Source organism: Helianthus annuus, chromosome 15, assembly GCF_002127325.2.
Source record: "Helianthus annuus cultivar XRQ/B chromosome 15, HanXRQr2.0-SUNRISE, whole genome shotgun sequence".
Lineage (NCBI taxonomy): Eukaryota > Viridiplantae > Streptophyta > Magnoliopsida > Asterales > Asteraceae > Helianthus > Helianthus annuus.
This window is the reverse complement of record NC_035447.2, coordinates 14,846,365-14,918,453: the sequence shown is the minus strand read 5'-3', so window position 1 is coordinate 14,918,453 and position 72,089 is coordinate 14,846,365. Positions and strand designations below refer to the sequence as shown.

At 35.7% G+C, this 72,089-nt stretch overlaps 2 protein-coding genes, 2 long non-coding RNA genes and 1 pseudogene across 9 annotated transcripts; 2 read left to right on the top strand and 3 right to left on the bottom strand.

Annotated features, from left to right (window-relative positions):
• Nucleotides 1-17,131: 17,131 nt before the first annotated feature.
• LOC110910860 (protein DETOXIFICATION 40) lies at nucleotides 17,132-20,737 on the bottom strand. Of its 3 annotated transcripts, none has more exons than XM_022155440.2 (8): nucleotides 20,377-20,510; nucleotides 19,662-19,766; nucleotides 19,135-19,600; nucleotides 18,357-18,413; nucleotides 17,833-18,071; nucleotides 17,625-17,743; nucleotides 17,469-17,555; nucleotides 17,137-17,387 (listed from the first exon to the last, which is right to left on the bottom strand). In XM_022155440.2, exons 2-8 carry the CDS (start codon nucleotides 19,735-19,737, stop codon nucleotides 17,322-17,324), a joined length of 1,110 nt encoding a protein of 369 aa, XP_022011132.1. In that variant the 5' UTR covers nucleotides 19,738-19,766; nucleotides 20,377-20,510; the 3' UTR covers nucleotides 17,137-17,321. The 3 variants fall into 3 exon arrangements, with proteins under 3 accessions (XP_022011133.2, XP_022011132.1, XP_035840086.1); XM_035984193.1 differs by having other exon boundaries at nucleotides 17,138-17,387; nucleotides 19,135-19,576; XM_022155441.2 differs by having other exon boundaries at nucleotides 17,132-17,387; nucleotides 19,135-19,766; nucleotides 20,377-20,737.
• Nucleotides 20,738-22,981: 2,244 nt separating this feature from the next.
• Nucleotides 22,982-26,950, top strand: LOC110913349 (annotated as a pseudogene).
• Nucleotides 26,951-44,059: 17,109 nt separating this feature from the next.
• LOC110910861 lies at nucleotides 44,060-47,072 on the bottom strand. 3 transcript variants are annotated; one of them, XR_002576531.2, is made up of 3 exons: nucleotides 46,937-47,072; nucleotides 45,721-45,961; nucleotides 44,505-44,960 (listed from the first exon to the last, which is right to left on the bottom strand). It is a non-coding gene; the product is annotated as an uncharacterized LOC110910861 (long non-coding RNA). The 3 variants fall into 3 exon arrangements; XR_004881712.1 differs by lacking the exons at nucleotides 44,505-44,960; nucleotides 46,937-47,072 and adding an exon at nucleotides 44,060-44,400 and having other exon boundaries at nucleotides 45,721-46,124; XR_004881711.1 differs by lacking the exon at nucleotides 46,937-47,072 and having other exon boundaries at nucleotides 45,721-46,124.
• LOC110910862 lies at nucleotides 46,385-46,829 on the top strand. The gene is made up of 2 exons (XR_002576532.2): nucleotides 46,385-46,484; nucleotides 46,554-46,829. It is a non-coding gene; the product is annotated as an uncharacterized LOC110910862 (long non-coding RNA).
• Nucleotides 47,073-51,728: 4,656 nt separating the features above from the next.
• On the bottom strand, nucleotides 51,729-54,833 carry LOC110910863 (protein DETOXIFICATION 40). Of its 2 annotated transcripts, none has more exons than XM_022155443.2 (7): nucleotides 54,404-54,833; nucleotides 53,524-54,155; nucleotides 52,982-53,038; nucleotides 52,470-52,708; nucleotides 52,262-52,380; nucleotides 52,107-52,193; nucleotides 51,729-52,035 (listed from the first exon to the last, which is right to left on the bottom strand). In XM_022155443.2, the coding sequence occupies exons 1-7, from the start codon at nucleotides 54,737-54,739 to the stop codon at nucleotides 51,970-51,972; spliced, it is 1,536 nt and encodes a 511-aa protein (XP_022011135.1). In that variant the 5' UTR covers nucleotides 54,740-54,833; the 3' UTR covers nucleotides 51,729-51,969. The 2 variants fall into 2 exon arrangements, with proteins under 2 accessions (XP_022011135.1, XP_022011136.1); XM_022155444.2 differs by having other exon boundaries at nucleotides 53,524-54,182; nucleotides 54,404-54,541.
• Between the last annotated feature and the right edge of the window lie 17,256 nt (nucleotides 54,834-72,089).

Here is a 72,089-nt window from a genome sequence, read left to right as displayed (position 1 = left end):
CGGCAAGTCAGGTTTTTCATTTGAAAAGTTTCACCCAAGCCTGACTGTCCTTGGGTGATTTTGAATTCTTGTTTAGCAATGGAGGAAAGTTCGTATCATCCATTGTTAAATCTGAACTCTCAGATTTTACCTCAATAACTGGCTCTTCTGGTTTTGACGAACCAGAATCATTGCCTGAAGGTGGCTTGTCCGACTTTGATCTGTCAGATTCATCGCCGACCTTTTCCTTCTTCTTCCCTCTCTGTCCTGTCCTCAGATTTGTATCTGATGAATTCGTCTTGCTTGTTTTTGCGGCTGAGGGAATCGATTCATCAGAACTTTCAATCTTTTTGTTCGGTGAACCCGAGGACAAAATCTTCTCCAGATATTCTCTGGCTTTCTTCCTCTTCTTTCGCAGTTTGTCTTTCTGCCCTTGAGAAAGTTTCACTTTCTTTTCTTGAACTTTAGGTTCTTGGACCTTCTGTTCTTTGACATTCTGTTCTGAAACTTTCAGTACCTTGGGCTTGACAGTGACTTGTTTCTTTGCCAATTTCTGAGAATTAACCCTCAATCTTTCACTTGATTTCCTTGGGCAATCCCTGGCAATATGACCTTTGATTTGGCAGTTATAGCATCTTCTTGTCTCAAATCTTTGTCTCTGACAGTTAACAGCAATGTGTCCTTGATATCCACATTTGTAGCACACTCTGTTATCATACCAATCACCATTGTCATACCAAACGCTTAGATCAAAGCATTGTCTAGCGTGGTGATACTCCTTCCTCCTCTTGATTGTTGGATTTGTCTTTTGAGCACTGTGGTCAAACCTGCACCACTTATTACCAACAATTTTTGAGTTTTCGGTTTTCAATTTTTTTGGTTTTTGATTTCGATTGGATGATCGATCTGATGATCTTTTATTATCTTTTTGTTTCTGTTCTGCTTTCTTCTTCAAAGGCTTTTGCTTAGAACATTCACCTTTTTCGGTCGATTGCAAAACAGTTTTCTGAAATTTTTCTTTCAAATTTAAAAACAATTTTTGTTTTTCTTTTTTAACATTTTCATCATCGGATGCATCATCACAATCTTCAACTTTGACAGAGTCAAAGTTTGTGACACAGTCACTTATTGGAATAGAATTGATTGGTTTTGGACAGGGAAACTTCAAACTATCTGATGAAGTCACAAAACCTATCAATTTCTTCTCAAGTTCATCAATCTTGTTTCTGGAATTTTCAGCTTCTTTTTCAAGCTGAGATATTCTACCAAGATGAGACTTGATCACATTTTCATTCTCATTCTTCAAATTTTCAAGAACAGATTTTTCAATTTCCAAAATTTTTAACTGTTCTTGGAATTTTGATTCGTTCGCTTTCAAATTCTTGTTTTCCAACTTAATCCAGAAATCTTCATCTTCTGATGATTTCTGTTTTCTTTCAAAGTCTTTTTCTTTCTCTTTCAAAACCTTGTTTTCTGATGTCAAACTGTTTAAATTACCCAACAGTTTGTCATTTTCAACTTTCAGTTTCTCACAAATTTCCTGAATCATAAGAATCTGTTTATCATCAGCTTGCTTCTCATCTGTCAACTTCTTGATCTCCAATGCCAAAATTTTTGCACCTTTTATGAGTTTGTCATTATCGGTCTTAAAGTTGTCACATTTGAAACATATTGATGCATTCTTCACAGATTCTCCAACTTTTGAATCTTTTTCTTTCAAAATTTTGTTTTCCAATGTCCAACTGTCCAAATCACTTAACAGTTTGACATCGTCTGATTCAAATTTGTCACATCTTGAACACTTCTCGGTCATCTTTACATCCTCATCTTTCTTCTCAAGCTTGATCGCTGAAATTTCTTTAACCTGTTCCTCTACCTCTCGAACATTTTCATCAGATTTACATTTTGCTTCATCAGTTGCTTCACTTCTAATCTTTTGTAGTTCAAGTTCTCGCTTTTTAATCTTATCGATAAACTCACCCAAACTCACTCCTAAGTATCTCGTCTTCCAATCTGACAGATACGTTCTCCATTCATCACCCGGTAAAGCATTTTCCAGTTTGTTAACCCATTCCTCTTTTGTCTTGGTAATCTTCAAACTCACCATTATCCAATACAGCTCGACATACCTATTAATCAATTCTTCAATTGATTCTCCATCGATACCTGAAAAATTATTGAACTTGTTCAGTGCAATATTAATTGCAAAATCCATTTTCGTTATCAAACGATTCACAAAAACGAATTCTCAATTAATAATGAAATTCGAATAACAAAGATCAACAAATCGAGTGAGGATTCTCTTGGGCGAGGATCCTATTCTTGACAAACACCTTGGATAGCCTGCAATTAAACAAGTAAACAATCAGTTCAAACTGAACTGAAACCGTAAAAGTGTGTGTCGATGGAATTGATTTAGAACTCGTTTCGAAGATCCGTCGATTCAATCCAAAATTTTTCGGAGAAAATCTCTGTTATGTGATGCACTGATGGGCTTAGAAATATCTGGGCCACAAATACTTAACCACCACCAAGATTGGGTTTGTTGCCAATCGGGTCACAAAAAAACAAATCACATGGACTTGTGATATAAAATGGATGTGGGCTGCACAATCACATGGGCTTGTGGGCGACAACAGGAAAAACTTGGATTGGTCACAAAAAATTAGTGGGGCGGTGTAATATAGTGGGGCGGTTACAACTTAGTGGGTGGGCGGCAAGATTTGTCAACAAACAGTAGTGGGGCGGTGATTTGTCTTCAAGTACTAAATGAACTTGACCACCTTTTGATTGGGCAGTGGTCTTGGGTTGGTTAACATGGGCGGCTAACATGCAACCGACAACACCCTGTCAGCAACCTGTAAGTTCAGAACACTCATGAAAACGATGACTAATAAGCGATTCAACTCAATTGACTTAAAAGCGATCCAGATTAGTAACTTTTGAGCGGTTCACACATGTAACTTTGAGCGGTTCCAGAACTGAATTACGAGCGGTTCCAGTCATTGATTACGAGCGGTTCCACACCAATTTTCTAGCGGTTCCAGATGTTCACAAAGGCGGTTCCAAGCTGAATTTTCGAGCGGTTCATAGCTGAAATACGAGCGGTTCCAGACGTGATTTCGGACCAAAAAACCTCGATATCTCCAAAATTACATGGAATTTCGATCTGAAACTTAGTAGGGTTTTGATACTATGTATTTCGCACAAAATATCCAAAAATCAGATGATTTGGACCGTATTTACCTGTTCAATTTGACGTTTTTCAGTAAAAAACGTAAAGAATGAGTAGAAAGAAATGAAATTGATGAAATTCGGATCTGATTTGGCTCTGAATCGGCTGAAATCTGTACGAGAACGACGTGTTTGATCAAGCAATCGAGCTCCTAGCTCTGATACCACTTGTTGGACCGGTTTTGGCACCGTTCGATTGCGTAACGAACGTTTCACGTGCGGAATCCGTGAACGAACGTGACCGAACACACGATAACGTACTACTAACGTGATTTCATTGATAGATGTGACAATTCGGTACAAGATATCACGTTTACACTACTTTCTCTCTCTACTTTCTCTCTCTAGAAAGTCTCCTCTCCAAGAACTCTTCAAAGTCTAACTCAAGATCTCTAAAATCTCTAACTTCAACTATGACATAACTCCTATTTATATGGTCAAGGTAACTAAATGAAAGTTCACACTAATTACAAGATTGCCACCTTGCCATTTCTAACTAAATATGACAATACGTGCATGATTCCTTCCGGCTTTTCACTACAACTCGGATTGACGAAGGCGATAGACATGAAATGCATCAACAAAAACCACCTCCAGTTGTAAGAACCATGAGAACTACACCGTACGGGGCGAGTTGGACCAAATTTTTTTTCATAAACGTAGATGCGTGTATTATAAACACATTTGTAAAAAAAATTAAAATAAATGTCGTGTGTGTAGTTTTGAGCACCACAAGTTTGTTTTTACGGGTACCGTAAATTTTAAATAAAATTTACGGTACCCATAAAAATAAAATTTACGGTACCCGTAAAAACAAACTTGTGGTGCTCAAAACTACACTCACGACATTTTTTTTTGAATGTTTTTTTACAAATGTGTTTATAATACACGCATCTACGTTTATGAAAAAAAATTTGGTCCAACTCGCCCCGGATCAAAAACTTCGCATGGTTCTTACAACTGGATGTGGTTTTCATTTTAGCAGTCCCATATATATATATATATATATATATATATATATATATATATATATATATATATATATATATATATATATATATATATATATATATATATATATATATATATATATAGGGATCAGGAGAAAACGCTCAAAAGTGTGAGAACGATGAGAACGCATCCTGGCCAAACATGTGTCACGCGACGTAGAGAAGGGCGGAGGGGTTTTTTTGTCTTTTCAATCTTCTTTTATTTTCCCAACGCGGTATAATATTTTCTGACGTCTAAGTTTTTTTTGGCGTTAATTGTATTTATTAACCTTTTTGGCGTTGAATTAATTGTTTTGTGTAGATAATTTTTTTGGCGTTATAGCGTTTTCTGGTCAATTTTTTGGCGTTTTGTGTTGTTCTGTATAATAATTCACTACGAGTCATTAATAAGATTACAATAAGACCAATTTTTTTTTTGCGTTTAGTGAATTTTTTGGCGTTTAATACATTTTACAAGGTGCTTTGCCAGCACCCGTTCTCTCAGTTTTCATACTACTGGCGTTTTGGTGTTTGTAGTTTTTGGCGTTTTATATAATAATGTATTTTATTTATAGAGAATTAGATAACAAAACAACATATATTTTCTGACGTCTAAGTTTTTTTTGGCGTTAATTGTATTTATTAACCTTTTTGGCGTTGAATTAATTGTTTTGTATAGATATTTTTTTTGGCTTTATAGCATTTTTTGGTCAATTTTTTGGCGTTTTGTGTTGTTCTGTATAATAATTCACTACGAGTCACTAATAAGATTACAATAAGACCAATTTTTTTTGGCGTTTAGTGAATTTTTTGGCGTTTAATACATTTTACAAGGTGCTTTGCCCGCACCCGTTCTCCCAGTTTTCATACTACTGGCGTTTTGGTGTTTGTAGTTTTGGCGTTTTATATAATAATGTATTTTATTTATAGTGAATTAGATAACAAAACAACATATAACTTGATATCAAAACAATATAAAATGAAAATAAAAAAAAATATAAAATGGTAATCTAATTTCTCTTCCGAATCTTCACTGTCATCAGCCTCTTTCTTCTTGAATTTGTTTTGGCGTTTTGAACCTTTTTTAATACTTTAGCTAGATGCCAACTTTCCTACATAACCCTGTCTTTTTCAGAAGAAGCTACTTAGTGGCATCCTGAGTTCTGGTGTAATATTCTTGTTTGGTGGCATGTCATTGAAGATCAACTCTTGATTGATGCTATTTATAATAATGGAGTCCAAAATAGCATTTTACACTTGTGTTGATCCCTTTATTCCATGCCGATATTCATCAAGAACAAAGCTCACATGATGGCATATCACTGTCATCAGTCTCTTTTTCTTGAATATTTGTCCATCTCATTCAGCAAAATATTATTGAGATAACCCCCTTAGAAGAAGAATCCATTTCAGTGAAAGCTTTGCCATCTCTGGCGTTTTAAAGTGAGTGGTTTCTAGAGGATATGGCGTTTGTGTTTTCTGGGTGTGATCAATTTCATTGTGTATAGACCCCTCTCTTATAGGAGTTTTTTTTGCGCGTAGTTTAGGCGGGACTTTTTTTATTGTAATAAGTGATAGTAATAAAGTAACTGTCTTTTCAGTTACTGTTTTTGTATTTACTGTGTTGATCAGCTTTTATCAGTTTTATAGGTTATAGACGTCCCATCTTCTAAGTTTGACGTTTTTTTAAATGGCGTTATGCAGACCAAGATGACAAAATACAAAAAGGAATAAATAAAATATTAAGCAGGAAATTTTTTTTTTTTGTTATTTTTGGCGTTTTGTAAGGAATAACCATTTTTAGTATTTTTTTTTGCCTTTTTGCTAATAAAGAGAAAACATATCATTTAATTATCTTAAAAAAACAAAAAGAAGATTACACAGAAGAAAAAAATTAAAAGCCTTCGTCAAAATGTACTTTATCTGAAAAGTATCCATCACTTGCGTCATCTTCTTCCTCCTCGGAGTCTTCATCTGGATCTTCATCCATCTCATCACCTTCACCTTCATCAGCTTCTTGTTCCTGAAGATTCTGAAGCCTCCACTTGAACTTGTCTTGCATTAACTCCAATTTTGAGTCTACTTCTGTGTTGGTACAAGTGGCGTTATGCAATTCTTCCATGAAACCCAGACACTGCTTTGTCATGATGTTTTCTAGCTAGTAAACTTCCTGCTCTCCACTGTCGTATGTAACGGTCACCATGTCTATTTCATCATCAAAACGCCATGATGTCATGACAGGGTCCGGCTTCACATATGTTTTGATTGGTCCAAATTTCCTGGTTAATGCTTTCATAAGCATATGTGTTTCATGTAGGGATGGCAAAAAAGCCCAAGCCCGACGGGTATACCCGAAACCCGAAACATACGGGCCGGGTATACCCGAAGCCCAATGGGTATGGGCCGGGTGTGGGCTTAAAAAAGGTAAAAAATCGGGTGCGGGTATGGGTATGGGATTTAGTGATATCCGCCCGATACCCGGCCCATTTACCCGAATAATACCCGAAAGTAGCATATTATAGATTTCCATATATTTAAACTTAGTACATATACTTATTACCTTCTCTATAGTCATGTGTGGATATGTATTTGGCAAGTACTTAGTAAACAAATAACTTATTTTTGAGTATGTATATTGGTTATGGAAGCTATCACCCTTTATTATGTGGATGTTTATGCAATTAGGTGGTCCTGATAGAATTACTTAATTAAGTAATCGTTTTGATGTAGTTTAGTATACGTGGTCCTGATAGAATTACTTAATTAAGTTATAACCATATTTTCATTTGTTATAGTCATTAAAATAGTAAATTATTTAAACATTAAAGTAAAAAAAGTGTACATTTGTCCCAACGGGTATTTTTATGAAGTTAACGGGTATACCCGATACCCGTGGGTATGCCCGATACCCGACGGGTAATTACCTGACAAATACCCGACGGGTAATGGGCCGGGTATGGGACAAAGAATTACAACCGGGTACGGGCCTGGAATTACTAATACCCGGCCCAAGCCCGGCCCATTGCCTTCCTAGTTTCATGGCATTCGTTGTCTAGAGCGATGCCAAGTGATAAGATTGCCCTCTGTATCTCTTCTTCCATCTTCAGAATTGCCCTGACCGTTTTAACATACACTCTCCTTCTGTTGTCAAATCGGGGGACGTATCGTCTGATTCCCAGAGTGTATCTCCAAGAAACGATTGTTGCCATTTTTAGCGTTTTTTTGTTAAGTTGGCGTTTTTGGTTAAAGATGTTTTTTGCAGAATTGGATAGATTGTAGTGATTATGGAAGCTATATTTTACCTCGTTTATATAATGATGCTTTTGGCGCGTAATTTAGGAGGGAATTTCTTCTAATAAATGTTAATAACTGGAATTCAGTTACTGTGTTGTTTCATCTTCATGTAATATCCAATGCGTTTTATGAGTAATTTTTGACGTTTTGTTTTTAATGGCGTTTTATTTTTTTTATTTTTTGAATGGCGTTTTATCATTTGATGGCGTTTTGAATATGAGCGGTAAAAGACCCTTTTACCCTTAATGAAGCGCGTCCCATATAATAAAATTGATGTTATTTATGAAAACGCCACCGCGCAATCTAGTCCATGGATTGTTTTGATCGGACGACCCATAAGCGTTCTCACCGTTCTCACACTTTTCACCGTTTTCTCTAAATTCTGACCCTATATATATATATATTCTTCCGTTTATTTAGCATTTTTGTCATTATAAATATATCCTTTTGTATATTTATTTCTCTTATGTGGTATCATCTGTGGAACGCTTCACAAACTATTAGTAGATCTCTTTTCCTTTTTTTTACAATTAAACTTTTTGTGGTATATCATGTCTCACTGTTTCATATGTTTCTTATTTAAATCATCAACATGGAAAATTAATGTGTCGCTATGTGTTACGTTTACTTGTATCTATAGTTACATATACTTGTATCTATTTGTTACTTGTTTTGTATCTATTGTTTCATGTGGATTCACTGGCTGACTAAGTTCCCCACAGCCCGTCTGGTATCGCCACCATTATTTGCTCCCTCGTGACTATGACATGTGGGTATCGCCTCACTTATTCATAGGCTGACATTTTCCTCGTGACTATGGGATGATCATTGGTTATTTTATCTATTGTTGTGATATTTGTTTGAGTATATGTTGTGATTATAGGCTGTGATTTCTCATTAACACATTGTTTGCATGTTAATCTTTTAACAATAATTAAATAAAGTATTATATATTATATACTATAAATTTGTAACATTTATAACTGTTGGTGCACTACATCTGTTGATTCCGTCTAAGTGTCTAGGATCAGGTCTTACATCATATTGTATAGCATAGGGCACGAAATACGAGAAAACAGGTGTTTGTATAGGTTTTAGAAGCTAGGGTCGCTCATATGGACATAGGATGGTGGATCGCCTTTGTGTCATGGGTGAACCGCTTTTATGGTCAAGCCTGGACCGCTCATGTGTCACATGTCCACATGAGCGGACCCAGAACACTATATATAGGGGTCTGTTAGGGCGATCCAAGTAGTGAAGACATTGTATTCCACGCCGAAGCTCTGCCGGTGTGACGATTGATCTGTAAATCATTGAATATCAGTAAAACAAGCAGTTAGAAGGAGGAACAAGCTATATCTACTTACGTTTCTTATTATTCCGCATCTGAAACGCAAGAGACAACCTCTGAACGACTCGTTCGGTCAACAAACGATCCTACAAGTGGTATCAGGGACATTAATTTGTACTTGATTTACTATTCATGACAAAAGATAGACAAGATGATGAACCACATCTCCGTTTTTAACATTGATAAATCTACAAGTGGTTGTTATCAACACAAATTCATTTTCAGGAAAAATCATTTTGATTAAAACAAACTTAAGTGTTTTGAAATCTAAATGAGAAAATGATTTGTGATAAGGGGAGTTCAGATTGTTTATACATAATGAATGGCGATTTGATGTGATTCAGTGTCAGTTGTCAAGTTTCTGTACAGTTTGTTGTTGCTTTTTATATTTCTAGTAGGTCAAATATCTAGAAGTTTTCAAATTTTCTTTAAAATGTGTTTGCATTTTAGGGGGAGTAGGGAAATTTCAGAAAATCCAAAAACATTTGAAAATTTGAAAAAGCCAAAAACATGATAAAATCAAAAATGAGTTTGTTGCGAAAAAGAGGAAATGATAGTACATCAGTGGACTATCACGGCACGCTAAAGAAATGTAAAGTTAAAAAGTGTTAAACAATCTTACTGCGGATGTGTCAGTAGATTTTCGCACATTTAGTAAATTGAAACGAGATATAAACCTAAATTCAAACTTGCTTAATTCGTGGGTAACTATTCTTGAATATATGGGTAACCCCCGAAATCTTGTTTGAAAGGTCCCATATTCTGAGATACTATGTCTTTATACTCAGTGATATCTGGGGTATTATCCCGGGACTTCTGCTGAATGGAAGTTCTGACCTAGTCCCCGGATAATACTTTCTGCAAATGCTTGAAAAAGCATCGCCCTCAGCATGCTGATGAAACAATAAAATTGATAGTCGCTGCTGTTGAAATGCAAAAAGATCCTCTAAAGGGGACCCACCAAAAGTCGAGCCGTCATCTCTCTGCTGAACGGAAGTTCTGACCTGAGCTCTCACGGTTTCGCATTTAACCCCTTTACAGATATCAGCTGTGGTATACTCACCTGTAAGACTGAATATTTGGGATCTGGATACGGGAGTATATTCAAGTGGAGTGATACACAATTAAGTTTAAGTCTCTAAAACATTAATATTGTATCTCGAATCGATTGAAATTTGTGTTGAGAATTTAAGAGGACAAACATACTGACAATCTAGGTAAACTGTTTAAAGCTTAAAATGAAATCAAGCTTAACGGTGTTGGTGATTGGTCTCATAAACTGATATGATCCTCTTGCACGAACTCACAAAAATATTGTCTGTAAATAGTTTATTTCTTTATGTTTTTATTTTCTAGTGGTGTCAGATAATGTCTCTCAGAAAATCCAAAAAGATTTTTGGGTGTTTTAGCATAAATTTTTTTTAAAAGTCAAAAAGATTTTCGACAACTGATGTTGGAAAACTGATTTTCAAAATTCAAAATGCTAAACATGATGAGCAATATTTGAGGAAGAGTGTGTGTATAAATCAAATTGTTTTCGATAAATCTAACCTTCTTCAAGTGGTTCATCATAGATTGTTTTGAGGGGAGTCATATATTGGTGCAGAGGTATCTGATATGTGATAAAATTAGAAAATTTATTTCTGGGTTAAGATTGTGCAGGTAGCCAGGTTTCGATCTCAGAAATTAATGCTAAAGATTTTTGATAGAGCCAGGATATTCGATTCTAAAAGTCTGTGAAGATCAGATTCTAATTCTGAAGATCATGTCAAACTGATGATGCTGATGAACTTAAGGAATCAAGAGATCTGATCAAGAGAATTAGAGTGTTTGAATGCCAGACAAAGATCCTGAAGATGTTACTGAAGAACAAAAGAATGCCAGTAAATCGAGAGGGGGAGTCTGAAGATAGAGAGAAAGTGAAAGCCCAGAGACTGATCAAGACTAAAGATGAGAAGACGACGCTCAATAGTCGACTCCATCAACATCTGAGGGGGAGTTTGTTGGTGCACTACATCTGTTGATTCCGTCTAAGTGTCTAGGATCAGGTCTTACATCATATTGTATAGCATAGGGCACGAAATACGAGAAAACAGGTGTTTGTATAGGTTTTAGAAGCTAGGGTCGCTCATATGGACATAGGATGGTGGATCGCCTTTGTGTCATGTGTGAACCGCTTTTATGGTCAAGCCTGGACCGCTCATGTGTCACATGTCCACATGAGCGGACCCAGAACACTATATATAGGGGTCTGTTAGGGCGATCCAAGTAGTGAAGACATTGTATTCCACGCCGAAGCTCTGCCGGTGTGACGATTGATCTGTAAATCGTTGAATATCAGTAAAACAAGCAGTTAGAAGGAGGAACAAGCTATATCTACTTACGTTTCTTATTATTCCGCATCTGAAACGCAAGAGACAACCTCTGAACGACTCGTTCGGGTCAACAAACGATCCTACAATAACACTTGTTTGCAAGTGGGTGTTGTATTCTATGCTTTATTAGTGTTTTATGCATTAAAAGTGTTATACTTTTTCCCTTATTGGTGGTACAACTAGCTTTGCTCCTTTAAAATCTAACACACGTCCACCTCCTCTTCATAACATAACATAACACCCGTCTTGGTCTTCACCAACTTACCCCTCAAAACGATATCCAAAGTCACCCAAACAGCCTATACTTCAGGACCATCTTCGATAGTGGCGGCAACGCCAATGGAGATGCCCTAATCAACATTTAGGGTCACCATGGCTCACATAATGCACGTCCATGTTTCGTGTTCCCTGTTGCACATCTCTCAACACACACATTTCACTTCTCTCTCACCGGATATTGAAAGATTATCACCAGATATCCTCATGCAAATCAACCTCCAATTTGCTCAATTCTGCTCTCAGTTTATGCTATTTGTACCTTTGTTCACTGTAATCTGTTGAACTTTGATTTATTTGAATGAATTTGTTCTTCTAAATTGTTTTGTTCTTCGGGTGCAAAAGTCACCAAATCAGAATTATGACAACAAAGAAGAGGCGGGTAATAAGATGGATTCTAGAGAGGGAAACAAATCGGGGGTGTTGTAGTGCTGTTGTTGGCTGCTCGAGGGGGCGATAATGTTGAGGTTGTCTCTTGTGAACAGGAAACTATGGCAGGGACAATAACCAGAGGAATGAGGTTTGTGTGAGTATAAATTGGGTTTTATGGTTAGGGTTTTTGATAATGAAATTGAGATTTAGAGTTTGAGTTTTGTGTAGGAAGGGGATTACGGGAGCAATCAAAATCAGAATTAGAAATGGCAAAAAATGACAAAAGTCAGGGACTAAAACGGCATAAAGAAAAACTATTTGGACTAAAATGGCAGGAAAAAAACTATTTGGACTAAAGTGTCAAATTTGATCAAACCACAGGGACTAAAATGACATTTTTTTTTGAACGGCCAACGAATCCTTCAAATGGGCTACTCGAGAAATTCACCACATCGGGATATACTCGCCTCCAAACCGGGGAAAACCCTCACCTAGGGCCGAAGCCCATGAACACTCGCCCGAAGGCACGACAGTGTTGTGAGGAAAAACTCGCTCAGTTCAAGGATCGAACTAGCGATCTCCACCTATACGCCTAGTCTCCCATCATCACCAGGTGCTGCAGAAAATAATGGGGAGGGTAGGAATCGAACTTGGGTCCCTTAGAACTCCAAGACTCTCCCTTACCACTCCACCACCACCTCATTGGCAACTAAAATGACAATTAACTCTAAGTAATAAGTTGAACAATTTTCGGTGTTTTTCTAATTTCCGGTTATTTAAGCGAAGGATAAGCTACAGAAATCCATGGTTGCTGACTCTGGAATTGGTAAAAGCATGGAAAGCACGGTTAGTACCAGCAAGGGCATGTTTATTAGGAAAGCTCAGATCAACAAGAGCTTCCACTAAAATGTATATTTTTTTTATTTTTTTTTTTGTCATAAATTTAGTCGTTTGGATCAATGCTTGATATACAAAATGATATTTTTTTGCAAATCAAAACGTGAAATACGGATATTTAGTTTCCTGTGTTAATAAATAATTAAGGAAACAATAGTTTTATATTGTGACACGAGGGTGTGCAGATGAAAGAATCTCAACTCAAAACCGACGAAGACTCATACACCTCATGTGCTTTTGTCTTCCTGTTTTTAATTGGTTTTCTTGATCTCCAGATGAAAGAATCTCAACTCAAAATCGACAAAGATTCATACACGTGCACATGACATGAGGGTGTGCAAAAAGGTTATGCTGGTTTGTCAACTCACCAAGGTAGAAACCGTGTAATCTTGTTAGGGATGAGCGTGGTACCGATACCGTACCGAACTGGTACCGGAACCGAAAACTGGGTACCGGTACCGAAATATTCGGTATGGTCCGATACGGTACCGGTATTTGAAGGTAAAATTCGGTATTTTACCGGTACCCATACCGAAAGTATTAATACCAAAAATGCCAAAAATGGGTACCGGTATTCGGTACCGATACCGGTACTGAGTCCCAAATGCTCATCCTAACTTTTATAGTGTTAAAGAAGACATTAATTACATTATACGATATGTTAGTATATGAATGAAGGGAATAGTGAACTTCACGGAGATGTGTGATTTACGCCATTACTTGACGTGTTGCTGGGTGTTGAAGACATGTGTTAAAGTGTTTGGTTTTCCTTTTTTAAGCTGCCACATATATGCAATTCAAACAGAGTTCTCTAAAGCAATTGCTGTTAACATATAATCTCGCCGGTGATTACGAGTGGAAGCGGATCTAACACAATAGCTTAATCTCGCCAGCGATCCCGACAGGAAAGTGGGTTACAACCGGATCTCAGAAGTGCCTGAAGGTATGTGTTTAGTTTATGGTTTTACAATTTTTATGATTTGGGAGTTTATCGTCGTCAGATTGTAAGAAACTCAATGTCACAAAAAGAAAGGTGAACATAGATCATTTTTTTATATTTTAACGCATTAGTAGGTGAACTTACGTTAAAATCGGTGTTTGTAATTTCTAATCTGAATGTCATAGAATATTCACCCAAAATTACTCTTAAACATACTTCAATTGCTAACTGAATATAAACTAACAAATTATTACTGCTCTCTTTTTTATTGTTCGGAAGAAACTGTGTATTGAAATTTTGGTCATAGTGTATGGGTAGATTTGTTGGTTTGTGTTTGATATATGAGTCTAATGCCATTTAATTAGCCTAATTTGTGATATTGGTGTAAAATTTGGTGTACCAGTTTGTTTCATTATCTAATAATTGAATTGAGCCATTGAGGGAAGGTGGGGAAGGAGGGAGAATGGATAAGAAAGTATAGAAAGGTGGAGGTTGGAAGGTAAGGTGTTTGTTTTTTAAAAGTGTTTGTTGAAATGTCTATGGGGAAGGATACAAGGAGTAAACGGTGGTGAGGGTGTTAGGATACGTCGTTATAGGAAGACTCGTGAACTATTTTAATGTGTCATTGTATCAGTATGTTTGTGTCAACATCTAAGTTTTGATTCACTGTTATAATTAGTCTAAGACACAAGTACATAACACGCGATAACGTGTTACAACGTTATGTTTAACTTCTTGGATTTACTTCGTTGTTGTAATTATTTTTGACATGCTCATGTATGCGAATTTAATCGAGATTATCAAATTCGTTTTATTAATCCTCACTAATTTATTTTTTAACTTTATCACTTTAAAAAATTACATACAGTTGCGGAGTACATTTCAAACTAAACAATCATTAGGTGATTTAATTAATAGAAACATGTTTAGGCTCTTCATGCCAACCAGACTTGGCATCTGGTTTCCACTGATGCCAACATTGTTGGTTGTAAGTGTGTTTGCAGGATTAAGCATAATCCTGATGGATCGGTGAGTCGTTATAAAGCCCAGCTTGTTGCCAAGGGCTTTCATCAGACTAAGGGTATTAGACTAAGGTTATTGACTACACTAAGACTTTCAGTCCTATGGTCAAACCTAGGACTATTCGCCTAGTTCTTCCAGTTGCTTTCTCTCGAGGATGGTATATTCATCAGGTTGATGTCAACAATGCGTTCTTACATGGGGATCTTTCTGAGACTGTGTATATGACCCAGCCGCCAAGCTTTGTTGACTCATCTAGATCACATTATGTTTGTCATCTGCAAAAGGCTCTTTATGGCCTAAAACAGGCTCCTAGAACTTGGTTTTCCAAGCTATCCACTACTGTACTTGCTAATGGTTTTACCCAGTGTCTTTCAAATGTATCTCTCTTTGTTTACAACCGGGATTTGATACTTTATTGTGTCTTGATCTATGTTGATGACATCATTATTACCGGGAGCTCTTCTGATTTTGTTATTGGCTTGATTAGGCGCTTACATTCTCTGTTTGCGCTCAAGGATTTAGGACAGTTGTCCTATTTTCTAGGTATTCAAGCCACTTTTTATGAGGATGTTTTACACTTATCTCAGCAATGCTACTTACTTGATTTACTACAGCACATTAGTCTTGCTGATTATCGACCATTATCGACTCATGTCTCTTTCGGTAGACAACTTTCTCGATATACTGGTGATCCCTTATCTGATCCTACCATGTATCGGAGCACTGTTGGTGCATTATAGTATCTTGTGCTGACATGACCAAAGATTGCTTATACGGTCAGTAAGGTGTCACAGTTCTTTCAGACACCGACACCTATTGGTCGACATTGGGTTGCTGTCAAGCGGATTTGCGGTATCCTAAGGGTACTATTTATCATGCGTTATGTATACGTCGGTCTATTTGTGTTGACTTACATGCTAATAGTGTTGCTGACTGGGCTGAATTTACTGATGATCGATATCCTACCACAGGTTATTGTGTCTTTTTTAGGCCCAACCTTATCAGTTGGAGTTCCAAGAAACAGCATACAGTTGCTAGATCGAGTACCAAGGCTGAGTACCGAGCGCTTGCTCATACAGCTGTCGAGTTATGATGGATTACATCTATATTACATGAGTTACATATCTTGCAGTCAACCCGGTGTTTCATCAGTGCACCAAACACTTGGAAATTGACTTGGAGTTTATTCGCGATATGTTTTTGAGTGGTACTTTACATGTTCGGTATGTTCCCACTACATTTTAGATATTGCTGATATTTTGACCAAAGGATTGTTTGGTGTTCGTTATGACACTCTGCGGTCCAAGCTTCACGTGGATGCTCCCCGTTTAGCTTGAGGGTGCATATTAGAGTATATAGACAATTTGTTACACAACTGTTAGTTAGTGTATGAGTGATGTTAGACTATTATATATATTCACCATACTCATATATTCAGATTACAACATTCTAAATCCAGTGAATTGATTGTGCTCTCTTACCTCTTTTAAAGTGCATGTATTAAAGCTTGTTTGTGTTTTAATTAAGATGTCAGTAATTTTGTCAAAGTAAATCCACTCTTTCTTGCAGATTATAAATTTATGTATTAAAGCTGAGAAGTGGCTCAATGGTCGTTCTTGAAAGACCTTGTCAACTGACATTAGTCATGCCGTAGAGTTTGTTTTCAGCTGATAACTCTTGTATCTTTAGAAACTGCAATCATCAGCTTTTCACATTACGTTCTACTTACGTTGTCGTTTTCTTCAGCAAGTGCGAAATCATAATCAATTCCAAACATTTACCCCAAAGCATGAGGAACTTGAGGACTCAGACCCAAGGAACCAGTCCGTGGACTCAAACCAAAAGGATCAGCCCATGGACTTCGATCAAAGGGACCAACCTATGGACATGGACCAGACTGATCAACCTACTGACTCAGACCAAAGGGACAAACCAATGGACACGGACTAAAGGAACATGCATAATGACAGTCAAGTCCATAAATGAATCTTCTTAGGTTAGAGTCAAACACACAATTTTCAGGTTTTTCCCTGCTAATAAGTAGCTAGGGCAGTGTGTTGTCTTGGTTTTTGATCTTGTTTCTGGTTGTATGTTGGGTCGTTGGTTGTGTTTGTGTCGGATTTCTAGTCTTGGTTTGCCTAGACTAGTAGTGTGTGTCAGTGTCTTGGCACACCTTGTTCTTTTTTGTTGGTGATTTATAAAATTTACCGGGTACCCCTTTACCCTAAAAAAAAAAAGTTGGCCTATAAGCTATGTTTCACATGATGCTTTCATGATCTTTAACATATGTTTTGAATCTTAACGGTATACTATTTCTCCGCAAGTATTCTGTAGTCATATATGCTCTTTGATAATTTTCAACCTTTTTATGTTTTATTGGCTTTGTATAAAACATGCAATGAGAACTTTCGCATTTCTATCATTATCTTTTACCAACTCAAGTGTCATATTCAGTAATTTCTCATGATTATTGGAAACACTATCACACAAAATACAAAAAATGAATCAGTCTTTGATGTGCATGAATGATTGTGTCCAAACCAAAATGATCTGAACAGTTGACTAATTGGGATACTGACTTTGACTTCTTTTCATTCCTTCAAAAGGGTTTCTTTGCTTGCTTCCCATTTATCCAAACGTTTGTTAGTTTTTTCCACCTGTCGAAGATTAGTTGCAAACACAAAGTGTTAAAACATCTAAATCATCCCCACCCCCAAAAAAAAGATCCTTTATAATACCTCTTTATTCCAATCTGTACGAAATGTTGACCATAGTAAAATGAAGGTTTGCATCCCAGTTCCTCCGATCATTCCCGACCATATTCCCTATTAAGATACAACGAATCATATGCCAGTTTTTGAAGTTACATTAGTCGTATGGTTTATGAATGGTACCTTAACTCCGAAATTGAAATGGAAGCCGAGAAGGAGCCCAAGGGGGATGCCTACAATGTAATAGCACCCAACGTTCACGTATGCCACATAAGCTTGCCATCCACACCCGACAGCCACACCTTTGATTTATCCATCATGTTAATATTCAAAGGTTGACACATATGCATGACCATGCAAATAATCACATCACACATGTATGTGTATATACCTGATAAAACGGGTTGTATGCCATTAAGAATGATGGTGATGGCCAATAGTGGGCAAAGATCAGAGACTGCATGTGCAACGGTTTCACCACCAGTGAACGCGTAGCTAATAACATGTCGTACCGACAAAACAATCATCGCTTCGACTAAGGCAATGAGAAATGAGACTGTAGTAACTGTTAACACCGAAAAGGCTGCGGCTTTAGGGTTTCCTGCTCCAAGCTCGTTTCCAACCCTAACACTGTTTTTTAAAAGAAAAGATATGTCAACTCTCACCACAAAACAAGCGACTTTAACTCTCACCACAAAACAAGCGACTTTCACTGGCAGACAGAACCATTGATGAAAGTGGTCTCGATGGTAATTCGTCAGTGATACTATGTTGGTAATCTGGGTGTGGAAAATATATTTCAGACATAATTTAGTTTTCCATTTTTTATTATTTTTGGTAGGTTCCGTATGACGAATGCCAGTCATTGATGATACTTATTCTTCGTGTAGTGTATCTTTGCATAAGAGAACTCACCTAGCAGCTGCATTGAACCCAACTGAGACCATGAACAGCAACCCATTGACACCCATGCTACATATTTTTTTTACAAAACAACAAGTTAGTATGCTACATATTTTTTTTTACAAAACAGGAAGTCAGTATAAAAGATTAAATACAAATACCCTTATGTATGAATAGGGTGAAAAAGCTTAAAAAAAACGCAGTTGCATTTTCGTAATTATTTACTCGTAGCGTAATTATCAAAATTACACTACAAATGATCTTGTAGGGTAATTTTGTTTTTTTGTAAGTTAATTTTGTAAAATAATCTTGTAGGGTAATTTTGATCTTGTAGAGTTATTTTGTAGAGTATCATAATTATCTACAAATGATCTTATAGGGTAATTTTAATCTTGTAGGGTAATTTTGTAGAATAACATAATTACTGTACAAATGATCTTGTAAAGTAATTTTGCTCTTGTAGGGTAAATTTGAATTGTATGTTGTTTGATAAACTTGTAGAGTAATTTTGATAATTACCATACAAAATCATTTTACAAAATTACCATACATGATCAAAATTGAACTACAAGATCATTTGTAGACTAATTTTTGATAATCAGCCTACAAGTAAATATTTACGAAAATGGCACCGTATTTTTTTTTTTTTTTACTTTTTCATCTTTTTGTACGTTTTGTATAATAAGGCTCTTTGTAGATGAACTTAAGTCAATGTATATTAAATCAAACCTTTAATACAACAATAATAAATATAAAACAAAACATGATAAAGATTAAAGATGACACTAACCAAACCGAAAGTGCATCCAATGCTAGCTCAGGGTTCTCAAGCAACCCTGCAATCAACACCAAGATCTGAAAATACCATGTCTCCAAACATAACATCACCGCGGACCCACTCGACAACTTTACAAACTCCCATAGCCCACCGAACGCCATTGAGTTGAACCCGGTCCATGTGGCCTTGCATCTATGGCTCATCAAGATGTAAACAAACTGACCAACAACTATAATCCACCATGACAAACTTAGAGTCAAAGAAGCCCCTAGCAACCCCAACCCTAACTTGTACACCATGATCCAAGAAAGCATCAAGTGCACAACTAGTGTTCCAGCAGAAATATAAGCACTTGGAGCCACAATACTTTGAGCTTGAAGGAACTTTTGTATAGGAAAGTTGATGGCATACGCGAATACTTGAGGAATGAGACCGTAGACGAATAGTGATGCGGCTGATGCCATTGATGGCGATTGGCCTAGTGAAATTAAAATTGGTTTACAAAATACATAAATTATAGTGATCGGGATGGCTGTTACCAAGAGAACAATTGCGGATCTTTGGAGGTATACTCCAAGCATGTTGTATTTTCGTGCCCCAAATGCTTGACCGCATAGCGTCTCCACTGCACTCCCCATTCCCAGCTAGAATCACACATATATAAGCATTGTGTCAAATAATTTTTTTAATTTATGTCTACATGTTGTAGAAATTGTAAAAGCGTTTGTAAGTCATGTTGGTTTCTAGGTAATCAGCTACTTCAATAAGCAACTCTAGTTAAAAGTTCAAACCGCTTTCGTGGCAAGCAAGCTCATTGAATATGTGTCTCGTCTCCTTAGTCTCATCAATGAATGCTTGTGAACTTGAGTCTGTTCTTTGACAAGCAGACTCATTGTAGGGTTATTTAATCTATTTAAAGTCCGCTTATTGAGGTAGCGGACAACCTAGAAACCAACATGAAATCAAAACATTTTTACAATTCCTAAACCACCTAGATGTCAACAAAATCATCATATCGATAATCATGTATCCGCAGTTGAATGTTTTACTAGATTCGGAACAAGAACTTTTTAGTCAGGGTTCATCATATATTTTTCTTCTTTACCGGTTACATCTAGATTGTCCAACACGTTTATCTCTTAAAATAAAATTCCAATTTTATATATAAGAATCCAACAAATTCTGATGAACACTATTGACCCCCCATGTTACGCCCCTGACTAGATTGGTGATATCCAGAATTCGGAAACTCACCATAAGGCCATAAGCAAAGAGTTGGATCCCTTGGTTGCCGAGGGAGGCAGCCGCAAGTTCGAGGTTTCCAAGATGGCCGCAAAAGATTCTGGTGGAGATAGACATGGCGTTGTTGATCAAGTAAACCATCACCGCGGGTGCAGCCAGCTTATACAGTAGATTAAGCTCAATCCTGGATGCCGCTACAAGCCGCTTAATCAATGGTGTCTCAGTATCGTTAAGCACCCTCTCCAACTCCACACTACCGCCATGGCTGGCGGCCGATTGATCAGAAGTTGAACAATCTTGAACAGGTTCTAAGAGAGGGTGATGAACTTCATTTGTTTGAGAGTCCATTTTTATAAAAATAGATGGCTGGCTTTCACATGTTATCTTTATATATATATATATAGAAAAACAAACATTTGTATGTTTTGTGTTGGTATTTCTTTTATTTCTTTTTTTTTTTTTTTTTTTTTGCTTATGAAACAAGTACGTTAAAGTTTCAGGAGATTGTGATTTGTGGATATATGTATACATGGTTAGATGATGTTTGAAAACTAAACACCATAATTATGCATTACTATGATGATATCATAAGAAATATTTTATTAATAAATGAATATCTTTAAACTCTTTCCATGCTAAGAGGAATCTACTTTTTAAGATGAAAAAAGTAGATAAATAATTTAATCACTGTATCTACTTTTTAAGAGAATAAAATCGTATTAATGTTAAAAAAAAGGTTGGCAGATAAATAATTTCATATCAACTATCAAATATGGTATTTAAAGTTTACATTTCTTAATAATTAGGTTATGGAGTATATTTTCACGCCCCTTAACTACACGTAGGCACCACATCACTTACTAGACCCTCTTTCACTTCACCGCATAACAAGGAAATGGTTTAACCCCATTAACGCCCCTTAAAATTAATTAAAATATATATAGAGCATGTTGTTGTGTGTATGTGTGCAAATTTTGCAATGCTTGATTCACTCCTCTCTCCTAGTTAACTTCTTAACATGTGAACAAGGATAAATAAATAAAAAAAACTTTATTTTTCTTATTTTTTTAAGAACTGCGCCACATCGCACACACTCTCTAATTCTACACCACCTACGTACCCATTATCAACAATGTCGTTAGGCAAATATAGCCTTTGTTTTAATTTCAGTTACCAATGCAAAACGCTTTTGCTATGGTCACGTATCACAAGTAATGCATGACAGAAATTTAAACGTAGATGTGTACTAAAAAACAGTTAGATAAAATCCAGATGTAAAAAATAATATATTGTGAGACGGTAGAAGTTCCCCCTTTATAAGATACAAATTTTACATGCGCTGAGCAATACAAATCAAATAAGGTAAAAATGTCAATACGGAATAGCCCATTAGGTAAAAACACATGGCTTTTGATGAGTTTGGTAATCTATTCTAGTTACTTTTGTTAATATCTATTATGTATTTTTGCAAAAATTAAACCTCTTACATTTCGGATAGAAAGGAAACACTTTATCAAGAGAATATCTCTCGATGATTGGTTAGTTCGGTAAATAATAAAGCAATAATAATATAACTAAATAAAATATTCAATTTATTAAACGGACCTCAAGTTACACTCAAGCTACCTTAATTAAGCTTGGTTCATTTCAAACTTTCAATGATCCGAATTGAACTATGTCTTCGGCAACTCGACTTTACTTATCTACATTGAACGTTTTACTTGGTGTTGATCTGTAGCCGACTTTTCAGAAGAATGTATTAGTTGTTAACAAACCAACAAAATTTGTTTCGAGTAAGATGCATGCATGAAAATTGAGTGGACCGAATATGTGCTGGCTTATGTCGGAATATATGTTCTTATCATGGTCTTCAAACCAAGAAAACGATATATCATCATTTCTGATAGGGATGTTTTCATAAAATTATAAGCTATATCTTTTATATTATATATATAAATTTGGATTCACTTAGATATATATAAATCGTACATGCGGTTTGCTACGAAATCAAAAATTTGTTTCTACAATTCATTTATTACAACATAGATATATCACTTTGACCTTTATAGTAAATACCGTTTCAAATTTTATAAATACTAGGACGGAGAAGAAGACTTTTGGCTTTTAGATCTGCTTTTGATTAATTTTTTGGTGGGTCTTTGGTTGATTTTGATCAATGAATAATGATTTTGATATGGTGTGAATAGGATGTGTTTTATATATAACGAGTTGACATAAACCCGCGTGTTGCGGCGGGATGATAATTATGAATGCTTGTAGTATCACTATATGAGACGCTAATGCAGCAGCCTACAATACCACACTAAAACTTTTTACTTTAAAAGACAGAAAATGTTTTTGATTAATGACCCATATTTTCCGGCATAAATTTGAACATGTTATATGTTGACCACACGCCAAAAATGTTACATTTGTTGATGGTTACTTCAAAATGGAATTGGTGAAATTTCTAGACAACGTTTACTACAGTGATAAATGGCGTTGGTGAAATTAGCATTGGTGAACGTTGTAATTATATATATTATGTTATTACCTAGGTGTGGTGTAAATGTGCTAAAGAGAAATGTTATAAATGTGCTAAAGAGAAATGTTGGACATGGATGATTTAAGGTAAGTTGTAAGAAAATATGGTAAGAAATGTTGCTTTTTGTTTATATTGATAACGATAATGCATCATCTGGGTAAATTAAAACCGGGACTATATTGAACCTTGTTGAAACTCACTTATCTATATTACTATATAAAACATCTCCCATGTACATAAAGGTAATTTCCATCCTATTTTTTAAGATGGCATACCAAAAGCCAAAACAAATTCTTATATTTTCACACTTTCCTTCCTTTTCTACCCTTTTAGAAAACAGGAATTAAGGTCATGACTAAAAGAACTAATTTTATACCATTATTTCCCTGTGCATTACGAACTTGTGTGTTCCTTTTCATCGGTCAGTGATACTAGACGTTATTTATCCTTCACCCTTTCAATTTCCCTTCTCCCTAATATACATTCGTTGAGGGTGTGTTCCCGAGTTAAAAATCCCTCCCCTCCCCTCCATGTCTTTCCAAATTGGAAAGACTATTATCAGGAAAAAAAACCCCATTTTCCCTCCCTTCCCCTCCCCTCCCCCTGTTAAGTGGATCTCTGGAACACAGCATGAATGTAAGGCAGCCAAATCGAATGTCCTTCCATTTTCCATCTGCAATCTTCAATGATGGAGAGGGAAACAGATGTGAGAGTAGGGGAGAATTCCACCGGTCACCACCGTTGATTGAATATATCTCGGTTGACAAGTTCTGGGTCTTGTTATGCTTTTTCACAACTTTCAATTTGCATTTTTAACCCTAAAGAATAAAGAAAACAGGGGTCTCACCTATCATACGAGTCAAGAACTGCAATGGGTATGCGGTTTTCTGTTTCATAATCCTCTTCTTGTTGATTAATTTGTGATTTTTTGACGATTTGATTCATATTTTCTTAGAAACCACCTGTAGGAGTTACTCTCGAAACATGGAAGACGAATATTAAATGTTTATCCGTCACATGAACCCGCCACGAGGTCAACGAATCAGGTAAAAACACTACAATCATCTAGGCACACACCCTTCAATTTGACAATTTCATCATGTTTTAGGCATAGAAGAGCCTGATCAATGGCATGCCCACAAGGTGTTTGTGTTATTGCCTGAAAGAAACCGATTGTTTGACGCGTTCATATTTGATTTACAGTTCGTTACACATAGTTTTTTCTTTAATAAGTATTTGATATACGTTTATTTATATCTTTTGAAATCCGATTTCAATTTCCTTTAAAGTTTTGAACAACTTTTGTGACTACAACATGAGGCTTAAAATATTACGTGGAGATGTTTTAGAACCTATGAGAGGCTTATTTTGTTTTTGTGAAAGACAAATTAATCTAAAAAACAAAAATGAACAGAACCAAGGGAAAATATCAATAGAAATATTATTCACTTAGTCCCAGAAGACTAAAACTCAAGAGACAACCTTGCAATGGAATGACTACCCCATGTACATTTTATTGTAATTATTGTTCTAGCTTGTTTTAACAATAACAATCCGTAGCTAGAAGCGACTTCTGAGGTGGATTTGCTCGCATATGATATAACTTCAACTCTTCTCAAAATGCAGGGTATGTGATGGTCTTATATGGCTCTAAGCTTATAAAGGCTTACGAAGATGCGGTTATGGATGTGGCGATGCTCTTAAAACCAACAATCCTATGATTATTGCTGAATTTAGGCAGGGTCGGCTCAAGGGTGAGTTAAATAAAGTAAGGAATCTAAAGCAATTTTTTTATACAAAGGGCCCCAATTTTATTATCCGCTTTAGGTCTAAATTTTTTTTGAGCCGGCACTGAATTTAGGCCTATACCGTGTTGTGATGTGTTGTTCAATGTAATAGGGACAAATTAGGGACAATATTCTGCTTACACAGGAGCATAAACTAGATATCCCAAAAGGGTGTGCGTCTCATCAGTGCATGATAACTTGGATAAGTCTTTTATATCAACATATGTGTATTCTATTAATATACATGGATAGTTAAATGGGTACTTTATGGAAGTCCTGAATTGAATGAAGGTCAAGAACATTTATGTGAATGGTGAATTTAAATATCATAGGATGTGTGATCGGATGAAGATATCTTGCTTATGTTGGACGGGGGTTATGGATTGGAGATATAAATCTATCATATGGGTGTAGGAATTCAATGGAAGTATGAATTAGTTGATAAGTACCACCGATGTGGGTGGATCAATACAATTGATAAGATAGACAGCCGAAGCTGAGCAAAGTCAGCGTCACATACGCTATCAGCCAATTATCAACTGAGTTTGATCTGCCCAAGAGTCTACGCTACAATCCTGAATTAATCAGCCGAAGCTGAGCAACATCAGCGATTAACCAAAGCCTTCTTGAAATTAGAGCAGCTTCATTTAAGAGGGTACCCACACATCATTTTTTTCATAAATAACTATATTGTTTTCTACTATTAGCATATGTGATTAAAAATTGTTATATGTTTTCAGTTTTGTTCATAGAGATGTAAATCCTGAAAACTTTTTGCTCGTTCAGCCTGGGACGCCGGACGCGGGACGCCTAATGAGATCAAGTTGTATTTGGTTAATCTAGGTTGAAGTACATTTTTCTCTTACCTTTTTGTAACCTTTAAGTAAATTATGGGAAACATTGTGATGATTTTTTTATTTTATGTTTAACTTTAGCTCCAAAATGGAAGGACAGATTTTATATTAACTACACAGATTTTAAGAGTCATGTCTATGCTTTGTTTTAAATTAGTAATCTTTTACGCTGATAAACGCAGGCAATCATGGTTGGTGGATAGCAACCGATTTGCTTCTAATATTAAAAGTGCCTCCGGTGCATGTGATCCTGAAAACATCAAATGGAAAAGCAATCCTACGAAAGCATGCCCAAACTGTCACCATATAGTCGACAACAGTGATGTAAATTTCTCTATTCTACATTCCCACATTATTGCGATGTTCTTTATTGCTTTTTAAAGCGTAAGTTATTTTCTAAACTTAAATATCTATGCTTCTAGGTTAAGCAAGCATGGCCGGGGTTGCCCCGAGGCGTTATTTTTGACCCGTTGGATCAAGAAATTATCTGGCATTTACTTGCTAAAAGTGGTGCATAAGGTTTCCAGCCTCACCCTTCTATCAATGAGTTTATTCAAACGGTCGATGAAAATGACGGAATCTGTTACACTCATCCTCAAAGTTGCCAGGTACTTATACATTTTCGTTTATATTTTCTACTATACGATGGACACACATTTTTTGTTATATTAACCAACTGGGGTAGTCCAGTTGGCCACAGACACCCACCTCTTCGCAGAGGTCCCGGGTTCGAGTCTTGGGAGTGGCATATGTCGCCCAGGATAAGAACTCGGTAAGGGGAATTCACCGCGGAGCTAGCTTGGTCGGGTAGCGGCTCCCGGAGTGGGATCATTCCGGCGGTTGGGAGGACCGTGCTCTATCCCCCCCCCCCACTTTTTGGTATATTTTTATTTTTTATTTTGTTTTAGGAGTCCAACAAGATGAAAGTGTATCTCACTTTTTTCACAGAGCAATCAAAGCGTATAATACTGGAACTAGGAAACGCCGTAAGATACACGGTGATGATTTCGGGGACTTTCGCTGGCACAAAAAGGGCCGAACAAAGCCCGTTGTCTTAGACGGGGTTCAACAGGGGTGTACGAAAAGTATGGTTCTTTACGTAAGTCCTGTAAAAGGCGGGAAAGCGGAAAAAACAAATTGGGTTATGCACCAATATCATTTGGGAACTGGAGAAGATAAGAAGGAATCGAAAGTCTTTTATCAACAACAACCACAATCTAAATCAAACGGAAAAGATGAAGAGATTGTAGTTGTGGACTTTGTTGCTCCTGTTGCTAAAGGAGACTGCGCTTTTTTGTTTTTTATAACAGTTTCCGCTTCTTACGTTTAATGTAAACTAAAGACCCAACATTTTGTTGTATCAGAATGTATATAGAACGTAGCATCATATCATTTAGGTGTCCTCCATAGCCGTTAAAAACTTACATCGCCACAAAGTACAGGTGTCATTTTAAGGTTTGAATTATGTTCTCGTCCCGTATTGTCACCCCGCCGCAACGCGCGGGTTCCCCACTAGTATTTTTTAAGTCTAAAATCTTTAAACCATTGTACAAAACTTTTTTTGACACGTTACTCAACTCTAATTTTGTCATATTTGTCACATTGTAATTGCTCTTTTTCGTATGAAATGATATTGCCGATTATATTTCATAATATATTACAAAAACAAAGCATATGCATATGCATATTCAATATCTAATTAAAATGTGCTAATATTCGTGTTTAAGGTAAAGTTTTGGATTTTATATAATATAAAACAAAAAATAAAGCATATCAAATACATTGAAAAATCTTTTAAAACATCTAAGTATGAGGTTTTGGGTTCAAGCCTCATAATAAGCAAGAAATTCGCGGTTCCAAAAGAAATACATTGAAAAATATTAAAAACAATGATAGAAACTAATCTATTTCTATTATATATAATAAATGAAAGTTATTTGTGTCAGGTGTCAGTAAAATAGGGCTTCTTTTCCCGCCCAACAGTGTCATCCCCTTTTCCTTTTATAATCTCTCTTCTCATTTTCATTTTTGTTTAGAAACGCCTACGGTTCCTTCTCTCTCTATATTTAGGCGATTCAAACTCCATCCAAACCTTAATCTTCTTCCAGACGTCACTATAAAATCTTCTTTTGTTCATCGAATATCTTCATTCAAAAGGTTTGTTCTTCTTTTTTTATTGAAATACTTTCATGATTTCCTCTTATTTATACTAATCCTTTGTGTTTTGGGTCTTTTCATGTAACCATTGCTAGGGTTTCGTTCGAGAGTTAGATCAAGAGATTGGGCGCCGGCTAATAGTTCTGTGGTGTTTCTCTTACAAGATTCTTTCATCTTGAGGTTTGATTTGTATGTTTATAGATCTGTGTTGATTTTTCATAACGGTTATGATATGAGTACAACATCTGTTGATTATTGATTTGTGAATATGTTGACCGATTATTCTTTATGAAATTAGGGTTTCATTTGCTTGAGATTTGAATCTTCCGATTGTTTGGTTAATTTTTGGTGATATGTGGTTTGCCATGATCATGGTATATGTTTTTGTTTTTTTATTTTTACTAAAGTTTTGTTATCTGAGTTGTGACTAAATGATGATTGTTAATGATCTAGTGCAGATGATGATGATGATTGTTCTATGGTTGTTTCCAGTATCATTGTTCCAACATCGTTTAAAGTATGTGTTTTATGCTACTCCAATTTTGAAATTTTGAGCTTTTAATTTTCAAGTGATATACTCTAATTCTCGCTTTATATTTCAGTCTAATCACAGTTGATTATTATTCATACAATCTGCTGCGGGTTATTATAGGTTTGTAAAGAAAGATTATTAAATTTACAATTAAAATAATTTTTACTTATGACTAAATGATGATTATAATTGACTTGGGCAGAAGGTGATGATGTAGAACCCACAGTAGTTCCTACTAAATGCAATAAAGGATCTGCTACTGTTGTGAGATAAGATTTTATCTTACTAGAGCAATGGTCTTTCCTGCAGTTTTTTTATTAAAAGAAGCATAATGTTTGGTTTGAAGCATTGTTAATGAACAAAGTTAAGGATTAAGTATATGAGGACAGGGCTATTCTTCAACAGCTGAAGAAGTGTTTTTATGTACTGCATCTTGATCTGTTCACGAGAGATCAGGTTTCTAAAAATCCTGATGTTGATGCATTGAGTACTTCTGTGGAATTCATGACGATTGTCGGAGTTATACATTGATGGAGTTTAAAGCTAAAAGCACTAAATTTTTGCTATTAGGTTCGTAAATTTCTTGGTGTTGTTCTTAGATTTTAAATTTAGTTGTAATTTTAAGCTAAATAGGTATTATTATGTATATTTAATATCATCTGATTGTTGCAAATGATGATGTTGTGTTTCATGTAATTTCGTAAAGAAGTACAATAACAAACAGTGGTTTTAACATCTGTTTGCATTTTGGTCAATAGTTAAAGGAAACCCATGTTAGGTTGAACAGTGTTTTTAAGAGGAAAACAGTGTGAGAAGACAGTACATCTTATTAACTTAAACATTTGTTCAGGGTTAAATAGATGTTTGTCCTTTAACAGATGTTTGGCCTTTTATATCAGAGGTTTGGTCTTAAACAGTTGTTTGACCTTAAACAGATGTTTGCCCATAAACAGATGTTTGACCTTAAACATATGGTTTGCCTTAAACAGAGGTTTCGCCTTCTATATCAGATATTTTTACTTAAACAGATGTTTGACCTGAAACATATGTTTCTTCAATCTTTGTGTTGACCACTGACTGACCAAATATCAGTGTTTAAAAAATTGTTGGGTATCCACTGATAGGAAAACATAGCCACTGCTCACTTTTTTATTCTTAACATCTGTTGATATTGACCATCAGCGGTTTTCTTAAAAAACAGCCACTGCTCACTTTTTTATTGTTGACATATATTGAGTTAGTGATAGATTGAAATTATCAAATAAAAACTATAATTACAATGAAATTACCATTTTAGCTAATCGTTACATTCCAATGAGGTAAGATTTCCTCCAACATTGTTTTCATCATAAAATTTAAAGTTAAATTAAAAAATAAAAAAAAATTCTTTATGACTATTTGTTGTAGATCAAATAAGTAATTAATGCTAATTTCTTGAGATTTGGACATTTAAAATATGCAAAATGTGAATTTTAAACTGACGGTTATTATCTCTTAATTAAAGTTAAAATAAAAATTAGAAAAGTCATCATGACAATTGCTTTCAAATCAGATCAGTAGTTACTGATAATATCAGTAATTTTGAAATTCAAAATATGCAAAATGGTAATTTAAAATTGACCTTCTCTCTCTTTTTTTTCTACTTTGCATATCAATTCTAATATTTAATATTTAATAGTTTAATAAAGCAGGATATAAGGATATACACTACTGTCGATTCCCAATAAACATTCGTTCCCAATAAACATCAGTTCCCAATAAATAAGATATAATTATCAGTTCACACATTCAAAATTCAAAATTCAAACCGTATATTTTAATCCTATAAATAAGATATAATTATCTGCTATCACATTCAAATCTCGCTCGCTCATATATGTGAGCGTATCTCTCTCTCTCAAATGCATCTTTCTCATGATTCAGCCGCTAATCTCCGATTACACTTCTTTGTTCGAATGTTTGTTGATTATGTTTACATGTTATCGTTCCAGTATCATTGTTCCAACATCATAGTTTCAATGAAGCTTCCCATCACACATCAACCTTTCAATATCGATGTTGAAGTATCATTGTTCCAACATCGTGAAAAGTTGCATTGTTCGATTTTCGTTAAATCGAAAGTCAGGTTTTCTTGCATCAGGTTTGTCATTGGGATTTCTTCTTTTATAGAAAGTATGGATAGATTCGTGCAATATCGTGAAAACTCAGATGTGCTACAACAGTTAAGAAGAGACCTTTGCATTTTAGGTTTGTTTCTTATTTGTGTTGTCAGTAATATAGAGTGTGGTGATAGAGACGTGCAGTTCATGGCGATGCTGAAGGACATACATCGAGATGTTCAGCAATCGATGAAGTTGGAACTAAAGTTTCTTAATTCTTGTTGTTATTCTTAGATTTGAACTTTAATATTGTTCAGTATGTCACGTAATTATTGGACTTTTAGTTTTAAGGTCATGTATAAATGAATAAATTTAATTTTATGAATCTATGTTGTATTTTATTTTTATTTTTTATTTAGTGTTTGAGAAAGATTTAGATTATGTTGATGTTGAATTGTATCTGAACATCTGTTTGGTAAGTCAACAGAGGTTTAATAGTGTCAATGAGTCCTCTCAAATGAATAGACGGACACTTGCTTCCTCTCAAAGGGTTATGTTACGGTTATAACAGCTGATCATGCTAAGGACTGTTATAATTAACCACTGCTCCTTATAAAGACTGATGTTCTTAAAGATTGTTGAGGCCGAACCACTGTTGAAGACAAAGCCATGTTAAAGACAAGCACTTATGTACGTAAAGCCTGATCAACGAAAGGAAAACCACTGCTCAGTAGCAGCAGTGCTTCAGCATCTACAGCGGATTCAACTTTAGTATTTATGTATCAGTGTTTCTTTTGTAACAGTGTTTAGTGTAGCGGTGGTTCGCTATATTTTATCTCTCGAGACAAACCCTATACAAACTCAAAGACGAACAACTGCCCAACAACAACAGTGGTTCAGCATTAACAGCAGATATTCTACCTTTGTTTATGTTAACAGTATTTATATGTAACAGTAAATATCACATCAGTGTTTTATACTATGTTAGATTGTTAGATTTCATATCACTGAGATGTTTATATGTAACGGTATTTATCACATCACCTCACTGCTCCTTATAAAGACTGATCTACTTAAAGACTGATGAGGGCGATCCACTGTTGAGGACAAAGCCCTGTTAAACACAAGCACATATACCGTATACGTACCTAAAGGCTGATCAACGAAAGGAAAGCCACTGCTTAGTAGCAGTAGTGCTTCAGCAACTACAGCAGATTTAACTTTAGTATTTATGTATCAGTGTTTCTTATGTAACAGTGTTTAGTGTAGCAGTGGTTCATATAGTTTATCTCTCGAGACAAACCCTATACAAACTCAAAGACGAATAACTGCCCAACAACAAAAGTGGTTCAGCATCAACAGTAGATATTCTACCTTTGTTTATGTTAACAGTATTTATATGTAACAGTATTTATCACATCATTGTTTTATACTCTGTTAGATTGTTAAATTTCATATCACTAAGATGTTTATATGTAACGGTATTTACCACATCACCCCAGCATGCTAACTGATTATATGTAATATTTTATTTTAATAATCTCAACATGCATCTTAAAAGTAGTTAAAATGAAAATTTTTCATGAATTATAAGCACTAAAATGTTTTCAGGCTATCCACTGATAACTTAAAGTCTCCCACTGTTTTCAATGTAATCATTGCAACCACTAATATTATTCCATCAGTGGCTTCATAAAACAACTGTGTTGCATTACTCATCAGGGGTTGGCTCGTGGACAGTTCATAGCCGTCAGATCTTTTGTAACCGCTGCCACGTAAGCATTCACTTTTTCCCATATAGAACCCTGATCAAAACCCCCAAACAGGGTTTTAACTGTCGAATCGAATTCAAAATTCCTTTTTCAAAGCAGTTATCCTCTATTTCTCTCAAAATTCCTCATCGTCCTTTTTCCTCAAATGGCAAAATCACGGTCTTCATCAGTTAAAAGGAAATCCAGTCAAAAGGCTATAGAAATTCGATACAAAGTTCCCCATAACTACTTGGGTCTGTTGACAAAACCAAGTAACACTGAAACATTCAATTCCGTCATAGATGCCCTTTCGTCTTCAAAGTACAAAACTTTGTTGACTTCTGATGCTCCGATAGCACTGATGCTCCAAAGCATTGTCCATTCAAGGTCTGATCACCCTTTGAAGATAGCATTGATGCTCAACATCAGTGCTTAGATTACAACAGTGGAATGAAGAATCAGTGTTTATGTATCAGTAGTTTGAATATAATCAGTCTGTTGTTATAGATTCAGTGTTTATGTTCAACATCTGATTTACTTTTGGTCAACATCTGTTTGAATTTTGGTCAACATCTTATTTTGTAAAGAAGTACAAAAACAAACATTTTTACAAAATCCCAAATCAACCTAACATGTAAGTGCATTGAAGTAAAAGTAGAAATGATATTTTTCATGTGGTCCTGTTGTGCTTGTGTTTGACCTCTAATATGCGTTCATGATCTAATCCGGTGATTTGAAGACAATTTTTATTGAATCTAATGAGATGGTTTATGTAATGTGGTCGTATTAGTAACAAATAGTAATTAATATAACTAAATTTTCCGAGCCTGTGAAGCAATCCCGTGTAAAAACCTAGTTTTCTTAAAATAAAAGAAAGTAAGCAAGAAATTCTCGGTTCCAAGAGAAATACATTGAAAAATTAATTAAACAATGATAGAAGCTATTTCTTAATAAATTAAAATTGATGACACAAAACTTATTTAATTTCTTCTTACGATGTCATTTCATAAGTGAAGCAACACAACCGACGATGCAAGTACGCTACCCAAACTATGGCCTCCTTTGAAAGTTAAACTGTCTCGGTCACTGACTCGCCAACAATCCAACAAAATATGATTTCGAAAGATTAATTCTAATATTTTCCTTCTGATGCATTTGATTCACGAAGTTGATTCTTTTCGTTTTATTTCTTTCCGCCATTAAACTTTCTTTGTTCTATGTTATTCATTTTCTTGATTGGGATGACTCTGATGCTTTCGATTTAATTTAATTGGTGATCAAATATGATGTTCTCTATCTCAGCGAGGGTATTGTTCATGAACAAACCGGTTCCAGCTTATTGTTGTTGTAAATTTCTTATTTTAAATATGTTGCGGGTTTTCAAACCGATTCTGGTTGATTATTGTGGAAAAAGGCATATGCCTGAATCAAATCGGAACTGTAACCTAATCGAAGGAAAAAAAAAGACAAACATGGCGATTCAATAACCCAATATAAATTTGTATATGCAGATTCAAAAACTCAATATCATCTAAAACAAAATTGTTACCGGAATTGTGAATCAAGAAGAAAAAAAAATGTCGAACATTGTGAATGGATTGAACATAGTCTAAACTGTTAATTTGATATAATGGATTGGTTTCAGTTTATGAATGGAGTTTATGTAAAAGGATTTGACCATTTGGTTTATGTTGAAACGGTTCTTGATTAACATAGTGCAATAAAGTGTTAAATGAAATGAGGATGTGGCAATAGGTAATTTACTAAGGTGTATTTAGAATATTTAGAAAAGTGGTAGGAAAATTACTTTCAAACAGTGGGATGTTCCATGCATGTTCTGCACAGTGTTGGTTACGTGAGTAATGGGTAGGTTTGAGTATTTGTATTTAACTATATATATATATATATATTATATATATATATATATAGGCTAGGAGTTGACCAGAAAATCCAAATTTTCTAAAAAGTGTAAAAAGTCATAAAACACCATAATGTCAACCATAAAACACACCAAAAACCCACAAATAATATGATGAAGATTACTAAAACATCATGTATGTGGGTTTTGTGTTGTGTTTTAGATGTTAAGGCTCTGATTATGGAATGACAAATATTATTGTGTTTTATGTTGTTTAGCATTGTGTGTTTTACATTCATAGTTATACGATTGTGCGTTTGAAGTTTTTATGGACTATTAGAGTTTGAATATGGTGTTTTAGTAATATTCATTCTATTATTTGTGAGTTTTAGGTGTGTTTTATGCCTGAAATTATTGTGTTTTATGACTTTTTACACTTTTTAGGAAACTTGAACTTTCTAGCTGAACCTCACCCTATATATATATATATATATATATATATATATATATATATATATATATATATATATATATATATATATATAGTGTTAGGATCCTGTAAAAAGGACATTTTTCGTGAAAAGTGTGAGAAGGCATAAAACTTCATATGTAGACATCATATTTTGGACTTGGGCACAATGTTTTGGGTTGTTTTGGCAAGAAAAACACCTAACATAACAATTTAAGACACAATGCAATGAATTCTAGGCTTAAAACTTAAAACACCATGCCAAGAGCATTAAGTAGGGTGTTTTAAGTGTTATGTAGTGTGTTTTAAATTTCACACCCATAATACGTTGCATTGTATTTTAAATTGTTATGTTTGGTGTTTTTCTTACCAAAACAACCCAAAACATCATTCCTAAGTTCAAAACATGATGTCTACACATGAATTTCTATGCCTTCTCACACTTCTCACGAAAAAGGTCCTTTTTACAAGAACCGCACCCTATATATATATATATATATATATATATATATATATATATTAATAGTGTTAGGATCCTGTAAAAAAGACATTTTTCGTGAAAAGTGTGAGAAGGTATAAAAATTCATATGTAGACATCATGTTTTGGACTTGAGCATAATGTTTTGTGTTGTTTTGGCAAGAAAAACACTAAACATAACAATTTAAGACATAATGCACTGAATTCTAGGCTTAAAACTTAAAATACCATGCCAAGAACGTTAAGTAGTGTGTTTTAAGTGTTAAATAGTGTGTTTAAAATTTCACGTCCATAATATGTTACATTGTATTTTAAATTGTTATGTTTGGTGTTTTTCTTACCAAAACAACCCAAAATATCATGCCTTAGTTCAAAACAAGATGCCTACATGTCAATTTCTATGCCTTCTCACACTTCTCATGAAAAAAAGGTCATTTTTACATGAACCTCACCCTAATATGCATAATATAAGTGGAAGCGATGATTCCATGTGAATAGATCGACATACTCTTTGATTTTCAAATCAATGGAAGATTGAATAGGTGTGAAGGTTGGTTTCATACAAAATTGTAAAGGGTTGTGATATATTTAAAAATACTTTGAAAGGTTGTGACTTTTTGAAAAGTGTAATATATTTAAAAGTTGTGATATTTTTTTAAGAGTGTGATATATTTAAAAATAATTTGAAGAGTTGTGACTTTTTGAAGGGGTGTGACCAAACCATTGTATTTTAAGTTACTTTTTGTATATATGATTTATTAAAGAGGTGTGTATATTGGGACATGTTGGTTTGGGTTGGCAATTGGCATTACATGTGTTTAGTATATGGTATGTGTTTATTATAGGAGTATTATTTAAGGGTGTGATGTGAAAAGACACAACTATTAAGTTAGCCTAAGTTACCCCAAGTTACTTTTTGTAGGGTTATATAATATATTATGTTAAAATATGTATATTATACGGGTTGAATAAAAACTTCGTGTATTGTAAAGGTTGAATAAACGTAATTCTATACACCAAATAAAAAAAATATTATATATTTATAAACCCTGTGTATTACACCGGTTGAGTAATTTTAATTTTATATATTAAATAATAAAAAAGTTATACCCTTTAAAAAAACCGCGTGTATTGTATGGGTTAAACAAATCTTATTTTTATACCAAATAGTAGAAAAAGTTATATCTTTAAAAACCTTGTGTATTACACTCGTTGAATAAATATAATTTTGTATAGTAAATAAGAACAGTTATATCTTTGAAAACAACTCGTATATTACACGGGTTAAATAAACCTAATTGCGATGGATAGGGTGGTTGCAGAGATGGTTCTTAAAAAAGTTATAAGCGTCTAAACAGCGGAATCTAACCAATCGATGGACTCAGAAAACGCTTTGGCTGAAACAACACAACCTCTGCAAGCTTGTATTGCACACTATTGCTTGCCGAGTCACTTCCATAAGACAAGAAAGAAAAGGTATGATTTAGCACTTTTGTTCATATGTTACTACTTTATGCATGGAAATGATTTCCCCCTAAATCCATACGACCAAATTAGTGGTGTTGTTAGGTCTCAAGTGACACAACGGAATCAAACATACACGCATAAATGATATAAACATGTAGAATAGAAAAATAGAAAAAAACACAACACAAGAATATTACATGGTTTGGTCCGAGTGAGAGACCTACGTCCATGGGCTGCAACTAGATTATTTCGTTAAGCTCAAGGCACAAAATTACAACTATAATGAGGGGTACTTATAAATATAAAGCTAGGGTTAATAAGAACCATAATAGGCCTTATTTAATAAAACAACGGGCCTAATAAAGTCTTCACTAACCCAACAATCTCTTACTTGAAGACTTTGCAATCCACAAAGTGCCATCCAAGCCAAACCCCGTATCTAGTAACTCTAGTAATCTCAAACAACATAAATCTTTTCCGCCTCCAGTTCCAAGAACAAGCTAAAACTTCAACAACAAAAGTTATCTAAGCCTACAGTTCCCCATGAACAAGCTAAGATTTCAATAATCCACCTAGTTGCAGCGGCCCTTCTCATCACCAACTCTAGAGACTCTAGAGGAAAGAACACTCTCCACTAACAGCAGCAACTTCCCAGGATTACATTCGGATCCCTGGTCTTCCGAAACCCCACGTCGATTTCCAGACTTTGTCCTAACACCCTCTGTGCTCCCATCGTTACGAAAATCTCATCTACACTCGGACCTATGGATATGCTCAAGCGGATTACCTAGAGCCCAAAGTCCTTTGTTGTAAACAGGACTCATTTAACTCTCGAATTGTGAGCCAAGACTTTACTACTCAGAAGTTGGTTCACTTCTTTTGGCAACGCAATAACCTGTACACTCCAAAAGTCTTCAACAATAGATTCACTGATACTTCATCGAAGTGGGTAATAAGAAATGAAGCAAAACAGAATCTTGAACCCACAAGCCTTCACTGCATTCCACTGAGTCCTAGTGCATCAAACCCAGACACATGTTTAGAAGCAGAATTTCACTAATGATCAATATCCACACCTCCATGCAGCCTCACCAAGTCATCTATGCCCAGCTCTCATTGTCCTTGTTATCCTAACCCATGCCAAACCGACATCAATGAGTCGAATCTTCACTCATACTTCCTCAGCGAAAATCTTCACCTAGTATCAGTACAAAGATCCCCTCAAATGTCAAACCACCGATTACCACCGAACAAGAATAACTTCACAGTTCAAACCAACCAATAGGCAAACGGTTATAACAACAGTCGAGCTTCCATGGAAAGTAAGTGTTGCCAAGGGTTCTATGACCGCACACACGATTAGTTAACGTAAACCCTAACAGAAAGGTCATCCAAACGAGCAATAGTTCACATGGCTTGCCACTAACCTCTTTTTTCACTTATGTTGTCCCCAGCACACCCATTCGTTTCAATATTTTCTAAAATTTTACTCAGCACTAGCACCATCCAAGTTCCTTGACAAACCTATCAACTAAAATCCAAACCGTCGGACATTCCGATCATAACCATCTCGTCTTCAGCTATAATAATAAAAAAAATGAGTACAAGTCAAAAACAGTGAACATACACAACAATGGCATAGGCCTGAACTTGACGCTTTTTCTACTGAACATTGTTAATCAAACCGATTTTCTCCTGCAATAACTAATAAATCAAGTAACTTTAAATAAACTATAAACAGTTACCTCAGACTATCTTTTGTAGACAAATCTGAACCCGAATGTTGTTCTTCACAAACCCAGTTAAAAAATAATCACGGCTGTCAATAATAGTCAAGTACTCGGCCTTTGAACATAGCTCTGAAAGGGTGGGTTTACACGTGGAAAACAGTTATACCTTACTCTATAACATTAATTGTATTTTTTTATTATTAATAACCAATAAGATTCATTCTCCCCCCTTTTTAATTACAACCAAATTTTGTTTTGTTTTTTTTTTTTTTTTTTTTTGTTTTGTTTTGTTTTTTTTTTTTTTTTTTTTTTTTTGAATGAACGGCTGCAACCGAATTTTGTTGATTCTTTCTTTAGACAATAAAGAGTCCTTAAACTACCATCATTCTTATATTTCTTTTTATAAGGATATTAATTATATATTTTTTTTTCATGAATCAACCTAATATCTATGAAATATAGTTTTGTGCAATTCAAATATTTGTAACAAAATTAATCAAGAGCATCAACAACGACGGATTGAAGATGGCCAAATTAAAAAATAAAACAAAATAAAATAAAACAGAGTTTGATGTTCCAAGAATATTCATGTTGTGCATTTTGTATTAATAAACTAAAATAAGTATATGATTTAATAAAATCCCATTATATTGTATGCCTTGCATTTCCGCATATTGGATCCGTCACATACTCACATAGCCCATTTGCAGTTGTTTGACAAAACGTATGAATATCCAATGTCTAGAAATAAACAATTTAACCCTTATAATCGCTATAAATCTTTTATGCGCATTGAAGATTAGTTATTGATTTTTATGTCATATTTTTGTTTATACTGTCAACGGTATTTGTAATTCCTGATTTGGTGAGTAATACTCACACGGGGTTTATAGAAGGAAGATATATTTTGGAAGGACCGTTAATTGTAAATGAAATCATATCTTGGGCAAAAGGCAATAAAAACCAGATTTTTATATTGAAAATTGATTTTGAAAAGGCGTATGACTCAGTAAATTGGAAGTTTCTATTATCCAATTTAAAAGCGATGAATTTTCCACTTCGTGAAGAAAATGGGTTGGGGCAAGTTTAACATCGAGTAGAGCGTCGGTATTGGTGAATGGCTCGCCAACAATGGAATTTAGTATGTCTCGTGGGCTAAGACAGGGGGACCCGTTATCACCGTTTTTATTCATTCTAGCACTTGAAGCTTTAGATGTTATAATGAAAAGAGCGGTAAAAAGGAGAGTTTATCTAAAGGGGTAGAGTTACCAAGGGATGGACCCATGATCTCGCATTTATGTTATGCGGATGATGCAATATTTTTAGGAGAATGGTCGGAAAATAATATAAAGAATTTGAATAGAATCCTTAGATGTTTTTACCTTTGTTCGGGCCTAAAGATAAATTTGGGAAAGTGCAACTTATTTGGGGTAGGGGTAAAAGAAGAAGAGGTTGAAAGTATGGCAAAAAGTTTAAATTGTAAAGTCGGGAAAATGCCATTTAATTTTTTCGGAATTCCGATTGGAGCAAATATGAAAAGGGTCAAAAATTGGAAGCCAATTGTTGATAAATTTAACTCCTAATAGCATATTGTATATTTGTAAAATATTATCTCCATTAATGTAGGAGATTTAGTTAGATTATTCTTGTATTATTTATACCCTTGGTGATTACTGAGAATATGAAGTTGAATCACATTCTTACATGGTATCAGAGCCTCAGAAGATGTGGTAAGGATAATATGATCCACATAAATAAGGAGATAAGCAATGTCAGCACCGCCACCGTGATGATAAATAAACAAAGAGTTGTCTGACTTGCTTTGCCGAAAACCCTGTAAGGTGACAAAATCTGTAAACCGCTGGTACCAGGCTCGCGGAGCCTGTTTGAGACCGTTTAACGACTTCCTAAGAAGACATACATGATCTGGAAAGTCTCGATGACGTAAACCCATGGGCTGATTCATATAGACTGTTTCTTCCAAATTGCCATGTAAGAAGGCATTAGTGACATCCAACTGGTGAATCGGCCATGACTTGGATAACGCAAGAGAAAGAACTAGCTGAATAGTAGACGGCTTAACAACCGGACTAAACGTCTCACCACAGTCTATACCTGTTTGCTGCTTACGACCATCACAAACCAAACTGGCCTTATAACGTTCCAGACTCCCGTCCAACCTGAATTTATGTTTAAATAACCACAAGCTACGTATAATGTTCATGTCAGGCGTCCTAGGTACAAGCTCCCAGGTCTTGTTTTTAATAAGTGCACTAAATTCGTTGGACATGGCATTAAACCACTCTGGAGAGGACAAGGCAACCTGTGGAGTTTTCGGAATAGGAACAACGGTGGACATGTTAAGATTAAAAATTTGCTTGGGTTTAACAATACCACTCATTGAACGAGTGTGGATGGTACGGGTGGATGGATTTGAGGCCGAGGGCACGGAAGGGAGTGGACTGGACGTGGGCAAAGAAACAGCGGGTGTGGATGGTACAGCGTTTTGGGCTGAGGTGGCGTTTTGGGCTGAGTTGGGTTGGGCTGTGCAGGAAGTGGTTTGGTCGGAGGTGGGTTGGGCCGTTGGGGAAGCGTTTTGGGCAGGTGCTATCGGACCTTGGTGTGGGCCGAGAACAGGAGTGGGTGAGCTTAGGGACTGGGCCGTAACATTTGGGCCAGGGCTGTGTGGGAGGGCTGGGCCGAGGGGTGACGAATTAGGAGTGGGGGAGGGTTGAGTGTTGGGCTGAGAAGATTGGGATTGTTGTAGATAGTCCCAAACGAGTGGGTTAATGGTCGGGTTCAGAAAATTGTAAGACGGGGGTTTAGTGGGTGATTGTATGGTATAAGGAAAGATGGGTTCCTCAAAGTGAACATGTCTCGATATAATTAATTGATGTGAGGTAAGGTCGAGACACTTATAACCGCGATGGTTTGGCGGATACCCAAGAAAAACGCAAGGGTGAGACCGATGGTTGAGTTTGTGGATTGTGGTGGAAGGAGTTAGCGGGTAACAAAGACACCCAAAAACCCTAAGATGATCGTATTCAAGAATGCAATTGTAAAGCAAGGTGGTAGGGGTTTTGAATTTATGTAATTTGCTTGGTAAAATGTTAAGAAGGTGTGTGGCAGTTTCTAAAGCATGATGCCACATGTTAGAGGGTAGGGAGGCTTAGGCAAGGAGGGTGCGGATCATGTTATTGATAGTGCAGATTTTTCGTTCCACCTTACCGTTTTGAGAGGAGGTGTAGGGGCAAGAGAAGCGAAATTGCATTCCGTTATGATTGCAAAAGTTATAAAATTTTTGATTTGCGTATTCTTTGCCATTATCACACTGAAATTGCTTGATTTTACATTGAAATTGAGTGTGAATTAGATTATGGAACGTAGTAAAGGCGTTAAAAACGTGAGATTTGTTTGATATAGGATAAGTCCACAAAAAATTTGTGAAATCATCTAAAAAGAGGATATAATATTTATGACCACCCGTACTAAGTACAGGTGACGTCCATAAGTCGCTGTGTATAATATCAAAAGCAGAACTAGTATGATTGACTGAATCATAAAATGGCAATTTAACACTTTTACCAAACACGAAAGATTGACAAAGAGTTTTATTAAATTTCTCAAAATCAACAAAAGTTGAAAGTTTTAAAGACTGTAATAAGTTTTTGCCAGGATGACCCAAACGTTGATGCCAGCGATCTTGAGAAATAGTAACAAAAACAGATGGTTAAGTGGCTTGAAGTGGAAGTGGTTCAGTCAGTGGATAAAGATCGCCCGTGCTATTGCATCGTAGGATAGGAGCCCGTGTTTTGAGATCCTTCACAAGAAAACCAAATTGGTCAAATTCAACAAAAACAAGGTTATCGGTGGTAAAGCAACGCACAGAAATAAGATTTTTGATTAGGTTCGGGGCAAACAGGACATTATTAAGTTTGAGTGGTGGATAAGGGGGTGCTAGGACCTGGTTGCCTTGAGCCAAAACAGGGATAGTCATGCCATTACCAACAATTATATTTTTATTAGTGCAAGTATTAAAAGTAGACGGGGAGTATATACCTTGCTCATTGGCCGAGTGAGATGTAGCTCCGGTATCTATCACCCCCGGGTCTGATTGATTAAGTGCCAGTGAGTAAAGCGCATGCTCGATGTCAGTGGGCGAATAAGTTGTATGATGGGCGTGATCAGGCAGCGGGCCCAAGATGCCTTGTGAAGAAGTGCAACGTGGCCATATTCGCGTTTTACATATACCATCTCGACATCAGATTGCTGATATCTTCACGAAGGGTCTTCCGCGGGTTTTGTTTGATATTTTCGTACCAGTCTCAACATCGGACCTCCCGACGTTTCATCTGCGGGGGTGTAATAGCATATTGTATATTTGTAAAATATAATCTCCATTAATGTAGGAGATTTAGTTAGATTATTCTTGTATTATTTATACCCTTGGTGATTAATGAGAATATGAAGTTGAATCACATTCTTACAAATCCAAACTTTCGTCATGGAAGGTATGGAAGGTGAAGGTCTTATCGATGGCTGGGAGAATTGTTTTAGCGAAAGCAGTGCTGGGTGCACTTCCAAATTATTTTTTTTCAATGTTTTTTGCACCAAAAAAAGTGATAAAAGAATTAGAATCCATAAGAAGAGACTTCGTATGGGGAAAAAGAATGGTAAATGAAAAATGATATGGGATGCGTGGAACAAAATTGTTAAGGCAAAAGGGTATGGTGGGTTAGGGATCGGGGACATCCAGAGTGCAAATTCAGCCCTTCTAGCAAAATGGTGGTGGAAATATAAGGAAAACCCTCGGGCCTTATGGGTAAGAGTTATTGGAAGTATTCATTCTAAACTAAACGGAATTCAACATCTTTGATACCTATGAAAAACAAATTAAGTGGAACTTGGAAAGACATTATGGGGATTGAGAAGGAGTTTGAGACGATGAACTTATCTCTAAACAATAACTTGATAGTAAAACTAGGGAACAGCTGCAAGACAAAGTTTTGGTTAGACATGTGGGCGGGGGAAGTACCACTAAAGGAATGCTTTCTAGCAATATATACTTTGGCGAGAAATAAAAACATCAAAGTAAGTGAATGTATAAAAAGAATAGGTGAAATAGATATGTGGGAATGGGTTTGGCACCGTGGGGTTAGGAATGAGGATGAACGGGATCAGCACATGGAATTGATAGAAGTTTTAAAAGATCATAAATTAAAAGAAAGTGAAGATAGTTGGAGATGGAGAACAAAACCGAATGAAGAAATGACAGTGGCTACATTAAGAGATGAAATTACGAGGGCTTCTCTAGATGCAAATGACACGGCTTGGAAATTTTGGAATAGATGGATACCGCCGAAAGTGAACTTGTTTGTATGGAGGGCTACAAAAAACGGATTCCGGTGAAAGTGGAGCTGAAACATAGGGGCATTAACATCGAAGACTTGCTGTGCTCAAGGTGTGGAGCACTACTAGAAAAAAGGGTTTTTGTCATGAAACTTTTGGTCACAAAATAGTAGCAATTTCCCTGTTGTCACCATTTTGCCACCAAAAATGCGGTGACAAAAACACCCGTGTCAATTGCCCTACTGTTACCAAATAGCCACCATTTTTATATTTTGCCACCACAATATTGGTCAAAATTATTTGCCACCGCTTCTTGTTTTCTACGGTCCACCTTGTTTGCTACCGATTTGCCACCGTTTAGTTTGCTACCGATTTGCCACCATTTAGTTTGCTACCGATTTGCCACCATTTAACCACCATTTTCATTTACCGATTTGCCACCATTTAACCACCATTTTCATTGAAAACCTGCGGGCATTTAGCGAGCTTGTTGAATTATTTGCTACCATTATTTGCTACCATTTTGTAATTGCTTGAATATTGGTTTTTTATTCAGCTTGATTTTTCATTTTCCCTACTTTTTTCATAAAAATTATAAAATTATATAAAGAGAGTAATAGGATCACAAAAACCCAAAATTATATAACACATCTATGTATCAAAAGCATACAAAACATTCTAATAGAAATACCAGCTAAAACATCAAATAACTAAAAAAATCCTAATACGATAAACATCAAAACATTCAAAACCAAGTGTTTGTAACCTATCTTCAAATTGTACTTGTTAACACAGCTTTAATTTGTGACATCGTATCGAGTATAGCATCTTTATCCACCTTGTCTTTTTTTTTTTCAGCCAACAACCCTGCAACAATTCCATTTAGCCTTTCTTTTTCTTTTTCTTTTTCTTTTTCTTTTTCTTTTTCTTCATCCTTTTCTTCAATGAGCTCCTTGATATCTTCAAATCACAAAAAACACAACTCGATGATATCTTGAGAATTGAGATTGAGTTGCAGGTTCAATATACTGGGTTATAGTATCACTGAATTCTTCCACATACCATATAAAATAGCAAAGTTAATAATATATGTATGACAAGATTAAACTGTCTCAAGAATACACAGTTACAGTAACTAGCATGACATGAAACCTCTTTTCATGATTCAAATTAAATAAGAATAAGAAAAAGAAAAGAGAACAAGCAATCCAAATGAACTGGGAAATGCTTTGGTTCTCTCCTTTCTAAACCTTACTTGTGTGACTATAAAAATAAGATTATTTCAAACTTGTATACATAGAAAAGCGCACCCTTGCAGACCGCATACCAGCACCAATCATCAGAAGCCAACAGTCAAGTAAGCAGTTAACTCAGGACAGATCGTCACTTTGATAGTACATGGTACTGATGTGGCCCATAGTTGTCACAGGCGCAAAAGGTGAGCCTTGGGCCTAGACGCAAGGCGCTTAAAAAGCGAGGGCGTGTGACTACAGATAGTCTTAGAAATAGCACCTGCTGTGCTGGTTATCAAATGAAGAACAAATCATACATTAGATAGCACTTAAACCTAACTTCCCTTCAATTTGTTGGGTTTCAAGCTTCAATCACACACAAACACACAAAGATAAACTCACTAATAGAGATTTCTTTTTACTGCTTAAAAGTTAAAACCCACAGGTTATTCATTCTCAAAGTCTGATATATATACAACTCATGCAAACATAAATAAAGGAAAACCTAACCGATTATGACCACTTCTCTATTGACTCAACAAACAACCACTAACCCATTTTCTATTTAAACCAATAAAAACATTTGACTAATTAACTAAACTTATGCAACCCATTTGACCCACCAAGCTCCGTATCCATGACCCGAACCGGAAACGTCAAGATTAACCCTACACAATTTCCATACTTTTCTTTCTACAACTCGCCTATAGCTAAGTAATCGAGAATTCAAGTTCACCAACTTACACAGCTGAACGCCTGAACCAGACAAAACTCCCACAACAGGATCAATAGCAGCACCACAGAGTCAAACCCTACATCTCACACTTCATGGCTCATGACGTCATGCCTAGGGTTATCTCACACTCAGACTTACATTATCATCGATAAATATCACAGAGATTTAGTGGTGAATTCGAATTAATAAGGATTTTCATACCATTCAGATGCACATATACACACATATGTTAAATAATAAGCTTTCAACAAACAACGCAATCGAATCATATTCAAAATCAAAACAAAGTGTTGGAACTGAAATTATGAATACCTGATAAACAAAGGGCTGAAACGGCGTTGAAAAGAACGGAGCTGCCGTGATCGAAGAATCAAACACAACAAATATTAGTGAAATTAAAACCCTGAAGGAATAGATCGATCTCAGATTGTGGACTCAACGATCGATCTTTGTTTTGTTCTTGTTGTTGAAGTCCAATCGTTGCCATGTGATTCAGGGGAGATTGTTGACAGTGAGGTGGAGCGGAGGATGATTCCATCGGTGATGGTTTTCCCTGGAGGATTATTCGATAAATATTGGTGGAGCAAAGTTTATGTTTATGGTTCTAGTGATTTTGGGGAGCAGAATTCAGAATCAAAACCCTAGATCTGATAACTTAATTGATATTCACATTTAAATTTTGGGGAGCGGGTAAAATTTTGGTATTTCCACTTAATTTTTTGGCAAATTGGAAATAAATAATCCCAACTCACTGTTATTGGCCAATAATAATCCCAACTCATTTAATCACCAATAATAATCCGAACTTTTCACTTTAGTTTGTAAAATGATCCCAGTTAAAAAAAACACTAACTTGGTTAAAAAAATGCTGATGTGGAGTGACATGTGTGTTCCAACGTGGCAGTTTAATTAAAAATGAAAGCCAAGTCATAAGCCAGCTGTGTATAAATCATTTCACCCCCAAATAATTACAAGTATCCCCAAATAATTACCACTATCCCCAAAAAGAACACAGAGCATCACGATCAAGAGAAACCCTAATCACATTCGAGAGAGCAAACGATCAAGATTTTCAGGTTTGTTTTTAGTTCATTCTTCTTGTTTTTATCTGTGATTCAATCCTAATCCACTATTAAACCCATCAGGATGGATGACAAAGTCATCGTAAAAGCATGGCATGGTGGGAAGCACTCATATTTCTTCAAATGCGCCTCAGATCTTCTATTCTCTCAGAAGACCTGATTGATCACAGACCCACAAAGCAATTTAACAAATTTGGTTGTTTCCTGTTGTTTTTTTCTTGTAATTTATCCTCTGTTTCTGCCCCCTTTGACAAATTGACGCTTTTTTGGTTAAAGATGGCAACTTTATGTTGAGGGTATTGATAAAGAAACACTAAATGCAAAGAGGGAATTGAATAATTGGAGTAAAAAAGAAATTGGTGAGACGAAAACCCTAAAAAAATGAATGAATTGGGGGTGGATCAACAATGTAGAGAGAGAGAGAGAGAGAGAGAGAGAGAGATTACCTTGTTATGGAGCCGGTAAACAATGCCGTTGAAGCGCTTGCTGGGTGGTGGAGATGAACTCTCTCTCTCTCTCTCTCTCTAAATTATAATTTCTGCAAGTTTGTCTTGTTTAGTTGTGGAGATGAACTCTCTCTCTCTCTCTCTCTCTAAATTATATATACCAGATGGGTAATGTTATAGGTGATTAAATGACTTGGCTTTCATTTTTAATTAAACTGCCACGTTGGAACACACATGTCACTCCACATCAGCATTTTTTTAACCAAGTTAGTGTTTTTTTAACTGGGATCATTTTACAAACTAAAGTGAAAAGTTCGGATTATTATTGGTGATTAAATGAGTTGGGATTATTATTGGCCAATAACAGTGAGTTGGGATTATTTATTTCCAATTTGCCTAATTTTTTTCTCTAAATTGTGACCATGTAACGGTGGCAAGCTGAATGGCCGTCAAAAAACGGTGGAACTTCTATAAAACGTTATATTTTTACATATTTGTCACCATTTTACAACCGTATTATATAAATTATTATCATTTTGAATATTTGAGATGTATTTGCTACCAATAATATTTTGGTTGAAAAATGGTAACTAATTTTGCTACCATTTTTTTCGGTTGCAAATTTTGGTGGCTATTGCCTAATTTTCTAGTAGTGGAGGAGACGAAGAATTAACGGAACATTTACTGCTGAAATGTGTGTTGGCTCGGGCAACATGGTGGAACATCATAGTTTGGTTATAATTACCGAATCACGAGGATTACAACTCATGCGAGGAACTGCTTCAACGAATACAGGAATGCAACGGGTCGAACGAATGGAAGAAATTGATTACGGCGATTGTTATGATAACAATGTGGCAAATATGGAAATCCAGAAATGACTTGATTTTTAACGGACGAAATGGGTCGGTAACAAGGATGGTGGATGAAATAAAAGAGTTGTTGTTTTTGTGGATTAAAGAAATATCAAAGTTAAAAAATCTAGATTGGGAAAGATGGAAGGATTTCAACATAAGAGATATTATCAAGTAATGTTGTAAGTAGTTTTCGGTTGTTTTCATTTGTATTTGTATTTGTTTTATTTCCTTGTACTTTGGGTTTTACAGTTTGCTTGTCCTCGTTCTATAATCATAGAATTTTCGTCGTTCAAAAAAAATCTAATAAATTATAAAACCATAACATTAATAAAAAGTACAAAAATATATGAACTTCCTGCATTAGCATAAATAAAAAATTCAAAAACCTATTGAGTAATAATGAAGAATAAATAAAAGAGTTTAAATAATTGATACCTAGGTAATGATAGTTGCATTTATTGAGATGTGATTGTAGAGTAAGGTATAGTAGAGTATGATGTAAATAGCAACACCCTGTAAAAGCGTCCGTTTACGGATCTACGACATCTTCTTTGTTTTTTCTTTATAATCAATCGCTATTCGGGCACCAGACTAGAACAGCAAACGCAACTGGTGATCTAATATGCAAACGGAATAAACCAAACTCTGAATCGTTTCTATGCAATCTCGTGTGTTTAACGAACAATGAGCCAAAGCTCTAATTACCACTTGTTAGGTCTCAAGTGGCGCAACGGAACCAAACACACACGCACAAATGATATAAACACGTAGAATAGAAAAATAGAAAAAATATGACACAAGAATTTTACGTGGTTCGGTCTCATTGGGGACCTACGTCCACAGGCTGTAATTAGATTATTTTATTAAAGCTCAAGGCACAAGATTACAATTACAATGAGGGATATTTATAAATATAAAACTAGGTTAATAAGAAACAATAATGAACCTTATTTAATTAAACAACCAGCCCAATAAAGTCTTCACTAGCCCAACAAGTGTTTTCTTGATGTTTAATTCATGTTGTATTCAGTTTTGTTTTTGTTCAATCTTTTTTAACCGCGCTGGTTGTGGGCTTGTTACAAAAACCTTCACTCAAGGGATAAATACAATGCAATCAAAGGAGGACGTTTGAATATTAACTAAGATATCAGTCATCCTTTCAAAGTAATCCACTCTTTCTTGCAGATTATAAATGCATGTAGGGCTGTAAACGAATCGAACGAACACGAACAAGGTCTTGTTCGTGTTCGTTCGTTAAGGAAATAAATGTGTTCACGAACGGTTCATGAACACTTACCGACAGTGGCGGATCTAGGATTCCGACCAAGCGGTAACGTTTTATAAATAAGCGGTGACGAAATTGAAAAAAATGTCAAATTTTTCCAAAATTTACACTAATTTTTCCAAAATTTTTCCGACCAAGGGGTAGCGGACGCCACCCCTTACATACATATAGGTCCGCCCCTGCTTACCGAACGAGATTTTATGTTCGTGTTCGTTCATTAAGGAAATGAGCGCGTTCGCGAACGGTTCACGGACACAAATAAATTTGGCGAACGCGACGAAGGATAAAGATAGATGGCCCAGAGAGTAGCACTCGAACTTGAATCCCTTATTGTGGAACGGAGGTCGATTGTATTCGTGGATGTAAATAATGAGAAATGAAAGGGAAATGATGCATAAACAATATGAAAGTGGGTTTCCTAGTTTAATTCTTAAGGAAATAAAATAAATAAAAGTTTAATAATATAAAAACTACAAATAAAATATAAGAAAGTACAAAGATCTTCAGCTAAAACACAAACATATGAACATAAACCAACGCAAATCACCGAATGTTTACGAACACGTTCACGACACCTTACCGAACGTTCACGAACATAATCGAACGAACGAGACCTCTGTTCATGTTCGTTTATTTAACTAATCGAACGAAATTTCTTGTTCACGTTCGTTCGTTTATTAAACGAACGAACATAAACAAACTTCCCGCCGAACGGTTCACGAACTGTTCGCTGAACGTTCGGTTCGTTTACAGCCCTAAATGCATGTATTAAAGCTGAGAAGTAGCTTAAGGGGGGTTGGGGCGCCCCGTGGTGAACCCACCACCACGCGTGGATCAATACAAAACACCGCCGCCAGTCAAGTCCACCACGCGTGGATCTTATCACGCGTCAAGTTTTTCACGCGTTGAACTTTCAAAAATTGGAATGTTGTGTGGGTTGTTGACCGCTTAATGTTACTGTTTCAAATTAAAAAAATAAAAAAAAAACCTTAAACAATCTATATATATCACACTTTCTTCCCATCTCACCCACACAAAAAATACATATCACACATTCTACATATTTCACAAATGGATTTTCCTACATCTTCGACGTTTCCGATGGACAGCGATAGCGATAGCCAATCGTCTTCCGACAATGAGACGGTTGAATTTTTCGAGTCAGTGTATAACGAACTTGAAGCAAGTTCAAGCCGCCCAAACAAGAAAATGGTGGATAGTGATCGTATACATGCCAATGAAGTGTTAATGAACGATTATTTTGTGGAGAATCCGGTCTACAATGCCGAAACGTTTATAGATCGGTTTCGTTTACCAAAATAGTTATTTTTATTATAGTCTAAAATATTTCTAGAAATATTATTTTTAATTTAAATGAAATTTATAATTTATAATTTATAATTTTATTGTTTTATTGTTAATTTATAATTTAAAAACAAAAAAAAAGGTTGTGAGTGATGGAATTCCATCACAAGTGATAGGCATTTCCACTAAAATTTATCACTAGTGATGGAATAATGCTTGATTACATGGCGTAACTTGATTGGAAGTTCTGAGTGAGTGATGAGTGATGGGCGCCCCTACCCCCTAATGGTCAATCTCTAGAGACCTTGTCAACTGATCAACCTGCTAACTCATAGGGCCATTCAAATCGTTCGTCGCTCGCTCGACGCTCGTTCAGAAATTGCTCGGAAAATGCTCGTTCGATTTGACGCTCGGTTGTAAATGAGCTGCTCCGCTCGGCTCGGTTCGGCTCGAGTTATTATTTTTAATTAGTATATATATATATATACATATACACATACACATACACATACATATATATACAGGTATATACACATATATATACACAAATATAAATTATACAATATATATACACACACACCTATATATATACACACATTACACATGCATATATACTTAAATATAAATTAGATTTATAGTTTTATATATACCACTATATTTGATTTTGGTCCACTATATACAAATTTACAACTATATCTACACGTACTAGCTCAACCACGCCAATAAAAAAATTAATATCAAATCTAAAAGTTAAACCCTAAACCGATAAAAGACATGTTGCTCATCGCCTTAATGTTTCATGTCGTTACCCTAAGTCGATCATCTCCTGGTCTCAACGTAATTGTTCGTGCAATATGATCATCGCCTCGTCGGCCACAACATTGTTATTCATAAGAAAAATATTATACCATGAAGTGTGCATGTTTTTAAAGACATAAAAACTTGAGACTAAACATTGTCACTATCTCTCAACAAATTTAAATCGGGCGACATGGTTGTCCAAATTGCTCAAACTTCGCTCGACGCTCGCTCGTAATATTTACTGCTCGAAAAACGCTCGCTTGATTTGAGGCTTGGTTTTAAATGAGCCGCTTCGTTCGGTTCGGTTTGTAAACAAGCCAAGCACGAGCAATGGTCCACTCGGTTCGGCTCTACTCGTGAACAGCCCTACTGACTCAGACCAAAGGGACACATAAAATGACAGTCAAATCCAGAAATAAATCATTTTAGGTTGGGGTCAATCACACAATATTCAACTTTCTTTCCCAGCTACTAACTTTGCCTATTATTAAGCTATGATGATGATGATGATACATGCTACATATTGCTTTCATGATCTTTCAAATAGTTTTGAAAACTTAACGGTATACCATTTATCCCCAACTATTCTGTAGTCATATGTGCTTTTTTTCATTATCTTTTACCAACTCAAGTGGCATATTCGGTCATTTCTCATGATTATTAGAAACATTATCACACAAAATACAAATTAAATATGAATCAGTCATTGATGCGCATGAGTGATTGTATCCTAATCCAAATGTTCCGGTCCATTGACTAATCGGGATACAGACTTTGACTTCTTTTCATTCCTTCAAAAGGGTTTCTTCCTTTGCTTCCCATTTATCCAAACGTTTGTTAGTTTTTTCCACCTTGTTGTTACAATTTCCCGCCAAAAATTAGTAAAGATGACTTAGTAATAAATAATCAGTTATAGTAGTACCTCTTTATTCCAGTCTGTACGAAATGTTGACCATAGTAAAATGAAGGTTTGCATCCCAGTTCCTCCGATCATTCCCGACCATATTCCCTATTAAGATACAACGAATCGTATGCCAGTTTTTGAAGATACATTAATCGTATGGTTATGAATGGTACCTTAACTCCGAAGTTGAAATGGAAGCCGAGAAGGAGCCCAAGGGGGATGCCTACAATGTAATAGCACCCAATGTTCACGTATGCCACATAAGCTTGCCATCCACACCCGACAGCCACACCTTTGATTTATCCATCATGTCAATATTCATAGGTTGACACATATGCATGACCATGCAAATAATCACATCACACATGTATGTGTATATACCTGATAAAACGGGTTGTATGCCATTAAGAATGATGGTGATGGCCAATAGTGGGCAAAGATCAGAGACTGCATGTGCAACGGTTTCACCACCAGTGAACGCATAGCTAATAACATGTCGCAATGACAAAACAATCATCGCTTCGACTAAGGCAATGAGAAATGAGACTGTAGTAACTGTTAACACCGAAAAGGCTGCGGCTCTAGGGTTTCCTGCTCCAAGCTCGTTTCCAACCCTAACACTGTTTTTTTAAGGAAAGATATGTCAACTCTCACTACAAAACAAGCGACTTTCACTGACAGACAGAACCATTAGTGAAAGTAGTCTCGATGGTAATTCGTCAGTGATACTATGTGTTGGTAATCTGGGTGTGGATAATACATTTTCAAAAGTATAAATTAGTTTTTCTTCATATTTTTCTTATTTTTTTGGGGGATCCATCACTAATTAACGACGAATGCCCATTGGTGATACTTATTACTCTAGTAGTGTATCTTTGCATGAGAAAGCTCACCTAGCAGCTGCATTGAATCCAACTGAGACCATGAACAACAAACTATTGACACCCAAGCTGCATAAATAATTTGTTGCATAATATAATTAGGTATATATTAAATTAAATCAAACTTTGAGCTAACATGGGTATTATGGTCTTTTTACACCAATCTAACAGAAAAAAATGGATGGTGTTAGTGGTACGGCATTAAATGAGATGAAATCACGTAAATGAAACTAATGGACTAAAAGAAACAAATTAAAATTTTAGGACTAAAATAATTATCTAAGTCAAATCGCATGGACTAAAACCGCAAACTGTTAAACCTTCATAATCTTCATTGCAATAATACACCTGTGACTGTGAGCCTCTTGACAAAATAAAGATGATTGATATTTTCTATTAGTGACTGTGACATGTTTTGCGTGGCCATGCATTCAGGCCCATTGGCCTACTTGATAGGTACTAATGCAAATATTACGGGTTGGTTTATTATAAATGGTCCAAAACTCTTATCTAATAAAACAAAACATGTGATAAAGATTAAAGATGACCCTTACCAAACCGAAAGTGCATCCAATGCTAGCTCAGGGTTCTCAAGCAACCCTGCAATCAACACCAAGATCTGAAAATACCATGTCTCCAAACATAACATCACTGCCGACCCACTCGACAATTTTACAAACTCCCAGAGCCCACCGAACGCCTTCCGGCTGAGCCCGGTCCATGTATCCTTGCATCTATGGCTCATCAAGATGTAAACAAACTGACCAACCACTATAATCCACCATGACAAACTTAGGGTCAAAGAAGCCCCTAGCAAGCCCAGCCCTAACTTGTAGACCATGATCCAAGAGAGTACCAAGTGCACAACTAGGGTTCCAGCAGATATATAAGCACTTGGAGCCACGATACTTTGAGCTTGAAGGAACTTTTGTATAGGAAAGTTGATGGCATAAGCGAATACTTGAGGAATGAGACCGTAGACATATAGTGCTACAGCTGATGCCATTGGTGGCGATTGACCGAGTGAAATTAAAATTGGTTTAGAATATACGTAAATTATAGTGATTGGGATGGCTGTTACTAAGAGAACAATTGCGGATCTTTGAAGGTATACTCCTAACATGTCATGTTTTTGTGCCCCAAATGCTTGACCGCATAGCGTCTCCACCGCGCTACCCATTCCAAGCTAGAATCACATATGTATAAGCATTGACTATGTCAAATCAATAGTCAGGCATTGACATAGTGGTAGAACCATAATTTTTTAGTACTAAAGGGTTCAATTCATGTTTTATTATAAAAAATACGATTTATGTATAAAAATCCTAAATATTCCGGTGACAGGTCAGCAGACCCTCTTGACCCATGTTTCCGTCCTGCATAGACAGTTAAATGTTTTACTAGATTGGAGATTGCTAGAATTCAGAAACTCACCATGAGGCCATAAGCAAAGAGTTGGATCCCTTGGTTGCCGAGGGAGGCGGCTGCAAGTTCGAGGTTTCCAAGTTGGCCGGAAAAGATTCTGGTGGAGAGTGACATGACATTGTTGATCAAGTAAACCATCACCGCGGGTGCAGCCAGCTTATACAATAGATTGAGCTCGATCCAGGAAGCCAATGCAAGCCGCCTGATCAAGGGTGTGTCGGTGTCGGAAAGCACCCTCTCCAGCTCCACACTACCGCCATGGCTGGCAGCAGATTGATCAGAAATTGAGCAGTCTTGAACAGGTTCTAAAAGAGGATGATTAGCTTCATTTGTTTGGGAGTCCATTTTTGAAAAAAAAAAATAGATGGTTGGCTTTCACTTGTATATAGGAAAATAAAGATTTGTATGTTTTGTCTTACCTCTTTTATTTTTTTACTTAAATAACAAGTATGTAAAAGTTTTAGGAGATTAGTATATATGTTTTCATGGTTAGATGCATGGTTGTAAAACAAGGTCTCTAAGGCCGGGTACTCTCCGAGTAGTCGCTACAAGGTAGGCTGCCGAGTCGACTTTCTTCAACTCCGACTAATTACTCGGAATCGATCAAATCCGGTCAACATTGGCCAAAATCGGATCTAGTATGTCAACTCGGGCCGAGTTTGACTTAAAATAAAATAAAACATAACTTCTATGCCTATCATATTAATGAATGAATATCAATTTCACGTATTTTGTTATAAATATTAAGAAATTTATGTTATTTGACATATATTTAATTTAAACTAATTTCTTTATGATTTGGCATCTCCGAGTACTCCCCGTGTACTCTCCGGCTAGGCCGAGTACTCTCAACTCCACCGTCGACCGACTAGCTAGGGAGCGCCTAGCGACTTTTACAACCATGGTTAGATGTTTGAAAATTTAACATCGTAACTATACTTAGTATGATGATATCATGTTTTCATGGTTGGATGATTGAAAATTTAACATCATAACTACACATTAGAATGATGATATCATAACATATATCTTTCTATACTAAGAACCTCTGTAGTGGGACGTGATGTGTGGATTTTTTTGATGGATAGCGCCCCACAGCGCTCCGAACACCACGACGAGCGGCGCTATGGTGGGTGGCGCCATGCACATAGCGGCGTGATGGTTGGTTTGTTTTCAAAATCCGACCGTTGAACGGTCAAAACTTTAAAAAAAATTCAATTTCCATTCTTCTCTATATTTTTTTATAAAAGTATAGAAACTACTCCCACCTTATTCTAAAAAAATGTGTTCCCCATCGGAAGATTCGTTCACTGATATATACTGAAGATTTTTTTCACCTGGAGAAATCGCGGAGGAGAAAGAAACGGTTACGAGTGCATGTACTCTCATGGTACAAGCAATGGAACACGTTCGGCCTTCTTCTCCTCCACGCCCCATTTTGAGGCGCACCAATATCTTGCAAGATCGTGAAGCCGCGAACGAGCGTTTGATGAAAGACTATTTTGATCCCACACCGGTTCACGGAACCAATGTTTTCAGACAGCGGTTTCGGATGAGCCAAAGGTTATTTATGCGTAGTAATAATGATTTGGAAGCTAAGTATGATTTCTTTAAGAAAATAATGAACGCGCGAGGATATTTAGGCTTCAGCTCAATTCAAAATGTCACTTCCGCTTTACGCATATTAGCCTACGGAAACATGTATGACATCAACGGCAGATTTGGTCGAGCATGCTTGGGTGATTTGCCCAATGCGACACAATGGTGACGACGAAGAACATTCCGAGGAAGAAGAAGTTGAGGAATTCGAAGCCGAGAACTTTGAAGACGTATGTTTGGATGCTGGAGAAAACGAAGAGGAAGAAGGAGAGAACGACGATGAAGACGAAGAATAAATGTATTGTTTTTTAAGTGTAATGTTTTTTTTATTTTATTTTAATGTCTTTTTTTATTTTATTGTAATGTTTTTTTAATTTAATGGAATGGTTTTTAATTTTAAAAACTTAGAAATTAATTAAAAAAATTGAAAAATAATTAATTGAGTAATGATGAAGTAGGTACTTTATGACTACGACCTCTAGTGACATAACGTCTCATAAAGCCCCTGTGTGACATGGCACGACAAGTGTCGCATAACGCCCACAAAGAGGCTTTATAACTACGGCTGGCCTAATAAATGAAAATTTTTTTTGACACATGTCAATATCTGGTGCCTTTTTTTTACTTTTCAAATTTTTCCGATTAAAAATAATTTAACTAAATATAATTTAGATAAGGATAATAATTTTTTTAATCAAACTTTGAATTAATAATCTCTTTATCTTATTTTTCAATTTCTTTTTCCTTTTAAACAATAGTTTAATTAAATATAATTTAGATAAGGATAATAACTTTTTTTATAAAATTTGTAATTAATAATAATATGTAATTTGTATTTTCTTCGTCTACGTAGGAGATAGAAGAAGTTTTCCTTTTTTTTTTCTTTGAAGAACCGAGCAAGTATATAAATTTTTATTCTCATTTAAATTAGATTTAGTGAAATAATTTGATAGGATACAAAAATACGAAAATAATATTAAATCACAAACCTCATGGATCTCTCTTAATTATGTATTATTTCTTATATTTTTCCATTATTAATAATCATCTAATAGTCATTGGTTCTACCACGTGTAATACATATGTTTCTAACCTATTAATAAATTAATAAAAATTTAAAATTTTTAATAAGTAAACACTATATCGTATTTGTCATTTAAAAACATATCTTGACGACCGTATGTGTTAATCGATTACATAATATTTATTTAACTCTTGCAATATTTTAAAGATATAACTATATTGCTTATTATATAAAATTAAATTTATACAACCCGTATAAAACACAGGGTTCTAAACTAGTTTACTATAAAATTAAAATATCCAAACTCTTTCCATTTATTTTTATTGGTTATAATTTAATTTATTTTTTTATAGTTCGACATAATATAATCACTGGAATCCAAATTTTGAAAGGAAAACATAGTATTAGTTTTTAAAAGGTAGGTAGATAAATAATTTCATATCAACTATGAAATTTAAAGTTTATATTTTCTTAATGACCAGTCTAACAAACCTTATTGATTTTCAAAAAAAAAAAATGTATATATATTTATTTTTAGAATGATGACACACACTAATTCTACACCATTTAAATACCCCTTTACTAACAGTGGGGATATCTGAAAAATATAAAATTAAATTTTGGTATATGTCGGATATCCGAAATATCCGAAAATTTTGAAATCACTATCCGAATCTGAATCCGAATCCGAAATTCCAGATATCCGAATTTTCAGATATTTTGAATTCGGATATCGGATAATTCAGATCGTATTTTCGGAACGGATAGTTTTGAACACCCCTACAGTCTACAAGTATGGATGATGATAGAATAGAAATATAGTGGATATATATAGTGGATTTGTGTTCGAAGTTTGATGGGGGGCATTCATGTGTTCCTCAGTTTTTACAAGGGTTGGGGGTATATTTTTTTATCAACTGTTTTATCATATTCTATTTTCTATTTCCAGATTTTTTTTACCAATTCACTCTTAAATACTGCATGTAGGGGTGTTAAAAACTGGATATCCGAAATTTTCGGATACCAGATTTCTCTATCTGAATCCGTATCCGAAATTTCGGATATCCGATCGGATAGTGAGTCGGGTATCCGAATATTCGACTTTTATTTAATTATTATTATTTTTATATTCAGAACCGGATATTTCAGATAGTTTCGGATATCCAAATATAAGTTTCGAATATTTTTCGGATATTTTCGGATACTTTTAGGATATTCCGATATTGTCTCGATGTCCTCAAGTGAAATATCTTAGTAGCTTTTCTGTTACAGTATGTGTCACAACACCCGACCACACCCTAGACGGGAACCGTGAACAGTCAAGTGGTACCGGTGTTGATTAAATTCGCAGCGGAAAATATCATCATGATCGCAGTTAGGAAAATTTCAGAGTTTGTAAAACACCGAAGTTTAAAATTAAATAACTAGGATAAATCCCAAATTACAAATGAAGGTTTTTATAGAGATAAACCCTAATTGATAAAACATAATTTTTTTTCTTTATTCTGGTAATCATAGCCACTTTATTTAAGCTTTCATTGCAAAGCAAGCTTCTTTTAATTTCATAGTAAGTTACCTGAAACGCGTTTAAAAACATTTTGTCAGTGAAAAATACTGGTGAGTTCATTCATTTGTATAAAAGACACATTATTATAACATACAGCATTAAGGGTTTTTACATTTGTTTACATCTATCAATTACTCAAAACAGTATTTGTCACTCGGTGACAGTTCCGATGTGACGATGGTCATGTCACTCATTGGCTAACTTTCGTCCAATAGTGAAGATTATCAAGTAGTATATACAAAACCCCACATACTGGCAGTAATTTCAGAATACAAAAACTTAATCACTGTAAGTATAACTGAAAACATTTAGGGTTTTGCAAAGCATTTAATAAAAAAAGAATGACTCACATTGTAGATTTAGGGTTTATTACTACAGCCTCCTGGTGCTAAGCCTGAGTTCCTAATAAAAACACAAAGCAACACGTATCAGTGCATTAACCCAATTCAAACTTTAACGATAAATCATGAGATTAAAACCCCAACGTAGTTAACAAAGTATAGCCTTAAACAGGCATCACTTTGACATTCAATGTTAGGTTTTAGATTGATCGGACAGGGTATCGTACCAGTGATCAGGGTTAAAACACTTACTACGGAGCAGAGTTTAGGGTTTTAGGGTATCTGTAAGTTCATGATTTCGGACCGAAACCCGTGATTAGTGTGTGATTATGTTCAAGAGGGAAGATTAGAGACGGATAAAACAACTTTCTTGTATAAATTCGGTAGCATAACATTACAAAGCGGCCAGATTACGAGCTAGCCGAACTATACCAAAGGAGCATACATCCGGGGAGAGACCAAGTGGTGATCTCTCCCCCCAAGTCTAAAACCTTCAAGTGTTGCAAATGACTAAGGGTTGGTATTTATAGCCACACCCCCTACACTTGCAAACACACACGGTCAAACGAATAACCCTTTCGTTTGACCACTTCAAACGAGCAGGTCTATACACGTTCGTTTGACTGTTTCACTAACTATTACATAATCAGTATACAATTAATCTAATCTATTCGAATAACATCGGACACAAAAACTGCACCAACAAATTCCCCCTTGTCCGTTGTTGTCGAATGCTGAAAATGCAACTGCAATCGATCTTCAGTCAAGTATTTGTTGATGTTATCTTCTCTGTGTTAACAAATTCCCCCTTGACCGATGATCCAGGTAAGTAGTATCTTGACTTGAGTCTTCATAGCAATACCAAACCCTTGAAGCTTCTCGTATAACATTTCCCCCTCAAAGTACGCGTATCTATGTTGGGTGTTGTGCAATGTCCTCACAAGGCTAAATTGACCGATCTTTCGCTAATCTTCCAATACTCCAACCGGCATTTGATAAGGTTTCCATTCTTTAAAAACTGCATCAAGTCTTGATCTTGTCATAAGAACTCTATTTCATTCAACTATACTACATTGGTAAAGTTTTCTAGTGAATTGTCTTTTGTAAACCATCTTTGTGGAATCGACCAAGTAATGCACTTTGATCATCAGCATCAACACTCAGGAAGTCAGCTAGACCGAGTATATCATTTGCAAGCTCGACCAGCACGCTTAATTGAGCTACATCCAGATCTCATTATCTCGCCTTTGTGAAGTTGACCACGTAATGCACTACGGATCTTCAGCATCAGTACTCAGGATGTCAGCTTGACCAAGTACATCGTTTGCAAACTCAATGAATTGAGTTACACCCAGATCCCTGTAAAATCCCAAAGAAACATCAAACCCAAAACCCAAAACCGAATCCTGCAAATTCCCCCTCACCTATAACTTCTGATAGAGTTGGAATCCACACTTGTCAGCCTTGAACTATCAGCTCTCATAAAGATTCCCCAGGTCTTCAGCGAACAACGTTTTGAAACTACTGTAGACGTTAGATACCTGTATGTTTCCGTGCAAAACCCTTCATGCTGGCTGGAGAATTAATTAAAATCCTCAAATATATTTTTGTGCAAAACATTTCACGCAGAACCTTTGGGATCACCAGAAAATCACAAACTTTACCACCTGTGATTGCGTTTAGAAATTTACCGAAGAAATTCCAAAACATATGAAAATTTTTATCCCTACCGTTTCTTTGGTAAAATCTCTAAGCCTTCACAAATTCCCTCCTTTGAGCGGAACTGTCGTCAACTTCACTAAACAAATTCTCTCCATTGAGCAGAATCTTTCAAATGTTCTCGGTTTTCAAAAAATTACGAAAGCGACTTTCTTCTTTGCATATTCTAGTTGATAAAAAAAGTCCCCTAGCCCTGTAGGATCCGACTTGTATCCCCCCCAAAGTTCTGCTAACACCTAATCCGAAAACTTCCATTATAGGCATAACTCTTCGACTTTGTGAACTATAGGACCGGTCTTGCCTCTCTAGGTTCCTTCAATCGTTACCAAATGCGAGAATATGACAATAAACAAAATTCTTTCGAGCATTTATGAACACCGATAACAAAACAAATTTTCACGTGCGGAAAAAAAATATACCGTTTTTGGTCCATAATAGTCAAGTCACCAATTTTGACATTTGCATCGGTAACCATGACTACCCCACGTTCTTAAAAAAATCATTTGTTTTCATCATGCCTCATCATCCCGCGCGCTCCAGAACCCGTACGAATTTGACGTTAAAGCTTAATTTAAATAAGCTTCACGAACACCCGACCCCACTTTGCAACTCACAAATAGAGACGGGTCCACGACTCCATGTCTCATCTAAAACATTTGTTCCAATGCCTACGAAAAATGTGATTATTCAAAGCCCCACGAAGAACTATGGACGAATAATTCAGGACAAAGAATGGAGTAGGCCCAATGAAAAAATATAATTCGTGATAGCAGGCCTAAACCACTAATAACCTAAGCCCAACATTCATTTCATTTCATACTGCTGCAATTTAATCATGAAAAAAATAATCCAAACATTTTGGAATTTCAAAATTTTCATGCGTGGCCCTGCCAAATGGCCCATAATGATTTTGCTGGAATGTAAGAGCCATTCATGCAACCTGGGATATAGACAGCTAGGGATGGGCTTTTTTCCAAATATCCATACTCGTACCTGTACCGTACCCGTACCCATACCGATTTTAGGTATTTGGTACATGTATCGGTACCCAGTTTTATTGATTTTGGTATTCGGTACTTTCGGTTTTGGTACGGGTACGGGTACGAGTAAAAACGGGTACTGGTACCGAACTTTAGGTAGACCTTTAAAAGCTATTTTTGTGTTATGTTTTATTTCGTATTATGGTATTTGTAGTACTCATATTGATTTTACCTATATGGTATCCGTATCGTATTGGTACTCGTACCAATTTTACCTATTTGGTACTCGTACTATATTGGTACTCGTCAATTTTACCTATTTAGTACTCGTACAAGTGCTCAAAAACTAAATAAAAACAAAATGGTACCAAAGCGGGTACTGTATCGAAAATACCCGTACTCGTACCTGTATGGTACCTATATATTTGGTACGGTATTTGGTACCCAGTTTTGTTCAAATTTGGTACCGGTATTTTCGGTACCGGTACGAGTATGGGTACGGGTACTGTACCAATCCCATCCCTATAGACAGCCCAATGAAAACCAATATTAGAGTCCAATCATTGCGGCCCACCACATGTGAACACAACAAACCCTAGACACAAACATAATCCAGCTGTCATCGTTTATCCTCCTCCATCTCCCTAATGTCAGCCGCTAACATCATATGTCTTCATCTCTCTCTCTCTCTCTCTCTCTCTCTCTCTCTCTCTCTCTCTCTATACGATGAACAATATCAGCATCCACCATCTCTCTCATCAACCTCAAACAAAATGGCTTCTTGTTGCAGCAAAACTGACACAAGAGTTACCTCTAAACCCGCCCCACTGGAACCGCAACCCGAGAGGAAGAACAACAACACAGCTATTGGAGGTTCTTCGTGTGGAGGTTATCAACTGGACGAAGTATGTTCTTCGTCTGTGCAGGGTCTTTCGTCAATTGAAGGTTCTTCGTGAACCATCTGCCAAGAATCTTTCGTGGGAGGTTCTTCGTAAGCATAGTTCTTCGTGAGTTAATCAGCGAACAACTCTAACCCACGAAAGATGGAGTCTTTCGTGGACGTCAATGAGGTAAAAAACCAACAGGTTCTTTGTGGGAGGCAGGTTCTTCGTGAACTTCACACCAGTGAATAACACAACTGGACGAACAAACTTCTTCGTCGAAGATTAGTGCATGGTTCTTCGTATGAGGGATTTTTCGTGGAGAGACATTCAGACGAAAAAGGTTCTTCGCAGGGGATATTTTTTTTGTAAAATTGGGTTCTTCGTGGGTCCTGATGTGAAGAAACCCTAGTGTTTCTTAACAGCCACCATCATCTTCAAGAACACAGCCAGCTGTTCTTCTGCAGATCTGACGAAAAACCTTCAAAAGATGATGAAAACTTGATTTTTTCTGGTGTGAAACAGAAAACCCAAACCTCTGGTATGATCCGTTTCATCTCAGACCCATACCTTCGGGTCCAGATCTGAGTTTTCTTCATGTTTACACCATTTTGACATCCTGAACAAAAACCCACAATAATCACTGATCTAGAGTACATGTGACTTAGCAAATGGTTAGATTCACTAAGTCGGGTACCATGGCTCTGATACCAATAGTAAGTTCATGATTTCGGACCGAAACACGTGATTAGTGTGTGATTATGTTTAAGAGGGAAGATTAGAGACGGATAAAACAACTTTCTTATATAAATTCGGTAGCATAACATTACAAAGCGGCCCGATTACGAGCTAGCCAAACTATACCAAAAGAGCATACATCTGGGGATAAAACAAGTGGTGATCTCTCTCCCCAAGTCTAAAACCTTCAAGTGTTGCAAATGACTAAGGGTTGGTATTTATAGGCACACCTCCTTCACTTGCAAACACACACGGTCAAACGAATAACCCTTTCGTTTGACCACTTCAAACGAGCGGGTCTATACACGTTCATTTGACCGTTTCACTAACTATTACATAATCAGCATACAATTAATCTAATCTATTCGAACAACATCGGACACAAAAACTGCACCAACAGTATCGGGTATAATATCAACAAAGCAGAATAGCAACGAGCGAAAGAGAAAGTAGAACTGAAAGTTGTGAGCACTTTCTGAATGCAGTTTCACGTCCCTTAAATAGCCAAAATTCGAGCACGTCGCGTCGCGCGACCAGATTATGCTATCACCTTCACGTAGCGCGAAGGTACTAGCTAGGGCTTAGGTGGCCTTAGTCGCTACTGTAGACTTGCCACGCCAAGTGTCCCTGTCGAATATAAGGGTGTCGCGTCACGCGACCAGGACTTGCTAACATCGTCGCATAGCGCGACGAGGTAAAAATCTGGATTCCCTTGATTCTCGTGCTGGTTCTCATTGTATAGGTTTGGATTCTCGGTTATGATCCGTTATGTCCTTTTTGAGGGTTGTTATAGTATTTGGTCTTCTTTTGAGTATTTAAAAAGTTGACGGCGAATGTAAACTTTTACTTTCATTATTAGTTTTTTAGGAGCAGTAATGGGTCATACATATCACAGATCAAAACAGGCCATAGCTATTATAGGTAAGAACAGACAGGGCATAGGGTTGACCCACAAACAATGTTTTTGTCTACCTTTTGTTAAATTAATTAGGAAAAATGTCGCAGATTAGTTTTTCTTTGTTCACAAAAATTTTTCTTGTCATTAGGCATGTTTTTTGTATTGTAAACATTTTCCGATCTGTTTTATTTTGGGTTTAAATTGGTCATTTTTCTTATGCATTAAGGACCGGACTTAAAGAACCAAATCCACAAGCAGATTTCCACGGCAGTCCGGCCCCATTGCCGTAACACATCGATTGATTCCTAAACTTGTTATCTCTGCAATTTTGCCATTCAATTTGATGTACTTGATTGTAAACATGTTTGACTTTTCAAGGTTTTATATCCAAGTTTCTGTTTTTGACTAGTTTGTTAGGTTTTACCAACAATGGACCGTACCACATAATTTAGGGTTGGGCCTAAGCCTGGTTTTAACCGTGCTTTTTACACCAATGTAACCTACCAAACTGTCTAGCAGATGGATCAATTTCAATTTGTATAGCAAGCCCACTAAATTTCGTTGACCCACAACAAAATGTAATGTATTTTTTTATATCTTAAAATGACATCCAATTAAAACGTGTCACAACTCTCGTACGTGTGTCTCAAGAGCATATACTTATACATGTAGACATCAAGCCAACCAATTAAAATATGCTACTAAAACAAGATATTGAGTAAAAACCAATATTTAAATTCTTACTTAAACAATATTAATAGCATTAATATATGTAATATTTAATCATTAAGAAACAGCAAATGGCATATGATGACTACAAACATTAAGAAACAACAAATGGCATATGATGACTACGAAATTTGATAATTAATATTAAAAAATGTAAACTAGTATTTTAACTTCATATGGATGTAATTAAATAATAACAAAATACTAAGTAATAACAAAAACAGTTTTATTATTTTAGAATACTGAAACATATTAGAGATAGAAAATTAATTAAATCGAAAAGTGAACAATAAGAAGTTTAGAAACACCTAATTAGAGGCACACTTGAAAAATGATAAAGTTGTTAGTGTTATTTATGTTTCTAATTTGTTAATAGAGTTAGGAAATCGTGTTGATCTTAGACTAGGCTGTGTTGTGTATGCATTGTATTATTATAAACTAGGATAAAGACGAGAGCCGTCTCTGAAAACTTTGGAAAAAATTTAGGCCTCGGGTGACAAAAAGAATTGGACCCGAAATTATGGTTAAGGGTAAATGAATTACAAAAATAAAAAATTTAGTGATGGAGGAAAGACTCGAACTAAAGACCTTTGCATTATTTTGAGATGGTTTTTGCCACTACACCCCGAATACTGTTTTGCAAAATAAACAGATAGATATACTAAATATATAATTTAATAAATATATACAAGCTTATAAAGACTTTTCGGGCCCTTTGAAATTTTGGGCCTCGGGTGTCGGCACAGGTTTGCCGGGCCCAGAGCCGGCCCTGATAAAGACCCGTGCGCGTTGCGTCGCGGGGCTTTTTGAGTTGAACACATAATATGATGCTAAAGAACCATAGCAAAAAGCAAACACATATTTATAAATTTCAGTTCGTGCAAACTGTAATCAAGTGCAGGTCAATGAAATGGGCTAGATCAAAAAATATTAATGTTACAAAATCATAACAAAAACCAAGCATAAATTTATAAATTGTAGGGTTCTTGCAAATAGGATGAGCTTGGTACCGACCGGTACCGAAAATCCCCAAAAGTGGGTAACAGTACCGAATAAACCCGGTACGGTACGGTTTGGTACCGGTATTTGAGGGTAAATACCGGTACCGAACCGAGACGTACCGTATCTATACCGAAAATCTCAAAAGTCGGTACCGAAAGTGTACCCGGTTCGGTAAATTCGGTACCGGTACCGGTTCAGTACATAGTGGAAAATCATCTTACAAAGCACAATGCACACAATACAACTCCTATTGCACAACATTGTTGCAAAATCATCTTACAAATCACAATGCACACAATACAACTCCTATTGCACAACATTGTTGCAAAATAATAGTATATAAATACTTATAGTACATCCTCAATTGTAAATTTTCGCAAACACTGCATCTCCGGTTTGTGTGTAATCGAGTTGACACCACTTTCTTGGTTTTCAAACAAAATTCTTGCATTGTGTACCGGTTGGTTGACTTTAGTGATTGTTCTAAGATAATCCGTAGTGGAGGGTTTTGGCGTTTTTCCCTAAAAAAACGCCCCATAATGCCCCTCTACCGCCCCCATAGGGGTTTTTCTTCAGAATTTTGCTCGAGGCGTTCCAAATCAAACGCCTTGTGAGATTCTTTTAGCCAATCATGTCACTACACTCATTTTAAATATTGGTTTTAATTAAAAAAAAAAGCAAAAAATAATAATGGGTAATAATTGCAGAGGCATTATACCACTACACCCGTTTGTCCGATAATGCCCAAAAGCTGATTGGACCGCCACATGACGGATAATGCCCAAGGGTGAGATATTTTCTTCCCCCTCCCACTACACATAGTCTAACACGGAATAATCATGCTAATATTAAGAGGGTGTTTGGGGTTGAGTTTTGAAGGAGATTTTTAGATTATTGCGTTTTGAAATCGTAAATAATCAGTTTTTAGTGTTTGGGTAAAAAAATAAAAAATTGATTATTTGCGTTTATAAAGTTACAAAATGCAGTTTTTCAAAAGCAGCTGCCCCTTACTGCAACAAAACACAATTTTCCAAAAATTGACTATTTGCGTTTAGAAAAGGATTTTCACTTATTTATTTTTTTAAATATATATTTGTCAAACACTCAAATAGTTGATTATCTGATTATTGTAATATCAAGCAACATAATCAAATCCAAACACTATCTTTCAACATCACGTTTTGTTACAGATTCTGATTATTCAAAACACATAATCTCTTTTCAAAACTCAACCCCAAACACCTCCTAAATCATTTATGGTTTGGCTAAACAAAGAATTCCTAATTATGGATAATGTAAAGCCAAGTTATTTATTTGGGCCTTACGGTGACCTACAAAGACAATGGTCTCTTTCTCAATGAAGTTAAGTATGATCACGGTGTTCTTATTCGCCTCGGTTTAGTAGATTCCGCCAGTTCATGGTCTTTGGCTAGCGAGTGCCCCGGTGACACCGCTGTGGGTCGGGCGGGTAGGGTAAAGGTTGAGTGTAAGCCGTTGTTATTAATTGGTTTGAATGCATTTGAGCTTTCAATGGTTATTTGTCATTTATTTATTATTATTATTATTATTTAACTTAACTCACCCTATAAACACATACACATATCACACCAAATTTCAGGCGGTGTTCTTTGTCTTTAAATTGACGAGTTTTGTACTTATTGTTTCAAAATCTTGCACGCTCTGTCCTTTAAGCCTAACCCAGTTAATATTTTCTGTTAAATCAGATCATGTGTGATGAGGGTAGAATTGTCTTTTTACCTTATTTAAAAAAACATCTTTAAGAAAATATATATCAACTAATCTTTTTTTCTCTCTCTCTAAACAAACAAAACTTTTCCACTCTCTACTCCATCTCTCTACCATCACCACCACCCCCTCCTTCCACCACCACCACCGCCGTAACCTCCTTCCACCACTACCACCACTCGTCCTATCTCTACCCCTCTCTCATACTCTCACATACCCTCATTCATCTCTATACGCTCTTTAAAAAATGGGAAGAAACCCGTGGAATGAAGATGAAGACATAGCTTTGGTCACCTCTTGGTTGGACGTGTCCGAAAACAGACGAGGAGGCGTTTCATTTAGAATATCCTTATTTGAAGAATTCCGCCAACGTGTAACCAATCGCTCTTCAAACCAAGCTTCAGCAATGTTTCGTATCATGTTCAAGGAGGTTTGCAAATTTCATCAACTATTCAACATTATGAAGGCCAACGGCGACGACTTAACAGAGGCATAAGGGATTGTCCAAGCCCGTCGTGAATACCAGATTAGATACAACGGAATATTTGTAAGATTAAATACGTTATGATGTTGTATTTAATCTAGTAGCGATTATAATCATTTACATTATATAGATCAAAGTATATAATGACCTATTAAATAATTAGTTGGTAATTGTTGATGGACCATATTACCCGTATTAACTAATTGGGTTTCCTGTTGGGTGCATATATAAGGAGACTTATGTAGAGGTAACAATGTTAGACAATTAGACATCTTGTGCTTAGTTCATAACATCATTTGAAACCTCTCTCTCCATACCGATTCCCTTTATCGGTTTTCATCTTCACCCTCATTAGATTGCACCCTAAGGAGGAACTAGATAATCTTGACAAGCATGTCGACTTCGATGGCTGCATCTCTTACCGGATTCTCTGCTGGCCTGTCTGCAATCACGGGTATGTTTTCATGTTTTCTATTATGCATAAAACAGAACTGATGATCAACAATATTTACTCACATCGAGCCTTGAAGATACTAAAAAACCATTCTCGTATGCCGCTAGCTATGCATCTAGATGCATACTCCAACGGTTCAGGCGTTGATGATTAGTTTTTTTAATTATCTAGTTTATTTACATTTATTTATCTACTTCATGTTCGTTTAATTATGTAGTTTGTTTACATTTATTTATCTAGTTTGTGTAGCTTTAATTATGTACATTGTGTAATGTTTTTAACTTTAATTGATTTATGATGTGTTGCGTTATGATATTTTTAATTATGAAAAATTTATTTAATTTATTGTTTTTATATTTTAAGTTAAATTTGTATATTTATATTTGTAACAAAAAAAAAAGAAATAAGGAAGAGCGTAGGAATGTCTAAGTGGTGCCACTAAAGATGGTAGTGGATGATCTAAGTGACGTGACACAAAGAGATTGGTGGGAGTTATGGTATCCAGTTTGGGTGGCCTTTTCCCCAAGGCGTTTTTGCAAGACAGGTTCAAATTTTCATGATCCTACAATGTTGTAAATCAAGTTAGTTTATTAATGCTTCGACTATCTCTCATTTTTTCAGTTAGTCAAGCAAGTTTTTCGGTACAATAAGGACACCATCTCTTAGGGTATCCGGAGTGGTGATCGGCAAACACATTGGCACCGAGCGGCAACCACCGCTAACTCTTTTGCCGCACATGTGTTGCCAAAAATGGGGAAGAAATCGGTGATGCCATGCCGATGCGGGGAGGGAGGATAGGAGAGAGAGAGAGGGGGTGTGTGGGGTGGGGTTCATTCTAATTTCAACCAATCACACCTTTTTCTTTTTTTTTAAAAAAAAAATAGTTTACCACTTTCACCAAATGTCTAACCATTGCCAACACTTTTAAGCATAGTTTACTACTTTGACATGGCACACTCTCATTGATTGATTTTTTAGTTTGCCACTCATAAGTGTCTAACCACTCTTTATAGCCTTATGATCTTATATTAAAGTGCTTTATGAATCTTCACTAATTGGATATCGGGATGCGGATTGGACATGTTGCACCAAAACAAGACATTCCACTTGTGACTACTTTATCTCGTTAGTGGATATATTGTATTGTCTAATTGAGTATTTAAAAGTAATCAATCTAAGTTGTAAATTTGAACATCGTGTTATGACTGACACTTATGTTTAGATTGAGTGGATAACACACCTTCCCCGCACACTTCATGCTTTGCCACTTGACTGACCTACACTCCTTTGTGACAATCTCATTGCCATCTTTCTTAGTTAAAATCTTTTCTCTCACAAATAGTGATTTTCTAAAAGCTCGTGGCTCGCACGAAGCTTGCTCGATAAAAGCTAGAAAACAGATCGGCTAGAAAAAAGTTATGTTGTAAATGAACCGAGCCTGAGCTAGGCCTGGCTCAGCTCGTGAGCTAGCACGATTATTTTATTCTTTTTATATAGATTATTTTAATTTTACTTTTAAATGTATTAAGACAACAAATATGTTGAAGAGAGTTGAAATGTTAACATTTTAAGTTTTATTAACAATAACGTATAAAAATATAGGAAAATAAATAAAAATATACATATATTGCTTTTAGTATGTTATTAAGTCTTTAAAATATTAGAAAAATAAAAATAGTACAATAAAATATATGTGTTTTTTTTTATGTTATCAATATATGTATAAATAAAGAAACTGAAAAATAAATAAATATTAACCAGTCAGCTCGATTTGACTGACACTAGTTGGCTCGAACATTTTACTAGCCGAGCTCAAACTCAACTTTTCAGCTCAATAACATAAATGAGTCGAGCTGGCTCGTTTGAGTTGATAGTTCCTCCTGGAACACCCTGCAAATGTACTCAAACAATCAGTTGGAGATGGGGACACAAACCTTCGTGGACTTGGACTTCCGTTTTCATCCACAAATGTGAGTTCAATTTCTCTGTGATTCGGGAATGGTAACTCGACTCGATTCGATTACAACCATACTCACAAATGGGCTAAGTATACTGACTCGTACCTTGTTCATGAACAAGTTTTATCATATTTGTTATATACAAATTTTGCTTCTATCAAGCTTCAAATGGCTGACATCTTTACTATAAGCGTTCCATGGCCTTGGTTTGAAGACCTCCACACTTAGCCCGTTTGTTCCGCCACCTATTCGCTTGACAAGAGGTATTAAAGATACACTTGAAAAGGGTAAAATTGTTATTTAGTTTATTATTTATGCTTATCCTAATCTAGTTTAGCAGTTTCTCATGTTTGTCTTGGACTAGGTTATGATGTATATCCATTGTATTATTACAGATACATATTAATATATCCTTAATTAAGTGAGGTGAATTTTCACAAACCCTATAACAACGATGTATTATAAACAACAACAATGTATTATGAAGAATGCTATGTGGAAAGTAAAATATTTTAATAAAAATCGAGTAAAATACTTACGATTTGGCAGGTGCACAAATACAAACACAGAACATGTGTCAAGCATCAATTACTTTTTATCTAAAATCATAGAAAAGGCACAATAAGTTATAGAAAATGCAAGAGTTAACTAATATTTTGTTAAATTTAATGGTTTACGAGGCTTTTTTTTTTTTTTTTTTTTTGAGTTCCAAATTTGGCTTAAAGTAGATTAAATATTTTCAAATGCGGCTGTTAGAAAAAAAAATAGCATTTAAAATATTTTGTTTCAAGTATTTTGTCACATTGATGTCGATAAAATGGACAATTGTATTATTTTAGTGGCAGATGAGTGATTCTAACAAAACACTAAATATCTTATTTTTACAAGTTTTAATTCCTAAGTGAGGTAGAAAATTAAATTATATCCATGAATTTGTTTTATTTTCCAGAAAAAAAAAGTGGGCCAATAAAAAAAACCAAATGGGTCACTTTCTTAATAAAGGTGACCAATTAAAAGTATGTTTGTTCTCAACCACTACCACCCATTTTCTTTTTAACCATAAGAAATGGCTGTCGACGTCATATATTATTTATTTTAAAATATAAATTAAGAATGTATGTTCATATATGTTTCAACTTTGGTATTATTTTTATATACCTGTGTCATGTTCGTATCTAAATGAAAAAATTATTAATGTCCTACTACGTGAAATAACATGAATTTTAATTTTCCAAAGTCATATTTACTAGGAATTTATCATTTTCTATACCTTATAACCTGTGTTTCTGTTTATTTGATCAATCGTATTCATTAGAAAGTGGTTTTAACTTATTAACCTGTGTTTTTGTTTATTAGATCAATCGTATTCATTAGAAAGTGATTTTAGTTTTTGTTCTTGTCTTTGTTGCAGATTGCGTCATTTTATATTTTATTCTAGTCTCTTATTTTTAGAGATTATATGAACACAAACCCTAACAAAAATATGTGATGCAAGTCATCTCTTTAACAATTTATTTTAAAATATCGAAAGTTGTATTTTCTATTGATTTGTATAAAGAAAATAGTTATTTACAG

Excerpts from the sequence above, each read along its gene's own strand:
- LOC110910860 (XM_022155441.2), bottom strand. The coding sequence starts at position 20,712 with ATGGACTCTCAAACAAATGAAGTTCATCACCCTCTCTTAGAACCTGTT. Across the intron at positions 18,072-18,356 it reads GGGTTCAATGCAGCTGCTAG|TGTTAGGGTTGGAAACGAGC; the intron begins GTGAGTTCTCTT and ends TTTAAAAAACAG. Across the intron at positions 17,556-17,624 it reads ATTTCAATTTCGGAGTTAAG|GGAATATGGTCGGGAATGAT; the intron begins GTACCATTCATA and ends GTATCTTAATAG.
- LOC110910863 (XM_022155443.2), bottom strand. The coding sequence starts at position 54,739 with ATGGACTCCCAAACAAATGAAGCTAATCATCCTCTTTTAGAACCTGTT. Across the intron at positions 53,039-53,523 it reads TTGGATGCACTTTCGGTTTG|CTTGGGTGTCAATAGTTTGT; the intron begins GTAAGGGTCATC and ends TTATTTATGCAG. Across the intron at positions 52,194-52,261 it reads ATTTCAACTTCGGAGTTAAG|GGAATATGGTCGGGAATGAT; the intron begins GTACCATTCATA and ends GTATCTTAATAG.